The sequence below is a fragment of the Nelumbo nucifera genome, chromosome 5, assembly GCF_055504915.1.
Source record: "Nelumbo nucifera cultivar China Antique chromosome 5, China Antique-T2T, whole genome shotgun sequence".
In the NCBI taxonomy this organism is placed as follows: domain Eukaryota; kingdom Viridiplantae; phylum Streptophyta; class Magnoliopsida; order Proteales; family Nelumbonaceae; genus Nelumbo; species Nelumbo nucifera.
This window is the reverse complement of record NC_142653.1, coordinates 25,385,299-25,440,616: the sequence shown is the minus strand read 5'-3', so window position 1 is coordinate 25,440,616 and position 55,318 is coordinate 25,385,299. Positions and strand designations below refer to the sequence as shown.

The 55,318-nt window shown below is 36.9% G+C and overlaps 6 protein-coding genes, 1 non-coding gene and 2 pseudogenes across 7 annotated transcripts; 6 read left to right on the top strand and 3 right to left on the bottom strand.

Moving 5' to 3' along the window:
• Window positions 1–11,944: 11,944 nt before the first annotated feature.
• Window positions 11,945–12,307, top strand: LOC104607603 (auxin-responsive protein SAUR21-like). Its single transcript, XM_010273268.1, has one exon. It carries the CDS (start codon window positions 11,945–11,947, stop codon window positions 12,305–12,307), a length of 363 nt encoding a protein of 120 aa, XP_010271570.1.
• Window positions 12,308–16,994: 4,687 nt separating this feature from the next.
• Window positions 16,995–17,294, top strand: LOC109115432 (auxin-responsive protein SAUR21-like). Its single transcript, XM_019199462.1, has one exon. The coding sequence runs from the start codon at window positions 16,995–16,997 to the stop codon at window positions 17,292–17,294; it is 300 nt and encodes a 99-aa protein (XP_019055007.1).
• A 3,210-nt stretch (window positions 17,295–20,504) lies between these two features.
• Window positions 20,505–21,956, top strand: LOC104607602 (auxin-responsive protein SAUR23-like). Its single transcript, XM_088888647.1, has one exon. The coding sequence runs from the start codon at window positions 21,296–21,298 to the stop codon at window positions 21,611–21,613; it is 318 nt and encodes a 105-aa protein (XP_088744773.1). The 5' UTR covers window positions 20,505–21,295; the 3' UTR covers window positions 21,614–21,956.
• A 2,051-nt stretch (window positions 21,957–24,007) lies between these two features.
• LOC104607601 (auxin-responsive protein SAUR21 pseudogene) lies at window positions 24,008–24,364 on the top strand (annotated as a pseudogene).
• Window positions 24,365–26,322: 1,958 nt separating this feature from the next.
• On the bottom strand, window positions 26,323–26,394 carry TRNAT-UGU (transfer RNA threonine (anticodon UGU)). Its single transcript has one exon. It is a non-coding gene; the product is annotated as a tRNA-Thr (tRNA).
• Window positions 26,395–42,541: 16,147 nt separating this feature from the next.
• LOC104607463 (auxin-induced protein X10A-like) lies at window positions 42,542–43,181 on the top strand. Its single transcript, XM_010273100.3, has one exon. The coding sequence runs from the start codon at window positions 42,595–42,597 to the stop codon at window positions 43,009–43,011; it is 417 nt and encodes a 138-aa protein (XP_010271402.2). The 5' UTR covers window positions 42,542–42,594; the 3' UTR covers window positions 43,012–43,181.
• A 1,106-nt stretch (window positions 43,182–44,287) lies between these two features.
• LOC109115434 (auxin-responsive protein SAUR21 pseudogene) lies at window positions 44,288–45,207 on the bottom strand (annotated as a pseudogene).
• A 512-nt stretch (window positions 45,208–45,719) lies between these two features.
• LOC148791324 (auxin-induced protein 6B-like) lies at window positions 45,720–47,303 on the top strand. The gene has a single exon (XM_088888916.1). It carries the CDS (start codon window positions 46,875–46,877, stop codon window positions 47,175–47,177), a length of 303 nt encoding a protein of 100 aa, XP_088745042.1. The 5' UTR covers window positions 45,720–46,874; the 3' UTR covers window positions 47,178–47,303.
• Window positions 47,304–48,557: 1,254 nt separating this feature from the next.
• On the bottom strand, window positions 48,558–49,685 carry LOC148791323 (auxin-responsive protein SAUR23-like). Its single transcript, XM_088888917.1, has one exon. It carries the CDS (start codon window positions 49,244–49,246, stop codon window positions 48,956–48,958), a length of 291 nt encoding a protein of 96 aa, XP_088745043.1. The 5' UTR covers window positions 49,247–49,685; the 3' UTR covers window positions 48,558–48,955.
• Window positions 49,686–55,318: the final 5,633 nt, after the last annotated feature.

The following is a 55,318-nucleotide window of genomic DNA, read 5'->3' as shown; positions in this document are numbered from 1 at the left end:
TGATTCTCTTGTTGAGATTATCTTGAGTAAGCTTAACACTTGTGCACTTATGGAAAATTGTTTCACTTGCGTTGTTATGCTCATATTCTCAATTTGATTGTCCAAGATGGTTTGGGGATCATTGGAGAAGGCATAGAAAGAGTTAGAAATAGTGTGGCTTTTTGAGTAGCATCACCCAAAAGAGAGCAAGCTTTTAGAGAAACAACACGTTAGTTGCAAATATCAAGTTCAAAAAAATTGATTCTTGATTGTAAGACCCAATGGAACTCGACATACTTGATGCTTAGTGTTGCTTTAATTTATAAATATGTGTTTCATTAGTTGAAACAACGCGAGCCTTTGTATAAATGTTTGCCAACTGATAAGGATTGAAATTTAGCTAAAGAGATTTGTGAGAGGTTGCGAGTATTTTATAATGTGATTGAAATATTTTCTGGAACTAAATATCTAATGACAAATAAGTTCTTTCTTTGTGAGATTAGATTTTCATTATCTCAGTGGCTTTCATGTTCTAATGAGATTATTAAAACAATGGCATCAAGTATGTTGCCTAAATTTGACAAGTATTGGTGCATCATTCTAGGAGTAATGGTTGTAGCATGTGTTTTGGATCCAAGGTTCAAGTTGAAGCTATTAAAGTATTTATTTTTTAAACTTTATGGAAGTTTTGCTTCAGATGAAATTATGAGGATTTGTTAACTTTGTTGTGATTTACTCCATAAGTATCAATCAAGATCTAACTCTAGCAAGAATACTCATCAACGGAAGGGAATTTCTTCATCTTCATCTCATTGTCCAACAATGAGTGATTCTATAGATTTCAATTTTCTCTATGGGTATGATTCATTTACTGATGATTCTAGTGATATAACGATGAAATCTGAGTTGGATCATTATTTGGAGGAGAAAGTCTTGCCAAGAGATCTAGATTTTGATATATTGGCTTGGTGGAAGTCCAATGGAATCAAATATCCAACATTGCAGAAGATTGCTAGGGACATTTTAGCTATTCCCATTTGAAACTTTGGAAGCATTAATGTGTGCTTAAAATTGGTTATTGAAGCAAGTACAAGGTATTGGAATTAATATTATAAACTATTAGTTTTTTTATGTATATCTAATTTGATGCCTTTAATTTTATTTTATTGTCTTTTCTTTTTAGTGTTGATTCGAAAGTTAAAGATGTATATTACCGCACAATTGAATATGATTCTGATGTTGGTAAGGTAATAAATATGCTTTTTAATTTGATTATTGATGTTCATGAATTTTGTGATTCTTATTTATATTTGTAATCGATAATTACTTTAATTTTTGAGAAAAGTGTCTTACAACAAGTCAATCTCAATCAAGTCAGACTACTTGAATATTTAATGATGCCATGATAAACCATGAATGGGTTGTTTTGAAGTTAAACTATTTTTTAATTTAGTATATATTACTTTGTGTTGATGGTGTTGAATGTTGGACAAATTTTAATTTTAATGTTATCTTGGTGACTTACTCCCTTTTAGTTTTAACTAGTTGTTTTTACCGATTCAGGTATGTTAATGAATTGCATATGTGCAATCTCTTTATTGATTCAGTTATGTGTTGTAACCATGTAGTTTCTTCTCTCTCTCCATTACCAAAGGCTGTCTACAGTTGCTTCATGCTTTGAAGAATGCTTTCCTCACTTGCTTAAAATGTACACACCCTGGTGATGTGCCGGTATCATCCCTTTAGATGTATGCTTTATGTTCTGTTTTGCTCATTTAAGAACTCAACCCTGGGTTTTACTGTTAAAAGAATGCTCAAAATTGTCTTTACACTTCAGTACTCCAAGTAAATTTAACAGTAGAGTCTTGTTTTATATGGTGTAGTACAGAAAACTATTGTGGTTGGAAGGAGGACTCAAATGATATGTTCTGTTTTTAAATCTTATGCTTATTTCTGATGTTCAATATTATTCAGTTTGGAATTGGCAATCGCTTATTTTTAGTATAATGTGGGGAAGAGAGACGTGGTTGATTTTTCTTGGAGTTATTCTGCTCCATTGACTCTTGGCATCATCTTCTTCTTCATAGTCCTGTTTATGAATTATGATGACAACTTCTTTTCAAGAATATAGGAGATGGGTAAATTTTTCAAAGCTGGTACTGGGTTGGTTTAGACATGTTGCTATCGTGTAGTATATCTGGAATGAATATCTCCTCTTCCTGTAACTGCTATGATTTCAAGTCACTTGCCAATTTCAAGTGAAGACAAACTCTGCAAGATATGTCTTGCCTACTTTGTAATATTATATCTATTCTTTCAAATTTCTAGTCACTTGCCAATATGTCTTGCCTACAACAAGCCGATTTGAGCCTTTTAGAGCTTTCTTTTAGGATTTTGTATCAAGAAATTTGATGGAGCCATAATTATTATTATTATTATTATCATCATCATCTTTGCTGCATCTTTTTGTTCCTAAAGGATCTCGAGGGTAGTAAATGCCATATTTTCATGAAACAAGGCACAAACTAACAACACGTCTAACACCATTTGTAGGTTGATATTTTTTTTCCTACTTTTTTCATGGTTGGTGTATTCAGAAACTAAACTATTGTTCAGCATTCTCTTCGTTTCTCTTACTGAATGTCTGCAATTATAATACTTTTTTCCTATCTCTTGCTGGTTTAGTGATCGTGGGAGAAGTTGCAAATTTTGTTGCATATGCATTTGCTCCAGCTGTTCTTGTTACCCCCCTTGGTGCCTTAAGTATAATTGTCAGGTAATCACCGTCCTTGTGTTCTATCTTTATTTTAGTATTCACTCAATGTTTTATACGTAAGAGAGAATTTCAGTGACTATTTATGGTGGTTTGGATGGCATGGACTAGTGCTTTGTTGGCTCATTTTATCTTGAAGGAGAGATTACACAAACTGGGGATCCTGGGCTGTGTGATGTGCATTGTTGGTTTCGTTGTAATTGTTATCCATGCACCTCAATAGCACCTAATTATTTTTGTAATCTGTTCGAGAAATTTGGAGTTTGGCAACTCAAATAGGCTTTCTCTTATTATTTTTACATTCCTTATACATGATTTGACTACTTTGTTAATGGCTAAATCCTTGTATTTCTATTTTCTTTTCTGTTTATGTTTTCAACATTTTTTCTTTGTTAATGGCTAAATCCTCAGTGATTTGGATCTCCACCGGGGAATTCATCCCCATCGGTATCGAGGATGAAGGGGGATTTCTTTCCCCAATGGGGATCAGAGACGGGGATGGGGAATGTAATCCCCACCCCGAACCCACCCCGTTGCCATTCCTAACATAGTCTCATATTGTGGGCAATACATTCAATCCTTGATTTCTTCCTTAGTTGTTCCTTTTACTTTTTTTTTTTTTTCTATCCATCAAGCCTTGAGTTTATCTTCTCATATCACATCACATCCTTTTTTCTCAACCTCAAAACTTTACTACTTGGTACCTGAATGTGATGCATGGGTTTTATTAAGAAAAATTAAGGAAGGAGCTTTGGAATTTTCAATTAAACAGTGTTCATCTAAGTCCAATTCAGACATATTTTTTTTTGGGTTATGTCTAGTTTATTCGATCACAATTCAAGTTGCACTTTAGTGAGAGTAGTTAATTCTGTATGCTCTCTAGATAAATCTGTATTATTTTTTGTATCTTAATGTTTAATTTTTTATTAATTTTTAAAATTTTATGGTTTCTAATTATTTTTTTGTTATTTTTAGGTAGAATTATTTTTTGGATTGAATATAATTGGCTAAGGGTAAAATTTGTATTTAGATAAAATTAATGCATTACATCAACATTTTCTATTTTTGAATGCTAACAGAAGGAAAGTATCTACACCTTTTTCCAAAACAATATAGGAGGTTTTTGTTAAAGTCAAAACATATATATGGGAGGTTAAGATGATTATTAGAAAACCTAATTAGGTTTTTATAATATTTTCTATTTTTAAATAGAGTTTTAAGTTTAATTAAAATTCTATTGCATCTCCAATAGAGAGAAGAAGCATTTCACAATTCCCATACACTAATTGAACCATCCTTTCGAGAACTAGGGGTGCAAGTCGAGTAGGCTGGGCCATGTTTAAGCTTGACCCAGACCCAAACCTAAGAAGTGGGCCTAAGGCCCAAGCCTAGCCCAAGCCCGAGGTCAAGTCCAAACTATTCAACTTGGACCCAGCCTGAATTGAAATTCGATGCATTTGGGTTGAGCTCAGGCGTAAGCCAAGATTGGGTTACAAAATCAGCCTGTATGTGTGATAGTATATGCATATATGTATGTATGTAAGTGGGTTGAGCTCGGGTTAGAATAAGATAAGATCAGAATCGGGCCGAGTTCAAATTACCTAAGGGTTAGGCATGAACTTGGCTTGAAAAATAAAAAAGGCCAAACTTTTGGTTCCATGGCTAGCCCAAGGATTGAAAATCCAAGCTCAATCCACGTAATATGGCAAGCTGGGTCCAGGCTCAGGTGGAGCCTGCTCAGTTGCACTCCTACCAAGAATTGCTGAATCAAGCTGAGGAAGAGTTTAGTTTGAGCATCCAATGGGTGGTCATATAATTCCATTAGGTAAGGGCGATTTCAAATTTTCAATTCATCAATCTGAATGGTGCATGAGTGGATTGATGCAGCTGTAACAACAACAGACAAAGAAGAAGAAGAAGAAGAGGAAATATATAACATTAGAAATTAATTTGTGAGCCTAGTTCCCATTTATCTAGGATTGGACCATACTTAATCAGTTAATTGCATGTAAAATAGTTACATTTTTGTTTAATATTTGTAAGGTGGGTTGTTAGTTGCTTGTATTTAAATTAAGGGTAAAATACAAAAATCTCTCTCTGAAGTTTCTGACAATCATAAAAACCTTTTCTGTAGTTTCATTTTGACAAAAACCTCCCCTAAATTTTTAAAAAATTCAACAAAAACCTCCCTTCCGTTAACTAAGACAAAATCACGTTAAATCGATGCATAAATTCTTTTTCCAACATACCTGTTTTACCCTTTTGTAAAATGGGAATTGAAATCAAATGCCCTCGGGTACTAAAATAAAATACCCGTTACTACAGAAGACTTTCTACTTGAAAGCCGCCCTTGGTAGAAATCCATTACTCATTTTTGGTTGAGGAAGAATTGCTCACCCGGTCCCATCAAGATGATCAATAATGATGATTGGTGCCACAAAATTTTACCTTTTGTAAAAAAATAAAAGAGACAATAACTAGTGCAATTGAATATTTAAATTAATATCACTCAAAGAAGAGGAAAAAGAAAATCTATGATGCAGAAAAAATATGGTATTGAAAGAGTTTTGACCAATCAAAACCCATCCATGAATTTTGTTAAATAGCCCCTAATTAGCTACCATATTTATGATTCCAATTGACTGGTCAGAAGTTTATCAGATATCATATCTTTTCCATATCATAATCGAACCCAGAGGAAAAAAGAATGAAATTCACTTGCAATATATGCTTTAATAAAAGAAATTCACTTGGCAAGAATCATGACCTTCGGTTTCCTCATCCGGGATAAAAGGTAAGTAAATGGTCGGATGGAATCCATAATCCTTCAATCTGCGGATGGCCTCAAGCTATTGATTTGCAAGTATTTATGAAATCTACAAATCATGACCTCCGGTTTCACGTCCTATAATCCTCTGGCATCAGCTTGATCGAGGTGGGCATTGAAAGCAAGGTCCAAATATTTATGAAATTTGTAGCCGTGGAGGAATCAGGGTTTCGAATAAGCTGTGTTGATTTGCAAGTATTTATGAAATCTACAAATCACCCACCCCCATTGGGTTGTCTACAACTGAAACAACGATTAAGGGCTTTTCTGATATATCGGTTCAATTTCTGTTTATAAACATGCATAATTCGATTGGCCGGTTCGGTTTTGGTTTATGTATTTGTAAACTAAAAACAATCTGAACCGAACTGACTGTGAATTAAAAAAGGCAAAATATTCAATTTCCAATGTTCAAAATTCTCAAATTTCTAATTTGTCCTTATTTCTAATTTCAAAAAAAAAAAAGTTAGAATTTATATAAAAGCTTTATTTTCCAAAATTTCCTTCCTAGTTTTTGGAAAAGAAGTCATTATTCATTCAAAAGTTATTTTCACTCCTTTTTTGAAGATTGAGCATTAATAATCTGATAAAAAAGACTAGGAAACTCTTAAAAGTCTAACTTTCTAAGAAATAAAACGGTACATTTTGAACTCTGAAAAGTTATTCAAACTGTACTTGTGAATATTGCTTCCACCCTCGGAGTCTCAAGTTTTTGAAGGTTGGATTTAAACCGACCAAACTGACAAACCCAACTGTTCAGATAACAGGCCGATTTTTAAACTCATTAGATCGGTTTCGGTTGGCTGAAACTTCAGCCTAAGCAGTTTGGTTCGGTTGAAAAAAATATATGCAACTGAACCGAACCAACCCATGTACAGTCCTATTAATTAATCAGCAGGATTCCGTGTAACGAAGGTATATTGATCAATTTGTGCTAGGGGTGGCAATTTTCCCTGTCCCGGACGGGTACCCAGGCTCTCCGACCTGACGGGGACGGGGATGGGGGATACTTTGGCGGGATTGGGGATGGGACTATCCCTGAATCCCTGATCGGGTTTGGGGACGGGGAATGCAATCCCCGCCCCGACTCACCCCCAATTAATAAATATATAATTATATATAATATTATTTATTATTCATTTATTTTTAAAGATTAAAACTTAAAAAACACAAATACGCAAAATTCGATAGACAGAGAACTCTGAAGTGAATCGTGAACCCTAGTCTTCTTCTTCCTTCGTCTTCATCGCTGATTCGCCGACCGCTGTCGCTGTCGCCACTTGCCCATCGGACATCAGACGTCTATCATCGCTGACTACCAAACTACCCCTCGAGTATCGACAGAGGATAGAGATTGAGAGTACTCAAAGAAGAAAGAACTAAAACTAAGTTCTTCAAAGAAGAAAGTACATATGTTCTGTTTTTAGATCTAATTCTTTCTTTCTTTCCTTCTTTTTTAAGAATTTTCTGTCATGCTTTGTTGGGTTGGCTCGTGGCGTTCACGTTCATTCTCACCCGATAATGAAAAATAGATGTTATAAGGGGTTTTGTTTTGATTAGATTACTGTTACAGAATTGAAGCTTATTTAATTGTATTTGTTAATTCATGGTGGAGAAAACACCAGTTTCAGCTTTTAGTTAAGGACTTCCCTGAAACCTACTTTAGTTCTTCTAGCTTTTTCTTCATGCCCCTTTCATTTAAAACACCAGTTTCGGTTAAAATTGATTTCTAAAGGGGGTTTATACCTTGGATTCTGGGGAAGAAGAGGTTCTGGTAACGAAATTGAAGAACTAAGTTGTTTTAGAAGAAACCCACTTCGAATTTAAGCCTTTTTTGCAATTTACTGTTAAATTTAGCAATGGTGGGGTTGTGTGGAATCTTTCTCTAGTCCTATAATTCTCTTCCACTGTAGTTCTTCTTTTGGGTACGACAGCATGGAATTGAAGGAAATATCAGTTTTCTTGGGGATTCGGGTCTCTGACGGAAAATTTATGCCCATTGGGGTCAGGGATGGAGGGAGATTTCTTTCCCTGACAGGGATCGAAAACAAAAATGGGGGGTGATTTTGGAGTCTGGGTCGAGAATGGGAAATGAAATCCCCACCCTGAACCAGCCCCATTGCCATTTCTAATTGATGCCTCTTCTTAATTACTTGGAATGCTAGTGAATAGTAGCAGCAAATTTAGTATGCAGAAAGTGATGGAGAGATTAATTAGAATGATTTTATCCTGCCATCCTGGTTTGAATTTTGTAGGCATTTAATTTCATATATAGCCTGTAGTGCACTCTCTGTTTTTTATTTTTATTTTTCTCTTTCAGAGCTTTGATCTTAGAAAATCATATACCATAAATATTCCATATTTGAAATCTATATAGTTATTCAATCTCGAAGAAAATTAAACATAATTCATAGACAACCTAAATAATATGGCATGCTCATTATTAATCCATAATCCAATTTTTACACACATTCCACAATTAAATTAAATGCAATATAGATACAAATACAATACAATTCAAAACCACTTCAAATAATACAATATGATTAATAAATAATCCATCATTTAAACCCATATGCTAAGTTCGGCAGGCTGGTTTCACCAAGGCCAATCAAGGTCAGTTCTCTAGGTAGATTCAGCTAGGACAAACACCCAGACTCTAGAACTGGCTTATGTTGAGGGGTCAGTCAGGTAAGATAAACACCCAGACCCTTGAACTGTACATGACTTGTGTTGAGGGATCAGTCGCAGAAATATTATGGAACCAAACCCTATCTCAAAACTTATTAAAACCAACTTTACAAGGTCAAATTAACCTTATTCGAAAGCTAACCTTACTAAGAATGATTTGAAGTTGATTCTAAATGGTTTCAAATATAACTTACCCATTTAGTCACCCGTTGCGACCAAACTAATTAATAATACAAGGAAGATGGAGCTACATGCATGTGCTTGTTATGAAACCTGATCTGTTTATGGAGAGATGCTCCCGATATGTGGCTGTAGTATTTTTTAGGAAGGGAAGTACATTCAAATTGGTGGGAATTCAGTAGGCACGACATATGAAGCATATTCAGTGAGCACTTTATAAATATTCTAGCAACTGTTAAAAGTTGTCTTTAATATTTTTCAAGCATAGGTTTAAGGTATTTTAAAGGTCAGATGTAAAAAAGAAATATTCGTTTAACGTGCTTACAACGATGTGCCTACTTGATCCGGACTTGATCCAAACTCATGTGTTGTTGGCCCCATATAAGGCACATGGCAAACTGACATTTGAGCATAGACATTTTCTGATATTCCCTTTGAAAAAAAATGTTTCTTAGAAGAAAAATCATGGATATCTGTTCTGTTCTACACCTCACAAATTTTGGGCCTCCTTCATTACAAGACCCATATCAATTGCCAAGTTACCAATTCAGGGGTGTTGGGTAGGTAGAGTGATTTTATGTCATGTGGTGTGTTTGAAATTACTGGGCCCGCTATACTGTGTGGATGGATGAAACCACAACATGGTTTAACAATCATTCAATCTACTATAGACTATAGACTGATCTATGAAACTATGGATGAGAAATTGTGGTATTGCCCAGTTCAGTTCAATCCATGGTATATGCATGCAATTAATGTGATTCAAGTTGATTTACACCCTTTAAAGTTTAAAGAATGGCTCAGACCAATAAATCAGTTCTACAGAGCCACTGTAATTGATAATTAGCATAGTCGGCATGACCAACAAAACTCCCCGAAAGTTAATATATTAGATATATGAGTAGTTCATTCATCAAGTATTAGCAAAATCTTAAAGACTAATTAAGGGTATGATTTAGAAAGATACGTAAGCAAAATAAAACCCAAATCAAATGTGTTGTAATCTTTAAATGCATGGCTTTGTCATTTTCATTATCTCATAGTCATCACATTGATGTGAGAGTTGGAGCTAGGCCCTGAGCAAACATTTCCAGAAAGATCGCTCGCAGTTTTAAGATGCCAAATTGCACCACTGATTGCACTCACGACTTCTTTCCACGTTCAGTAAGGGTCCCTTTTGTCGCCATGACCTCAACAGCAATACTCCTCTGTACGTACGTATGAGAGAGAGAGAGAGATTGTTTTGTCACTTCAATCAACTTTTTACTCAATACTCAAGACCCCACCCGGCCTGCATTATACATTGCGACACATGAACCTTGACATGTTCTGTTACCAAGATGAAGAATGCCCAAGTATGATGATTGATCAAATTACAGGACGTTTATTTATTTATTTCAATTTTCAAGTGGGTCCTATTTATATTTATGCAAGTTGCTCTCTGTTGGGAGTAATATGACAAGAACTCACAAGTTACGTTGCACTTTAGAAAGAACACGAACCATTTATTAGTCTCCAAACCTTGATGAATTTGTGTATGTGAGGTCATGCCCTCTGCAACACTATTTCCATTGAAGAAGATACTCCCATTTTGTTCTCAATATATACAGCTTGTTTTCAGTTCAAAGAATCACAAATTCTATGGTATTGAAAAAGTGGCTTATTTCGATAGTTGGTGATTGATCATAGAATTATGTCATGTTACAATACTTACACCTCAGGGTTTGATATATGCCGCCCGGACTTGTACTCAAACCACACCGGTTTTTGGGTAATGCATGACATAACACTAGTGTTGGGCCGGCCGTCACGTACAAAAATGAGAAGAAGGTACTAAATATATATTCAAATTACATAAACAATTTAAAAGACTCAATATCTAGGCGTTCTTCAAGAAGACTCAAGAGTAAATAAACCCTTTATTCAATTCTTTTTCGTTTCACAACCAGGGGTAGTGTTGAGGAAAAATGCATGCACTCTAAATCCTAAATCTTTATTCTCTTTACAGAGGTTATTGATAGTTTTTCTTCGGAATATTCTTGCAACTTCATTCATATATGTCGTATTCAATTTCATTCTGCCCATGGTAAATTTATTAAGTGGTACGATACGAATTTTTGTCAAGCACAATATATATCTTGATCTATTATACACACACACACAAAAAAAAAAAAAAAAAAAAAACTTTTCCGTTGGGAAGAAATTGAAAAAATAAAAAATCGAAAAAATACATAATTATATTTTTGACTTTATCATTACAACGAGCCACAGATCTGAATTGCAAGTTACTTCAACTTACAACAACATTATATCAACATGGGTCTAACCTACCTAGAGCACGACGGACAAACATGAAATAATGCTGTCACCTACAAACAGCTAGCAGAGAGAGAGAGAGAGAGAGAGATTGTCATCTGTTTGAGTAACAATGGCTGATCAGTAAGGTGTCCCACTAAGCGGGCGATGCATTAATTCCCCCTAGATGGGAAAAGTATGAAGTATGAACTTAGATATGTTTTCTTATCAAGATGAAGAAGCTGAATTGCCATGAATACTTGTTGCGTTGTCTTAATGCAAGTTTTGCAGGTTGGAATATACACAATACTCAGATAACACGAACCGATTGGTTTCTATGAATTGGACATGGGACATGTCCATCACCATGACATCCATGATCCATTCACTTTTACAATTTCCTCTATCTATCTTCTTAGATACAAACATGGATGCATCTTGAGATGTCCATCCCATTATACATAGCTATCCCATGATGAACCATATGACGTAATTGTATAAATTAAATATGGTCTTCACTAAAAGAGAACAGGGTTACAGTTGATGGGTTAAGTTGGATTTGGTTAAGATCGTATAGGGTCAAATCAGATTAAATAATATATCATTTGATAAGGTCGTGTTTGGGATGAGATGCCTTATGATAGGGTTATGGTTGAGGCAAATTAACTTGTTCCAAATCCGTCCTGGCCTTCACTTAGCTAGGATAGGTCAGTTAAATCTCAAGGGCTTGGCCTTCACCATATATAGGTTAGCAAGGTTAGGTCAGTTAAATCTCAAGGAACTGTTAACCTAAAGGGGCCGGGCGTTCCTTAATCCAGGAGTTGAAGTTGGGTACTTGATCACCTGCTCCAAACTAATAACACAACCATGAATCGAAGGAGAGACACACTGCGTGTTTGTAGGTACCAAAATTTTTGTGGTGGGTTCTAATGTCACAATATATGTCTCCCTACACTAACATTACGCCCAATTAAGTACATCTCATTCTCACACACCTTTCCCCATATATAGATCAGACTAGAGAATATGTATATAACATTACTTGACCAGCATCGATCCCCTCTCTAGACCTTGAAAGTAGTTACAATCCAGCCTCTTACGTACAGGCACTTGTGCTTAATTTCTTCCTTCTATCCTAAAGATCCATACAATTTATAAGCAGCAGCTAATGGGCATTCGTTTTCCAGAGATGATCGCTCATGCCAAACAAATTCTTCGGGTTCGACGACAAAGGTATCTTCACCGCACTAGACAACAATCGTTGTCTTCATCGATCATCATCGTCGACAGCAGAAATAACAACAAAGGATGTTCCCAGGGGTCACTTTGCCGTTTACGTTGGAGAGAACCAGACTAAGCGATTTGTGGTTCCGATTTCTCTCTTTAAGCATCCCTTATTCCATGACTTGTTGAAGCGGGCTGAGGAAGAATTTAGCTTTCATCCTCCAATGGGTGGTCTTACTATTCCTTGCAACGAAGGCGCCTTCATCCATCTGACTTCTCACTTGAATGGCTACTCAATGGAGTACGTACGCAGCAGCAAATTTGTAAACAGAAATTGATGGCCCTTCAGAAATCTCAACTAATCTCCCCGGCCAATTTTGAAGTTTTTATATATAGTCCTACCAACCCATGTAATTAAAGTGGGTTTTCCTTCTTGTTGTCATTACTAGCTTGTAAAGAGAACTATTTAGCATGATTAAATAGAGATCGATTTCTCCTCCTTATTTTCTTAATTTCTTCCCTTGTCTTCTATTACTTCCTAATGAAACAAAAATATGTATACCTAGCAAAGATATTTTTTTTGATAATAGATAAAATAAATCCTGAAAAGAAGAGAAAGATACAGACAAAATGCAAAACCGCCCAAGCAAAAAAAAAAAGGCATTCAATAAGCGGGTCAAACCCTGTAAAGAATAATCCTTCTCACTAATGGATTTAATGTAAATAAAAACTACTTCCGCAAAATAGAAAGAAAGAATGAAAAAGCTAGTGATCCACAATCGTGTTGAACCATAACTAGATCAAATGAGATTTATTAGGATGAATTTGCGTGGACCAGATTTTGGTCTAATTAATGAAATATGTAGCCTGCTATTTGGCTCATCTGTACAAGACTCCATTTCTAGCCATAAGAAGGTGTATCGCAAATACATTCTTTTTCTGTTTTGCATTAGAGACTGTGAAAGATTACTTCAAAAGCTAAGGTGGTGTTTGCTAATTGCCGAAACAACTGCTGTAGAAACTTAAATATACAAAGGTATTATTGGTATATGGTAAAATTTTCGGAGGTAAAATAGTCGCAGAAATGCCCATGCTTGATCATATTAATTCCTCAAGGTGTTTTTCCATAAGGGTCACTCATAAATCATAATTGCTGACGCTGTAATAAGGAGATGAAACTAGAATTTGAAAAAAAGATTCTACAAAGGTAGAGTGCGGTGAACTGAATTTTGCATAAACTCGAAGACTTCCATTACACAAGTGATGTAATGAAACAAACTTTTAGAGTCTTGTTTGGTTTACACTTGTAATAATGAACACCGTCAAGTTCAACTTTACACCTGCAAGCAGAATAGTGGAGTAGGGCCTACCAACTTTTAGGACATATAGGTTCGCCCTTTGTTCGTGATTTAGGCCCATATGTGGGTTATGGACCGGAAGCAGTTAAATGCCCATGTTGAATATCTCTATTACTAACACGTTAGAAGCCCAACTTGCATTGGTGTCAATGGACCAGGTTTAGGTTGGACCCGTATGAATCAAAATCAATTTGAAGGGATTGAACAGGTCCAGAATTAATGGTCCAAAATATTTATTGTAATGGATTTATACTGTACTTGATCGGATTGAACCAATGTCCAGTCCATTGATGTAAGATAAAAGAACGGGTGTCAATGGATCAGGTTTGGGTTGGAGTTTGGATGGTCCAGTCATTGAATTGGACTAGTCCATAATGGTCCAAAGTATTCATTGCGTTGGGTTGGATCTGGTCCATCTACAGTAGATTCATAAATAATGGATCGAATCGGGTCGGACCAATACCCAGTCCAATTTTTATAGGTTTAGCTGAGGTGAATCCATTACATTTAAGTGCAGTTGAGCCCCAAAAGATAGTCCCCATTATTTGGTGCAGGTACGAAAATAGTTTATATTACATGTCTTGTGGATTGATCAACCTCTGCAAAATGTACCACTTCCGCCTATCCCTATATATTGAGAGGTTAATAAGGTATACAACACTTATACTCCTCTCCTCTCTTACAAGCCTTGAGAAGCTTTTTCTTTTCTCTAGCAACGCAACATATGTAGCAACCCAGTACTACTGATCTCTCCAATTTCGAAGAACATGCTTTATTAACTACATTGCAACTTTAAAATGTGTGCTTTTCTTCTTTGTTGTTGTCATAGGGAAGTAACAACGCATTCATAGATACTTCTTCCTTCTACTTGTTTTATTTTTTCTTCTTCTTGTTGCACTGCATCAGTCCTTTTGGAACCCTGAGACCCTGAGTGGTCTAACATTTCTTGCCTACCTTCACCCTTAATCAGTCTTCCAGTAACAATTAATTAGATTGAGACAGTATTAATTAACAACCGCAAAAATCAACATGATATCATACTTAAAATTTGAACTAGTTAATGATCCCATACTCGGTAAGGAAAGTACTCCCCTAAAATGCTACACTTTTAAATGCCTAAATTACCCATTTCAGATGGTTTTTCCCTTGTCTTCTTTATTTCAGATTTTAAGACAAAAAGGGGCACTTTTTTCCTTGAGTAGGAGCTAATGTCGTTGAATTGGGTCTAGCAAAGAGCAACACAAAACAAAGAAGAGTGGGCTGGGCCTAGGCCCATGATTCAGGTCTTAGGGTTGAGAGTGGGCTGTGCACATCCCTACACCCAACCCAATTCAATGAAATTAATGATGCTATCAAAATCAAACCACCGCCATTTGAAAACACAAAAGCACACTTTAGTCTGTACATGACATGAATAAAAACAATGGCGAGAGTACATCTTTTTTCCTTGTTTGCGTTACTTACAATTGCACGTCTAACACCATCCTGGATAGTGTTGCTGTGACAGTTGGGTAAAGAACTCTCTCTCTCTCTCTCTCGTTGCAATTTCTCCAGTGCCATTTTCTCGTACTGCATTGGTATCCTCTTTTCTGAGAAAACTGCATTTTTTTTTATTTGGGACCATTGCTGCCACCTGGGTGTTTTTCAATACCACATCAGCAAATCATTACTAGCAATGACATTAAAAATGAGAAAAATTCTAAAAGAGTGTTTCCCTTACCATGTTTTTCCCAATTTCTAATGTGTGGCCTGAAAAACCGTTTTTTTTAAACACTCAATCAAACAGAGATCATTTTCCTCGACACCAAGTCTCCTCTGTGGCACTAGATTTATTCATGGGCTGGGCTCGGGCTTGACTTTTTTCAAAATTCCAATGAATCTGTCCAGAAACCCAAACCCACAAAATATAAAATCGAACCCAAAGTCTGGCCCATGAATAAGTCTATGTGGTGCCAATGTGGCATCAATTTTTGGAAAAACAACATTGGTTCCAGACATGCTCGTAATAAAATTACTTTAGTGTTTCGAATTGGGCCGGACCATGTGGTTGAACATTGCAGAAACATAGCAAATTGGCCCTTTTGAGTTTGATGTCTGCTCTAGTTTTGAGAACGGAATGAAACAACTTCACAGCACATTAGAATGGTTAAGGAAATCTCCATTAGTGCCGTTGATATAGATATAAGTTTATTCTTTCTTTCTTGAGTGAGAGATACAGGCTGCGGCTGTGCGAATAGAAATTGACCCTCTGTATTCATATAGGAATTAGGATAACCAACCCACTTATCCTTAGATAGCTGACACTGTCATTTGTATATATATGTAGAGAGAGACAGAGAGGAAAGGGTACCGGACAGAAGGGAAATACATGAAATTAGGTATACTTGGTTGGCCTCTTCATAGAAGCTAATAACCTATAGGCTACAATTTACGATTACGAATTATTGTTGAAAAGTGTAAGATAAATCCAAGATGACAACTAATCTTTAAATACTCAAATTTGTAGTTAGTTTGTCCCAACAACAATAGTTTTCTCCGCAATTTTCTGTCATCTTTGACTGCCTTTTTCTCTTTGACCAAATGATTAGGTGGTCTGACGTGGACAATTGCATTACCTTTTTGATTTAGGATTTAAAACCTAGCGTTTACACGTCAAAATCAGGAGGTAATCGGAGGCTTTCGTCTGACCATGAAGGAGCCAATTACGCAAAGTTCGGATTAATGTTTCAGGCTAACGGTTCTGATTTGCCACGTGGTAATTATTTTGACCACGTCAGTGCATGGGTTGTCTCTCATTTTCCGGTACCAGTACACAGCTTCACTCAATGTGCATTGCCATGCTACTGATTGAAAGATCAAACATACATTCAGATGGCTGGGCCTGGTACGGTAATTGCAAACACAACGGAAGTCCAGTTGGCCAGTTCAATTCACTTAAGAAGGCCTTACCCGTGATTTCACGGTTTCCAAATGGAATAGCTGATTTTTATTACAAAGAAAAAAATCGCAAGACTTTAAATAGAAAACTAACTGATGGTGGCTTCTGGTTTGTTGTTCCAGAGACCTGGAATCAAATCCTTCTGCCACCAGGGTTGGGGGTATACGGCGATGGTGTGGATTTACGGTGATGGGATGGGCTGCAACGTTTGTATAATCCCAGCAAATTAAAAAAAAAGAAAGAAGGAAAGATAGAAAGAAAATTGAAATATGTTATCCATGACCATGATTTCAAGTGGAATTCAATATATATTTTTTGGGGCAAAGTGGAATTCAATTCAGTCATTAAGCCCCGTGATGTGCTCAAAGGAAAATTCACAAATAACACATGGCAGTATGCGACAAAACAAAGCCAGCTTGTTTGTTAACGTTTGATATGGTCCCAACCAAGAAACTCTGTATCCAATCACAAACTCTGTATCCAACCAAGAAACTCTCTCTCTCGAAACTTTTTCAGAAAAAAAGAAAAAAAAAATCTCTCTCCCCTCTATATATAGCCCACTGGAACTGGGAGAATCATAGTTTCAACTACTAGACCCTTTACATTCACAGATTCACTTGCTCAATTAATTCCCAAAAAGAAAGATCCCTGTTGAGCCAGTTACGAATCAAGCTAGCTTCAAAGTAATACTCTAGTAGAGAAAAATTAATGGGTATCCGTTTGCCAGAGATGGTGAAGCAAATTGTCCGCCTGCTATCTCCTCTTCCACAGACAAAAGATAGAGGGTTACTCTCGCGGGTAGCAACCACTGTAAATGTCCCAAAAGGACACTTCACAGTTTACGTAGGGGAGATGGAACAGAAGCGGTTTGTGGTTCCTATTTCCTACTTGAAGCATCCTCAGTTCCAAGACTTGTTGAGTTGGGCGGCCGAAGAGTTTGGGTTTGATCATCCAATGGGTGGTGGTCTTATCATCCCATGCAACGCAGATGATTTTGTTGATCTAGTTTCCCGTCTCAATGCCTCATAGCTGCCGCTAGGTTGCTATCTAGAGCATAATTCTATTTACTCTACAATTAGGCTGTTGCTCATCTCCGTTCCATACCATCCCATCCACAAACCACTTTCGAATTAATCTGCTGGAAAGTGGAATTTCTTTTTTTCTGTTGCCATTGTAATATTTTGTTCTTTCCTTGTTAATTTCTCTTTTCTCCTGTAAATGCAGCATTCAAAAGAAATTATTCTTTTCTCTATTATGCTTATTTTTACAAAAAATAAAAAGTTAATACATTTTAGTGAATTAATTAGTTGAGTTTAATGCTGTATGTTTTTTCAATCAATGGTGTTCGATATCGAAATCCAATCTGAAGCCAAGAGATCATGCAGTACCCGGCTTTGCAATGCCACCTGAGGGCAATTAGCCCTCGCTCCACCTGGCCCGGCCTGAAACTTTAATATCTTCTATAATAACAGGCATTTTCCTCCATTTATTGTGATAACCTAGCTAGCACAGCAGGACTGTATTGTGATAGACATCAGACAGTACTCTATATACATTTGAGCAAAAACCTTCTGTATTATTCTTAAGCTGCATTTGGCATTCCTTATTTTAAGGTGATACTATATAAGTTATGGGAAGCAAGGAATCAATGGATCTTTTAAAAGAAAAAAAAAATATCCTTTGAGTATCATTGAATCAGCTTACAACATTTTTAAAGAATATTGAGAAATAGCAAAAGAAGATAATGAGTATCCCGACACAAGGTCAAATCCTGTCACTCCCTCATTTACCTCGTACATGGATGGCTTATTTGATGAAAAATCAGGTCATGTAGGGACTGGATATGTACTGAGGAGTTTAAAATCAAAAGCAATCCTGGAAGCTCCCAGGAATAGCATGCAAGGCAAATGGGAGCAATGATGTAGAAATTAGAGTTCTAGTTCAAGAACTAGAATCAGCAATCCATCACAATTGCAATCATTTACTGGTATGCCTGGATACTGAAGGATTGGTCAAGAAATTCAAGAACCATTCTCTTGATCGCTCATAGGTGGATCAACTTCATTGGGGTACCATTCAAGCCAAGACACAATACTTCTAGTCAATAGAATTTGTATATATCACTTGTACATAAAACAAATTAGCTCACTTCTTAGCATGTAAAACTTGTATATATTGGAAAAACAGAAAGATACCATGTTCTATATTATTCTGATGTACAAACTTTGAATTGTTAATAGAACAAGAAATTTTACTAGTAGAAAAAAAGTCTCCGTTTTGCTGTTAAAAATTCAGTATTTATAGAGGCATTTTAATGTAAAAAGGAGATAAGTCCTTAAAGAATGACAAATGAAGCCTTATACGTGCCCTTTTTGAAAAATTAGATACCAAGGTCTTAAAACGCTGCCAACGTAGACGTTGATATAAAAAATGGTATGGGCAATAAGCTCAAAAGTCAAGACTAGTCCATTCCAAAGATCTGGATTGGGCTGGAGCATGGAGCTTACCATGGTTGCCCAAATGCAGTCCATCCTTTCTCTTTTTCAGTCAAAGTTGTGGAGATAACATTGACCAAGTGATCAATTCTCTCTACGCTCTTCAATTAAAGTTTTTGGATGAGCAGCCTCAGATGCCCGTCAGCTTAATGCAAACTCAACAAAGCCAAGTTTGCTTTTGGGCTCTTTCATCTTAGCCAGCCTGAGGTCCTCGACTCGAGTACAATCAGCAATGCTATTCCATCCAAAGATCAGGTCGTATGTTAGACCGGCAAGTAGAATTGGCTCAGCCTAAGTTGAACCTACAATCTTGAAAACCATACCGAGTCCAATTCAGAATGGATATATATGTACTAGGGGTGAGCATGGGTCAGTTCTGTTTCATGGCAGAATCTAGAACCTACCCTATAGGGTTGGTTCCAAGTTTTTGGAACTGGAACCTATCTGGAAAGGTCAGTCCAGGGTTGGTTATGGGTCAATTCCAAAGTTTATCCATATAACCTTTTATTTCTTTACTATCCCCCTTCAAAAAGGAAGTATGTTCTTTAAAAACTTGATTTTTAATAAAACGTAATATATAATTTAAAACTTATATTATCTTATTGATTAAATTGAGTAATTTAAAATGTAGGTTATCATTATATTATTCAAAACTTATAATTTATATTTAAATTTTGTAAATATTACCTTCTACGTTACTTATTGTACACATTCAAATATTAAAATGAAAATAATTGATCAAACCACTTAAGTAACTCAATGGTCAAGTGTGACCATGGACTTTATAACCATGAGTGCTTGGCTTCAAATATTCACATCCCCAAAAGTATTTTAATGTTTATTTCAAAGCAAGTTTAGTTCCAAGATAGATTCCACCAATGTCAGTTCCAAGGCCAACCAAGGCTGGTTTATTGGATTGGTTCGGGTAGAATAAACCCAAAGACCCTAGAACTGGCCTAGGTAGGGGTTGGTTCCAAGATTTAATACCAGATCCTACCTTGTAACATATTGAATAGAATTGGCTCAAGGCGAATTCCATTCGGTTCTCGGTAAAACCTACCATTTGCTCACCCCTAATATGCACTATGAAGTTAACATTAACTACTACCATAATCATTTCCGGCACAAAAAGAAAAAAGAATCTATTGTTATTATGTATTTAATAATGCACGTATGTATCCATTATCCATATTATATCACATACTTTGATTGGGTCCTTTCAGACCATAAAAGTTAAATCATATATTTCCTAGCATCATATTCTATATATATTTTTTGGGGAATGCCACTCCCCCCATGAAACTTAAATTGGAATAATTCAATTGAAATAAGTTTTTGTTTTTACTGGGTCAAGTCAAGTTTTTCTTGGAGTCTTCATTTGACCACAGGTTCAATCTTCCGCCTGTCATTTTGGACCAAGAATTTAAATTGTTATTCATGAATAAATTTGTTACTCTCTGTATGAGTTCCATATTTTCCTTCTTTTTTCCATTTTTCTTCCCTTAAATGTGTAAAAAACAAGTTTGACCAGTGATCCAGATTTGGTCCAGAATTTACAATCCGTACTGAACCTGCGTAGGTATTCTTTTCTTTCCCTTTTTTTTTCCTTCTTTTTTATAACTAAGAAGAACATGGCAGGTAGAATGGAGCTTCCAATTTATGATGGAACGAGAATAAACGTGCTTTGTAATGGAGCAGTACTGCAGCAGGTGGCACCATTGTTTTAAGAGATTTTAGTAAACAACAAATATTTCATGTCTTTGGGCTTGCCATGGAGCATCTTGCTAAGAAAAGTATTGGCATTATAGATAACAGGAAGGGAAGCCAGAAATAAATAAGGGAGAGAAATTGAGACAACATGCAGGCAGTCTCGTCGCATGTAATTCAAGGTAATCTGAAAACCTGCAGCTCAAATGCTCAATCAATCAGGGGTAAAGTAAAAAAAAAAAAGAAATCTCTCTCTCTCTCTCTCATGTGAGTGATGGAGATAGCTCTGCATCCAATCCCACTACTTCTTATCCAAATTCCCTTTCCAATTTGTTGACTCCAAATAGTAGGCCAAAGCTTGAAACATGTTCACGTGTTTGACGTCTTGCATTTGTGTATAATCCAATTCTATTCACATGGATCCCTTACTCTTTTGCTTTCATAATGAAGGGCAGTAGCTCTTTATATTTGAAGTTCTGATAGTAATTGCAGCCGCAGGTGTTTACATGTGGGGTAGCTGAAGAAAGTTTTGTTGAACCAGGTAGTTAGATCTATCTACATATATGCTGAAATAGTTGCGAGTCTCTCTTGATCATACACTCGAATATAGATTGACCATAGAACATTCCTCTCCCAGTCTGCAGGCAGTTTCTCTCTATAAATATACCTGCAAACTGATCCAACTTTATCACATACTTGTATGCAGCTAGCCTTTAACCACTTTGTTTTCAGTGCAGACACTTCTATTCTTGGTTTGCCGGCCCATTTATACGACTGAACAAATATAACTCCATTTGTAGGCCATCAGTCTAGCTTTTTGTTCTAAAGATGGTCATGGGCATCCGCTTGCCTTCGATGGTTCTTCCTGCCAAGCAGATTCTCAAAGTACACCGTCTTCTTGCTAGAGATGAATTTCCAGCAGGGGCAATCAGAGATGTCCCAAAAGGCCACTTGGCGGTTTATGTTGGAGAGACGCAGAAGAAGAGATTTGTAATTCCAGTATCCTACTTGAAGCATCCTTTGTTCCAGGATTTGCTAAGTCAGGCTGAAGAAGAATTTGGGTTCGATCACCCAATGGGTGGTCTCACAATTCCATGCAAAGAAGCTGCCTTCATCAACCTTACATCTCGCATGACTGCCTCATAATAGATCATGAGACATGTCCTGAGGAAGAATCTAAAAGGATGCATGGTAACTGAAAAATCTGAACAGGGAAAAATGATGAAACCCTCAACCTTGGAAGACATGGGGGTGAAGTTCATAATTTTTTGTGAAGAGGATCGTTTTCCAGTTTCCACCTAAGGAGATTAAATTTGTAATTGCTTTGTAAACCTCTGGGAAGAGTAACAAAGAAAATTACTTTATACAAATTTAGGCTCACTTTTATTTTTAGTGTAAATGCATGGGAATTCAAATTTGTTTCTTTGACTTGTCTTAAATGAAAGAGAATAGAGATAGGAGCTAGGGTTATTTATTTGGGAGTAAAGTAAGAAGCATGATATATAATGCAATTTCCGTGCATTTTATGTGATACAATTGATGTAGGAGGGAGGTGTTACAAACAACTTAATTTATGCAAAACTGAACTGGGTGCAAAATTTGCATTCTGTTCATATTAGCACCGCAAACTAAACACAGCCAAATAGAAAGCATTTGCTTCCTGCATACTTGTCTGATAAAAATGACCACTTTCTCTTTTAGAGATCCCTTGGACCATTTTCATTAAATCGTGAATCCCAATCAAAGCATTGCCTCAAGATGATGAGAGAGGATTAGCTGAACTTGATAACTGTGTTCCAAATTGTGTGACCATTCATTACACCCCATGCTAGCCACAAATGTGAAGTGAGAAATTGAGTGTTTGTAGACCATATGCATTTTAAGACTGGCATGGGGAAATCAAATTTGTTCTTCACAGAATGCACCTCACACCGACCTCACAGTACATTACAGCCATGCATCGGAAAACATATTCCTAAGAATGACAACGTAACATCAAGTATAGAAAATATTCTCAATGCACGGTTGAAAGCATTGTGAGATCGTTCTGTGAGGAGAAAATCTGGATTCGGCATGGGGCATTATGATTGGTCCAACAGGTGGTAACACAGTCATCAAGTTCAGTTAATGGAAATGATTAGCTAAACTTAAATAGCTGTGGGACCAAGCATTCCGCCCCACTCCGATCCCCACGCCTCCCATATGCCACAGCCCATAATGGAGTCACTAAATTCAGCTAATCTGTTTTCCAAGTATACAAAGTTCAACCTAATTTAATGGCTCAAAGTTCAAGGAAGTCCTTTTATCATAGAATGGTACCAATCATACAACACTAACATTTAAATATACAATTATAAGGTTTTTTATCTGTACTTTATCAAGATTTTTTTCCAAATAAGTTGGTGCTGGAACAGAATAATTTTCAAGTACAAGCTGTGTTAGTAGACCCTGTACCTCTTATCTAATCCCAGAACAAAAGGGAGAGAAAAAAAAAACAAGGGTAATCCTTTGCTCTTGCCCAGTCAGAGGACATGCATCCAATCACATTGCGTTTTCAATGTCTAGGGTTTAAATTTAGGATTTAGATGTAAAAATCCGTATAAAGTTTGAGAAAAAAGGGACTTGGGGTTGGAGGGAACAGATAAAAAATGACAAGTTAGATCCCATTCTGATGATAGAATGTGATAACCACACCAACAAGTATTGAAACCAAAAAAGGAGGAAAAAAAAAAAAAAACAAAATAATATACAGTCCTATCTATGTCATGAGGATTAGAAAGATTAAAAAAAAGGGTCTTAATGCGGTATTTTACTAGAAATTAAAGTAGAAGAGATTGTTGAGTCCAAAATAGGATGAGTAGGTAAAATGTCCAAATCAATAATGAATCTGCTGTGGTGGACTATTCATTTCTAAGGCTATCGTCCCAAATTTTCTCAGGTATTTCTTTGCAGTCAAAACATACTGAAATGCTTGAAAATGAAATAAAGACAAGGCCATGTGCCAATTCCTTATTAGTAGTTTAGTTATATATAGGCGTGGCAGATGGCATGGCACCACCCTTCCACAAGAGTGCGTTCATGGTCATAAGTCATAATGTAGACGACAGCCTCGCGCAGTTTGAGCAGTGTGTCACGCTGCTAAAGTAGCCTCATTGTCATTCCCCGGGTACAACGATTGTACCGGTTGGGTTCAATTAGCTGGCATTCCACCAGATGAGATCCCTCCAAATCTTCGACGCTATTCTCGGCCACTTGACTTGTAAGACAAAATGGAGACCATGCAATTCCACAAAGCATGCATGACTCTCGGAAGAGTGATGAAGAAGAAGACCCCCCCCCCCCCCCATAGTCCATACGCAAACAAAATGTACATGTTAGTGATTTCCATCCACATGGTTTTCTCTCATCTCCTAACTCTCCTAATTATATATACATGCTAACACAAATCTGTATACTTCAAACTTCCAATTTCCTTTATCTTTTCATGATTTATCTGTGAAATTGCTTTCAAGTTGTCACAGAAAGAAACCAAACCAAACCATGGGTGTCTATGTGGCTAGGATGGTTGATGCCATATGGTTTCTCCTGGGATCTCTCATGATGAGAAGAAAACAATTGCCAATGGCATCACCAATGGCTAATGCTCCGAAAGGCTACTTCGTGGTGTACATTGGAGAGATGGAAAAGAAACGATTCGTCGTCCCGATATCCTACTTGAAGCATCCTTGGTTCCAACATTTGCTAGCTAGAGCGGAGGAAGAGTTTGGGTTTCACCAACCAGTTGGTGGTCTCATAATTCCCTGCAAAGAGCACGACTTCATGGATCTTGCTTCACGTCTAATGTCTTACAACATAGACAAGGGTTGTGGAAGTAGAAAGGCCGGAAAAACAAATTAAAATGAGCCTCATAGCCCAGTTGATGTTTCACAATGACACAGTTTTACGGTTAATCCTGATTGCAAATTTGCAACCTTTCTAGTTTCTAGTACTATAAGATAAATGCATCGTACTTGCAGTACTGGAAGGGAAGACATTGGGATAGTTCAAACTAATCTCTTGTGCCCAGTGTCTACTTGGTATTGGGACTTCCATATGTTTATTTTTGTAAATGATCAGGGTGTAACTCTCCCCATCGAAACACGCACCATTCAATTGAAATTCTTGATTTTCTATATCCTCGATGTTCTTCATTTTCTTTTCCTACTTCGTGATGAAACTTCCACTGAAGTATATGCAAGTTCCTATAATTTTTTCTGCAGTTGTTTGATAAAAATTAATTTATACCTCCTCGTTAAAGTAAGATAAGACGTTATGTACACAAATGTTCAGCCTGCCGGTCTATGCTAATATGCTCACTTTAATTGAAAGTAAGTAGAGGAAGAGTTATTAAGGCTACGTTTGGTTGCAGTACAAATTTCATTTGCAACGGTGTAAATGCATGGGAATGCAAAAGAGTTGAGTTTAAATTCTGGTTTATTGCTTCAGTTCAGACCTCAGAGTTGACTTTGTCTTCTTTATCTGTAAGATGAAAAATAGGAAAAGAAGATAAGGGCTCTTAAATTCTTTTGAAAGGAGATGGGTAAAAAGCATTAAGCACAATGCTGGAATGACAAAACAGGATTCATGTAGCCAACCCATATGGCCATATGGTTGAGATAAGGCTTGGTTATTGATGATAAAAAAAAATAAGAAGAAAATTAATTGAGCTAAGGAGGAATGTGGTGCAATTTTGCCTCAATTTATGGGTTGTAAAATTTGCACTGTCAGTGAGTGCAAATAAATGAAAGAGAATGGCGGTAGGAGGGTTGATGTGGTTCCCATTTACATGAAAAATAGTTGAGGTAAGGAGGAATGTAGTGTAATTTTGCCTCAACTTTTGGATGTAAAATTTGCACTGTTAGTGAGTGTAAAAGAGATAAAGTACAAATTTTATGTCAGATAGAAATGCAAATTATGATTACAAATAAATAAAAGAAAAACTGAACCAAATACAAATTTTGCATCCAATTAAGATTTGCACTGCAACACAGCGTATTCTTAAGAACGTTCCCACAACTCAAGTAAAAATATATCTGGATAAGTACGTATGCCCTTGCTTGGGAACAGTACAAAGTTTAGAAATTAGTTTCCATGAATAATTGATATTTACTTTGTCTTTCGCATGCAGGAAAAAGAATTCCTCCAACTGCATTTGGTTGCAGTGTTGTTTGCAATGTTTTAAAAACCTACCTGGAACTAGAACCATTTTGTCCATTGGTTTTTAGGTCAATAGTTTGACCATCTGGTATAAATGAATATTCTGTTTTGACAAGATAAATTAAAAAAAAAATAATTAAAATAAAAAATGATCAAAACTATTGAACGAGTTGAAGGTTTGAGTGCTTGGATCAACGGGTTATTGATCAATTCAACGATTTTGGTCAGGGACTGGGTTTGGGGTAAAACAGAACCAGTTGCCTGGATGATTTCTGGGCCAAACAGTCCGACCATCCGGGTAATTGACAGCTCAAAAACATTGGTTATGTCATTTGTACAACTGCCAAAGGGAGTACAAATGGGTTGAATCCAAATTTGAGTTGAATTTTATCATAGATTTTATTTTATATTGTTTATCTGAAGTGTAGGTAAAATAAAATAAAACTTGGAGAAAAATAAACTAAAATTCCTAATGAAATGAACTAATATTTGTGATTTTATCATTTGCATTCCCATAAAATAAAATCACTATCTTGAATGAAACCTTGATCTGTCCATCCTCCTTGACTTCCAAACAACAGCTTATAAACTCCAGAAATACGCCTTTTCCCAATATGTTTTTTTTTTTTGATAAAGCTCTGAAAAAGGAAAAAGACAAGTGCCTCCATGCAGGATTGAACTACAGACCTTCAGTTTACAAGACTGACGCTCTACCACTGAGTTATAGAAGCTATATATCCCAATATGGTTTGTCATCTACTTATCCCAACCAAGTAACACGATGCCAATCACTACTTCTATCTAGAACCAACTATCATCCCTTCAACAAAGCCAGCTGATTTGCCATCAAGACAAAAAAGAAATTTGTGTTTTTGATGTCCTACTTGTTGCAGTCCATTATAATAGTCCAAGAAATATAAAATCATATGACTAATTTAATGGTTTTCTAACAACTAGTTGTAGTGGATTTCTTTTGAGAAATGAGAGAGTTACACTCTTAAGTAAGTGAGTCCCTTCTTTGGATGAGTGAATCTTCAAATCTCATTGTAATCCATTTCATATTAGGCTATATTTGGTTTGGAGGAAAAGGTATGGAAAGAAAGGGAAATGTAGGAAAACCTTCACAAATCTTGTATAGGTTTTCCTGCCTTTCCCTTCCTTTTCCTACTTTTTCCTTCAAACCAAATACAGCCTTAATGAAACTCCATCCATTTTCCTACTTTTTTCTATTTCTTCTATTTTCTATCTTTCATATTTGAATTGTATCACTACCTCAATCAATCAGTTATTCTGACATCATATCATGTTTCGTTTCATAGAAAATGCAATCATCCATCTCATTTCTTGCATAAATAAAATGCAAATGGATTAAATCAGGGTTATCCAAATCTGATCCAATAATGTAAATCCTATATCTGATCGGATCTAATGATTGAACATATGTTATAAAGATTAATTCGAATTTGAATTCGCTAAGGATGTCATATCTTCAAATATGATTCAATCCAATTTAATTATTAACAAGAAAAAAAAAAGACAAAACAGTAAGAAAAGAAAAAATACAAGCATTTTTTCAACCATTTTTGTCGTATATATTTTAAACAAAATGGGGTATACGTGTCTTCTTACAAAACAATGTACATAATATAAAAAATCAAATTCGGATGGGATGATCTAGATTTTTTTATCCGATCTGATCCAAAAATCCAATAGAGGGATACAGAAAAATAGGAACGGATCCGAATTCAAATCGGAACTATGTATTAGAAGGGATATGATCCATTTGCACACTATGCATAAACGGCTTTGGGGAAACACAAAGATACCAAGGAAGAGCCGGCAAGTAAACATGATTGCTTGTCTCCCTCAAATTCTGGCATGGGTGTCTTAAGCTTTAGAAAGAAAGAACATGAAATTAAAGACTGACGCAGCGTGGAAGCAATGAAAACCGGAGCTGGCTATGCAAGCACCGGGCGTTCGCTAGCACCTAGCGAATAACACGATTTCTCTAGGAGAGAGAAAAGGTGGCGAAAATAGGAAGAAGAGAACTTGAAGAGATTCTGAAATCTGAAGTAAGAAATTGATGAATAACTTTGGAAAAATAGCAGTATTTATAATACATTTGGGAATTGTAAAAGAACTAGGAAAGAACATGAGTCTTGATCTTGATCTTGATCTTCTTGGACTGTCTTGATAAGGTCGAACCCTCTTGGGATTCTTGGGCTTGATCTTCCACCGTCCGATCTCCCTGGTTCTCCTTATGCATGAATCTGGGAGTCTTGGATTTCTTGATGCTTCTTGGAGTCTTTGTTGGATCTTGATTGAAGTCATGAATTCTTGCTAATCTTGGAAGAGTCTTGATAAGCTTGGATTCTTGATAAGTCTTGGAGTCTTGGAAGAGTCTTGATGGATCTTGAATTATCCTTTCTTAGCTTATCTTGGACTCTTGGCCTTATCCTAGGATCTGCCGCCCCTAGGAGTGAGATGGGCCTTGGGATGGGCCTCCATCATTCTCCCCCACTTGGAGAGAACTTGACCCCGAGTCGTGACGAGGATAGGCAAGTGTTATCTCTGGCAGGTACCGGTGAAGGTCAGCAACGTTGAAGGTCTTGGATATACCCATATGATCTGGTAGGTCCACTATATAGGCATTATCATTAATCTTCTTCACGATCTTGTATGGACCATACTTCCGAGACTTCAACTTATTGTAGGTACCTACGGGAATTCTTTCCTTCCTTAAGAAGACCATAACCTCATCACCTACATCAAACACTTGAGGTCGGCGGTGTTTGTCTGCGGCCATCTTGTACTTGGCGTTGGATTGCTCTAGCTTCTGCTTCACGGCGTCTTGGACGGACCGGATTTGTTCTGCCATCTGCTCTGCTGAGATACTGGCGCTGGGTACCTTGGGTAGTTTCACTAAATCCAGTGCATGGTTAGGGACCTTCATGTACACGATGGAGAATGGGGATCTGCCTGTAGAACTATGCACTGCATTGTTATAGGTGAACTCGGCCTGGGCTATGGCGAAATCCCACTGTTTCGGCCGTTCCCGGCATATGCTGCGATTTAAATTCCCTAAGGTTCGATTTACCACTTCTGTTTGTCCATCTGTTTGCGGATGGGCTGTACTGCTGAAATTAAGTGATGAATCAAACAACCTCCACAGGGTCATCCAAAAGTGACTAAGGAACCGTGTGTCACGATCTGAAGTGATGGTCTTGGGTACCCCATGTAAGCGAACAATCTCCCTGAATAATAATTTGGCTATTGCGGATGCATCTGCAGTTTTCTTGCATGGGAGGAAGTGAGCCATTTTTGAGAACCTATCAACCACCACGAAGACGGAGTCCATGTTCCTCTGGGTCTTTGGCAAGCCGAGAACAAAATCCATGGACAAGTCTTCCCATATAGCAGTAGGAACGGGTAGGGGCATGTAGAGACCTGTGTTCTGGGTTTGTCCCTTAGCTGTCTGACAAACATAGCACCTGCTTACGATGGTAAAGACGTCCCTTCTCAATTTCGGCCAGTAATATCGCCCCTTAACAGCTTCTATTGTTTTGTCCCTTCCCAAGTGTCCTGCTAGTCCACCCCCATGCAAATCCCTGATGATCTTTTCGCGGAGGGAGGTGCAAGGGATACACAACTGTTCCTCTTTCATAAGGAACCCGTCATAAATAAAGAAGTCTTCTGTTGACTGCTTATTCACACATTTCTCCCATACCTATTGGAAGTCTTCATCTTGGGCATATAAGTCTCTTAGGCACTCAAAACCCACAATCTCAACGCTGAGGGTCTTGATGAGGGCTACACGCCTACTAAGTGCATCAACCACTTTATTTTGCTGTCCTGTCTTATACACAATTTTATATGGGAACTTGTCTAGGAAAGCAGACCATCTGGCATGTAAATCACTCCTTAATTGCTTTTTCCCACCAAGATATTTTAGGGCCTGGTAGTTAGTATAGAGAACAAATTCTTTTGCAATTAAATAGTGTTCCCATGTTTTTAAGGCTCTTATCACAGCATAAAATTCATTGTCATAGGTAGACCACTTTCTCCTGGCTTCACATAATTTTTCACTAAAGAAAGCAATGGGCCTTTTCTCTTGGGACAATACAGCCCCTATGCCAACTCCACTGGCGTCACATTCAACTTCAAATAATTTATTGAAGTCTGGTAAGGCAAGAACAGGAGCAGTACATAACATTTCTTTTATGAGAGCAAAACTTTGCTCTTGTTCTTCCCCCCATTGAAATTTCCCCTTTTTCAAGCATTCAGTAATGAGAGCCATGATACTACTAAAATTCTTAATAAAACGCCTATAGAAGGTTGCCAACCCATGAAATCGCCTGACATCTATGACAGTGGATGGGGTCGGCCACTCCCTAATGGCTTTCACCTTTTCCTCATCTACTTTCACACCATCCTTGCTTATAATAAATCCCAGGAATAATAAATTATCATTCATAAAGATGCATTTCTTCAAATTAGCATATAATTTATTTTCCCTCAATGTTTTCAAGACCTCCCTAATATGTCCCACATGCTCAGTGATAGACTTGCTGTATATCAAAATATCATCAAAATAGACTACCACAAATTTACCAATGAAGGGGCGCAATACCTGGTTCATCAGCCTCATGAAAGTGCTGGGTGCATTGGTTAGTCCAAAGGGCATGACCTACCACTCGAAAAAGCCATCTCTAGTCTTGAAGGTTGTCTTCCATTCATCTCCGAGACGGATCCTGATTTGATGATATCCACTCCTGAGATCTATTTTTGAGAAAACTACAGCTCCGCTTAGTTGATCCAGCATGTCGTCCAGCCGAGGAATGGAAAATTTGTACCCAATGGTGATCTTGTTAATGGCTCTGCTGTCGATACACATTCTCCAACTGCCATCCTTCTTAGGTGTTAATAAGGCAGGTACTACATAAGGACTCATGCTGATTTGAATGTGTCCCGTTTTCAATAATTCTTCTACCTTTTCATGTAAAATTTCATTCTCCTTGGGACTCATCCTGTAATGTGGGAGGTTAGGTAGACTAGCACCTGGAACAAAATCAATATGGTGTTGTATATTTCTCATGGGAGGGAGTTCATTTGGTAACTCCTCTGGAACTACATCATTATATTCATCCAGTAGTTCCTGTATTTCAGTTGGAATTGTATTTTCATCATTAACATCTTCTCCTTTTACTACTAACAAATGTATCTCATGAGTATCCTTACATTCTTTAACAAATTCAGCAAGATGATGGGTGATGGTAAGGAAATTTTTCTCATGTGCCTTTGGAGTATTTGTAATATTTTTTTCTGCTATGGGTAACAAAGTATAGCGTGTACCTTCTTTTTCAAGTTGGTAAGTATTCTTCCTACCCATGTGCCTTGCATCTGTATCAAATTGCCAAGGCTTCCCTAATAAAATATGGCAAGCATCCATATCTACAATATCACAATATGCTTCATCATGGTACTTACCAATTGAAAAAGGTACCTTGCAGCGTTCTTCCACTCGTACGTCGCCTCCTTCCTTGATCCACCCAATTGTGTATGGGTTGGGATATTTTTCAGGAATCAGCTGTAATTGTTGGATGACATCCCTGCAAATAATATTTTCCTGACTACCACTGTCAATAATTAAATAAAATAATTTTCCCTTGACAGTACATCTGGTACGAAATAATCTGTGCCTTTGAGAAGTATCCTTATTTTTCTGGGACAACATCAATTTTCTTAACATACAAGTATACTCCTCATGTTCATATGGACCCTCTTCATCCTCCCCATCAGGTCCACAATATACTTCCTCCTCAATATCTTCTTCCTCCTCCCTTTCTACCATATTAACTGTCTTCCTCCTGGGACAGTCACTGGATCTATGTCCAACCTCATTACATTTAAAACATTTAATAGGAGCAGGCCTTGCATAAGGGTTACTGGGTTTAGGAGGGTTGGAAGGATTACCTCGAGTATGTCCTCCTGTAGTAGCCTTACCGGCGTTACTTGTACTTGCCGGGTGAGAAGGTTGTACTGCCGGAACTGATTTGTTCCTGTCAACAGTTGCCGGTCTATTGCCACTCCCGCTGTACCGGCGATAATTATCACTGCGTGCCTTGTCCTGGAACATTAATTCTGCTTTCAAGGCTAGGTTCCTTGCTTCCTATACACTAAGAACCATCTGTACACCAATTTTATCTCTGATAGACGGTCTTAAACCGCTTAGATAACGGGCTGCCTGCTGGTTATCACTTTCAGATAATTGATTTCTTTCAGCTAATCTCAAAAATTCAGATGTATATTCATTAACACTACGAGAACCCTGTGCATACCTCTGATAAGATTCAAACATATATTGTTTGTAGTCAGGAGGTAAAAATCTACCTCTGATTAATTGTTTCATGCGCCTCCAGGTTCGAACAGGACCCCTTCCTTCTCTCATCCGAGTCTCTCTCATCCGTTCCCACCAAACAGATGCGCCTCCCTTTAATCGGAAAGCTACTAATTTTACCCTTCGTTCCTCTGGTATTTCCATGTAATCAAAGAACCTATCGACTTCTGTGATCCAATCCAGAAGTCCCTCTATACCAAGATCTCCACTAAAAGTAGGAATATCTACCTTGAGTTTAAATTCATCATTATTCCTACGGGGGTTGAAATTATCTTGATTGTGCCAATTTCTACCGTTTCTGTCATTGTCGGGAAGAACTGGAGCACCACCAAATTCGAATTCATCATCACTGTCGTCGTCAAGAACTGGACGTCAGGACGTAGTAGCGACGGGTGGTCTATTGTGGTCGTCTCCTGCGATCTGCTGTGGATTTTCCCGGATTCGTGGGACAACCTCCCGTAACAAGGTTTGCAGTTGTTCAGTCACCTCTGCCAACTGCCGTTCGATGTTACGTGTGGTTGTACGCTGCTCATCGATTGCTCTCCAAACAGCTGGGAACCCCTGGTCTCCGTCATGGGGTGGGTTGCGACTGCTACCATCTAGGTTGGACATGACTGGGCGAATTCCTTGCTCTGATACCACCTGACGCAGCGTGGAAGCAATGAGAACCGGAGCTGGCTATGCAAGCACCGGGCGTTCGCTAGCACCTAGCGAATAACACGATTTCTCTAGGAGAGAGAAAAGGTGGCGAAAATAGGAAGAAGAGAACTTGAAGAGATTCTGAAATCTGAAGTAAGAAATTGATTAACTTTGGGAAAATAGCAGTATTTATAATACATTTGGGAATTGTAAAAGAACTAGGAAAGAACATGAGTCTTGATCTTGATCTTGATCTTCTTGGGCTGTCTTGATAAGGTCGAACCCTCTTGGGATTCTTGGGCTTGATCTTCCACCGTCCGATCTCCCTGGTTCTCCTTATGCATGAATCTGGGAGTCTTGGATTTCTTGATGCTTCTTGGAGTCTTTGTTGGATCTTGATTGAAGTCTTGAATTCTTGCTAATCTTGGAAGAGTCTTGATAAGCTTGGATTCTTGATAAGTCTTGGAGTCTTGAATTATCCTTTCTTGGCTTATCTTGGACTCTTGGCCTAGATTTAGTAAATAGTTTTGGCATTTTTGGTTTAATTTGCGATTGTCAGTAACATGGTTCATCTATCTTAGACTTCTATAATGTGATATAGTGATACCATTATTTGATTTGCAATTCCATGGATTTCAATAAGCACATTTAGTTTAGCATGCTAATCAATCTTTACTTCAAACCTTTTCTTACTCCAATATGGAGTGATCTCGAGCCCCTGTTTTCAGTTTAGTTAGATGGCAAGTTAATGATTTGGAAGGTAAATTAACTTGCTTGCTAGCCTTCATCAGTCTAAAGTGAGCACATATTGAAAGAAGTAAGGGTGTCAATGAACCGATTTTGGATTGGACCCAGTCGAGTCCGTAATAAATTTATATGAGATTGGGTTGCATTAAGCCAATATCTGGTCCATTGATATAAGATAGAATATAGGTGTTAATGGACCGGATTTAGGTTGAAACCAATCTAAATTAAAACGAATTTGAATAAATTGAACAGTCCAGACATTGAATTGGATCGATCCAAAATATTCATTGGATTGGATTGGACCTGGTCCATTTATAATGAATTCACATTGGACTGGATCAGATTGGACCAAATCCAGTCCAATTGACACTCCTAGAAAGAAGGAGAATAGAAAGTCTTAGCAGGACTTGTGGAGGTCTGTTACATAAAGAAATATGAACTATGTGGTAGAAAAGGGCCACATAAGAGAGGTTCACTTAGCATGTAAGGGACTGTCTAAATCAATGCTTTCACCCTATTGGAGATTACCACAACTTGTTTTGGTAACATTGGCAGGTATCAGAAATTTTGGGCGGTCCCTTTGTGTATCACCATCACGATCATCATCATCCAAGCCTTATTACATGAATCCTACTAATTTGCCTTTCCATTCGGTTTAATGACATATCTATTGCTAAACTATTGGTGCTTAATATTTTCTTATTACTTTAATCCATGTCCTTTTTGATCTACCCCTAGCCCTTTTAGCTCCTTCAAGGCTTCAACTTGTTACAAATTAACCACTTCTTACGGATGCTGGTGATGGTCTTCTATGCACATGATGAAACCATCTCAGTTTATTTTCTCACATTTTATCACCTATTGTTGTTATTCTTGATCATGAGTTCCTTCAAATGACTTCATTTCTGATCCTATCCTTTCTAGTTTTTCCACTCATCCATCTCAGCATATGCATGAATTTTTGCCATACTCATTTTTGGATCCCTTTCTGTATCCTTTGAGAATTTTGGTAGCATATATCATGCCAGTCCAAAGCAAGAAGCCATGTGAACCAGTAATAATTTGTCCTTCAGCATACATGATGGGCCAAGGTCTATTCACTGTTCACTACTTTTTCAGAGGATTTGCCAACACTGTCATAGCTCTTCATACAAATACAATACCGCAGATTGGGCCATTGGGGTGCCATTGCACATCTAGTAAATCTATCTTAAGTTTCAATGCTTCAACGTAGTTTCTTCTTCTAAATCAAGGTCATGGGTATATATTTAACTGGTCCATCATGCCGAAAAGATACTCTTTGACAGTCTATTCTAGCTCCTGCAACCACCATAGATATCCCAGGGCCATATTGCTGTTTATGTTGGAGAGAGAAACAAAAGAAGTGGTTTGTGATTCCAGTATCTCACTTAAACCATATTCCAAGGCTTCCTAAGATGGATAGAAGAAGAGTTTGAGTTTGATTTGAGTAGCCAGTTAGGAATAAATGTGAAAAAAAAAAAGGAAAAAAGAGTCATTTGACAATGGCAGCAGCATGGATCAAGCCTACTGATCTAATTTCACCAGCTTCAGGTGGTCCCTTTTTTGCTCTCTGACACATTTGACAGCATGAGTCACTACTCTGAAGCAACAAACCATGTGATTCCCAATGAGCAGTGGCCTTTAACAGGAGACCAATGTCAATTCACTATTCCCTCCATTTGAAAGGGAGGGCCAACAGAGTTGCAGTTAGCTCTATAAATGCCACATACTAAGCTCCACCAAACCTTCAACCCACATCCACTCATAGAGATTTTGCAGTGTTTTTTCTATATATATCACATATAAACCATGGGCATCCATTTGTTGCATGGGATATGTCGTGCCAAGAAATTTTGTCCAATGACCTATTCTAGATCCAACAACCACCATAGAATATGTCTCCAAAAGTTATGTTGCTGTTTATGTTGGGGAGAGACACAAAAAGCAGTTTGTTGTCCCAATATCTTATTTGAACCATCCTGTGTTACCCCAACCCTCCTCTTCAAGGAGTCAAGTTGACATTTAACAATGATGGCAACGTTAGTCTAGCCATTTGTGCTAACTCCAACCCTCTCCAGAGTTCAGAAGTGGGTAAACTACTAGCTACTTCGCTTGTAAATAACAATCTTTCTGAAGTCAACAAAGATTGTTATTTTTTATTATTCTACATATTCTCAAATCTGATTCTTCTGTGTCATCTTTAACTATTTACTGCTTACTAATTTTACTTGAAACAAAACATATTTGACAAGATAACTATAACAGTTTGGCAGCCATCTTTCATAACCTGCTACTATCAATAATATTATTACGCGGATCAAGAATTTTCAACTGCCCGGAATTCCCCTTGATTAAAAGGTCCTACACAGATTAACTGTCCTAATTACATCGTACAGAAGATATTAAATTCTTAAAATTTTCTACTAATTTATGTAAGAGAAAATAGGAATCTAACTCCTAAACAACATAATTTTTATTTCTGAGGCAGACGGGTCCAACCTGTTGAGAGAAAGAAGACGCCAAAAGCCCTAAGAGTTACCCTAGAGGTGAAAACTCTGATGGTCAAGTTAGCCAAGAGTTATGAAGGGTCGGACTAAGCAAGAAAGCAAATTTAAAGCTTAAGTCTGTGTGTATTTACCCTTTTATATCCAGAATTGCCTTAAAAGAGGGGCAGATGGGAACAGGTGGCGGTGGTTGGTAGTGGTTGATGATGGATGGCCAGGATGCATATGACCAGCGCCACTTGTCAATATCTACGGGTCAGTCAGATATCCCTACATCACTTGTCCCCCACTCTCGAGGCTGTAGTGGCTGAGGTCAGTTGGCTGGTTATGTTGAGGCCTCAACTTCGGTTGAAGAGAGTATGGTAGATTTGTGTAGAGGTGTCAGCCTCGGCTATGAAGCTCCTCTCAGTGGTTGTGTGGCAACTGCTCCTCCGTCCACCCTTCATGACAGTAAAGGATCATTCCAGGCCAAGGGTGTGTGACAATGGCCCGTGCATTGCCCATGCCCCATATGGGCATTGACATCATCCATTGTAGGTTCGTACACAGGATAGGCACCGGGGTTGACTGATTGAAGCCGTGCGCAAGACGACATGGGGGATCCAGTTAAACAGGTCCTTGAGCCAGAGTCGACAAGCAAACCAACCCCATCTCTTGGCGTCGTTTTGTCTCCCAAGGTTGGTGCCATGTGGAGCCCATTGGTTTGACCTATTAGGTCGGTTGATCCACAACCGTTGGATCAATTGAATATGGGCCATACATTTTTCCTTTAAATAAGTAGGTTGTTTGAACGAGACTTCACCATTTTCTCGAAACCCTTAGTCTTAGAGCTACTAAGGACACCTCGACTTTCCATAACCAGTTGGTCTTGGATTCTTAGGTAAAAAACTTTTGGCCTCAACATGTCGGTCTCGGATTTTGGTCCTGAAGCTTATGAACTTCCCGATTGGAGTGCCCCCAACAATACTCCTACTAACGATGAGTGCGACGGTAGTGACTTCAAGAGCTCCTCTCGGACATTTAGCGTCCATGTGTTGAGGGAGAGGGTCATGTCTCATGGGGCCGAGCGTGACTAGCAGATTGCGGACTCTACGAATGAGAGTACTAGCTACATGCAACCGAGGGCTGATGCCACTGGAAATGTTCTTGCGCTTCCTAAATTGGTAGACGTGGAAGAGACCGAGGGACCCATGATCGAAGATCGGGCTGAGGCTGAGCGTTAAGGCGTGACATTGGGGCATTATCCCCACTCCGTCTTAGATAGCATTCTTGGCAAGGAGCAAGTTAGGGCTTTGGCTGAGAAATACTATATTTCGGGGGGCTATAGGATTAGAGTCCCTTACGTTAGTGACCGGTCGTGGCTTGCTCCTGAAGGGAAGGTATGCGTCCATGAGCATTACTTTCACTTTGGGTTGTGTTTTCCCCTGCGCCCTCTAATCCTTGAGATGGATTTGGGATGAGATGGGTTTGGGAAATTGAGAGAAAAAGTTAATGGGTTTGGGATGGGATGGGTTTGGAAAATTAAGAGAAAAAGTTAAAGGGTTTGAGATTAAAGATACCTAAATGGATTAAAAAATAAATAAAGCAATTTACACAAATACCGTACCCATTATCATTCCTAGCAATTGCTAGGTTATGGAAGGAAGAGGAATCACGGAACTGCAATTGCTTAGCTAAAAACAAAGTAAATGACAATAGTACTTTATTTCAATCTCCAATGTCAGATATTAAAAATTCCATCAAGATAGGATGATAGATAACAGTTCCATTGTGAATTCATAATTAAAGGAAGGGGTAAGGAATGGCACTACTCCATCTTAGAGGTGATAATTCTTGGCCAGACGTGGTCCAGCCGAGAAATTTCTAAGCACGAGCCCAGGTTTTTTCTGAAGCGTACAAAATTCCAAGCTGAGCTTGGGTCCAATACTTCAAGTCCATATATATATATTAAATATTTTATATAATAATATATTATATTAAATATGGTAGTTGTCCTCTTAAGCAAAGCCTTATATAAATTAAAGCAAGGCTTTTTATTTTTTTTCTCTAAGCAATGTGAAACTTTAATTACAAAAAATAAAAAAATAAGAAACAATGTGGAACTTCACTTATTAATAAAGAGATAGGCAAGCCAAACCAAAGCCAAGTCTTGGAATTAAACAAGGGTGCCATAAGCCCAAAGTCTATAGCCAAACCCAGCCTAATTTTGGATTATGTAATATATTTTTTCATATATTATTCATTATTCAGTCTAAAGGTTTTTAAAATAATTAAATTTATATAGTATCTATTAACAAGTTCAGGTCGAGAATGAGAATGAATAATTCAGATGATTTCCATGCAATAGTGGCGTCACATTTCGGCTTCCAGCATCTCAAGTTGATCTCTACATCCAATGGCCGTTTGATGTCAATTTCTATACCATGCCTCTGCCATTTTCGCGGCAAAAGTAGAAACATCTAAATACAGCCATTGGAAATTTCAAATAGCGACCATGATGAACACAAAGATACCAAAAGAGCACGACCTTCTTCTTCAGACATTGAATCCTTTGCTTGAGAAGAAAAACCTACTTCACTGTCAGTCCGTCCTTTCTTTCCTCTTTCGTTTTTTTTTTACCTTTCTCTTACTCAATTTTATGTTCATGGTTCAAGTAGGTCAAGTGGCCCATGATCGGCCCATCGACTCTATAAGCCCAAATATTAAAGATGGAAATAAAGGACTTCACTTATCAAGGTTGAAGACCAGGTAGTCCAAAACTCTCGGTCAACCCTGTATTGAGAATTTAAGATAAGCTATGCCCAAGATGGCCCAAGCCCCAGTGAGATCGGTCAAGACCCATTAGTTCCAAGCATAGCCCTGTAGATGGAGCAAAACAGTATCTCATTATTACCTTCTTATGGTGGCTTAGCTTTTGCTGGTTGTAGCGGTGACTTGGGAATTGGGATCAAATCCCTTATCATCAGGGTTGGTTGGGGTTTGGGGGGAGGGGGTATGAGTATGGGGACAGGTTACCACTCGTTATTTGTAGTCCTTCAATTAGGTGCCGTGGCTAGTGGTGGTGATATGAGAGATGAAATTTAGCAAGTTGATCAAACACCTTCTATGTCTACAGAAATGAGTATGAGCAATTACTCCAAGTTATTTCTCAGCAGAATACAATTAGGACATAGTAATGGTCTGAACATACTATCAATTTTTGTTATCATCTGTATGTCCCTAAACCTAAAGCCCCTTGGCCGTACGTTTATGTTGGAGAGGCCCAGATGAAGCGGTTATGTTTGTGGTCCCAATATCCCACTTTAAAAACATCCTGCATTCCAAAACTAGCTTGTTAATTTGGGCTAAAGAAGAGTTTGGATTTCGATCATCCAATATGTGACTCACCCTAATATCCCCTGAAAAGAAATGTCTTTGTTGATCTCACATCTTATTTCATGGAAAGCAGCTTCAATGACTGGCCAAGAAAATAGATGAACCTAAGTTCAGATATAGCCACCAATTACACGTACATAGATTCTTTTGGAGTAGAGGAAGTAGAACAGAAATCTCTCCTTCTATGAACGTCATTCAATAGGAAAATTCCATTCTGATTCTAACTTGCACCTTCTAACGGCTTAATTCCAAGCCCTCATGCATTGTGATATTAAGGGACTAAGGGCATATTTGGTTGTCAAACTAAGGTAGAATAAAATTTAGGTAATCATCATTTGAAATTTTGAAAGTAGAGGAACAAGATTGATGCATTAATGTATTAATACATACACAAACCACAAGGTGCTCTGTAAATACCGTGGTAAAACTATGGTCGACTGGTTATAGAAACTTCGTGTGGATAGATCATAGATAGCAGCATCATAGGGAACTTGGGAACTCTTCATGACTCTGTCTTAAAGTTGTAGTCGATGTTACCATAGAATAGCATGTGCTGCTGAAGAACCGAGAGCCCCCAAGGCCAAGGGAATCTTAAGCCCATTTCGCCAGTTGATTCCGAATTTACGAGTGAGCTACATATCTAGAGTACTATCTTAACCTAATTCCACGCATCATTTCATTTAACCATCAACGTTCTTTACAATCCACAAGATAAGAAGTTGCAAATCCCAAGCGTAGATTTGCAGAAGCAATAATTAAAGAAGAAATTAATTTAAATATATATATATATATATATATATATATTACAGATGAAAGAGAAGGAAATTGTTATTTATGTCTTTGCTCCCGGTTCCTGTATACAATACTCGGTTTACATTGGTGTGGCAGGTCGCAAGCATATGATTAATTTTCAAAATGAGGGAATCCCTTTTTTCATTTTCTGAGTGTTTGATAGTGATGTCGTTTTTTGAGAAAGTGGTGCTACGTGGGTGTTATATCAGAGAAAATGGTACTTCAAATTAACAATACCCTCTTGTTTGATATCGTTTTTTTAGAAAAAAAAAATGTCTCTAGATCATACCTTGAAAATCGGAAAAGTATGGCTGGAATAATGTCAAATTCAATGTTTTCTGAAAAAACGATACATTGCTGTCAGCGGTGCAATCATGTGGCTTCATCTTGGCCGTTAGATAATATAGACCATATTGAAAACGTTGCTGCCATCACTGATACCAAACAAAATCAGTGCTGTTTTTTCAAAAAACTGTCTATGTGGCACTACCAATTCCAAACAAAAAAATAAACACCATTTTCTCAGATTTCAACTCTACATGCATAATACCATTTTTCTCATAAAACAGTGCAATGCTCTATCACCTATGCCAAACACCTACTAAGACAATGGGCATTAGTTCACAGGCTGAAAAGTTGGAGATATTGGCTTCAATGATAGCCCATCCTCTGTTTAGCTTTGACTGCAATGTCCATCTTTTAGATCCGAAGCTGCAAGCTAAAACAGCAATCCTGTGAGGTTGAGCGAGAGACAACATCAACCAGCTGAGCTAGAAGAATTGATTTCTCCTTGGTTGGCCTTTCAGAAGTTGTTGGGTTAGCCACTGAAACGTGAAGTCAGATGAATGAAAATGTCTTCTTTGCAAGGAATCGTAAGACCACCCATTGGATGATCAAACTCAAACTCTTCCTCAGCCTGACCCAACAAATTTTGGAACCAAGGTTAGTTCAAATAGGATAATGGAACAACAAATCTCCTCTTTTTACTTTTCAGTCTCACCAACATAAACTGCAAAATGACCCTTAGGAGCATCACCCATTGTTGCTGCAGGCAATTGGGTCCTTGCTGACAGAGAGTGTCGGAGAAGCTCCTTTGCATGAAGCATACCAGGCAAACGGATCCTCGTGGTGTTTTCAAGGTTAATCAGGAAGGAAATACTAACAAGATATTGATCCAAAAGGTGTGATATGGGGGAGAACACAAAAAAGTGTTTGTTTACACGATAGCTAGGCGAATTGAAGTCCTATATAAAACATATAATTGGCTTTCGGCATGTGCATCATATATATATATATATGGAGACAGAGAGAAAATCGTTTGGACAGAAATGTAGCTCAAGTGAGAGATTTGCCCAGCGAGAACGAGAGAACTAAATTGTGCATACCTGGGTGAGGTTCCGTCACGCACATATGAAGTCACATGATCTTGCCTAACCTGCAGTTCATTAATTGTCATAAATAAATATATATATATATATATATATTTGTGGGGACTGAACAATATATGTTGTAGCTCAAACTTAATTACCAGCACATCATGCCCAACAAATCCCACTTGTGTAGACATCATGGGTGGACCATGGAACGGATTATCTATATATCACCAATCCTATCAAGTTTCAATTGGTGATTGTGAAGATCATCAGGCGAGAGTTACTGATTGGCAACTAGGGGTCGGTTGGGTCCTCTAAAAAATGACGTTCAAATCGAAGCGCTTCCTTTGGATCTAGCAATGTGGGGACATCTGTACGTTGCAGCCATTACAGGGGAAGGTTAAGTGTAGAGGGAGATGGGGTGACGATGACATTACATGTGTTGATTGTTCATGATCAGTCAAGTACGTACTAGTAATTTGAGCAATCCAAAAGCCTTGTAATGAGACCAACTCATTACCAAACACAAAGCCTGTATTATATATTAGTTGGGGGCCAAGCCCAAGGTTTTCATAGACAACACTATAGAGAAGCTTAGACTACTGAACTTTGTTTTGATCACTTATGCTTTCCGACCATACATCTGTGGTGACCTGATCATTCACCTACATGTGTTAACACTTGGGCCTGGCAGTCTGGCACATACAGTTTACCGTCCCTACCAACCACAAGTGTTGGTAGTGGCCTGATAAATGACTTGTCTAAGACCAAGGACCCCTCCAACGAGGACTAGGAGTCCGGTGCCCAACATTGTCATAAATATATTTTGAAGCCATATTAATTCTCCAATTCCCAACCTTTCAATCAAGTAACCCAACTTATTCAAATGGGTCCTCCTTAGTCTGTTATTCAAGCAACAGGGCCTGGTGAACTGTTGCAATTTGCAAGGATAACCTAGCATGACCAATCAATAAATCTTGCTTGATATCCTATTTGGGAGCAAAGCTATGTGAAACCGTCATGACTCACATCAGTTAGGTCAGTTAGTGGTGCCCAAGTTTTACACTCTTGTATATATATATTATGTGTGAGACCCAAATATACCATCTCACGCCACAAATTCACAAATTCTATCCTCTGTTCTCAAAGCTTTCTTTGATATCCAGAAATCCAAGTATAGTTGTTCATAGAGGCCATATGGGTATCCGTTTGCCAGGAATTACTCATGCCAAGATGATTCTCCGACACTCTCTTCTTACTGCAAACCATACGACTTCAGCGACCATAGACGTCCCTAAAGGCCACCTTGCTGTTTATGTTGGAGCAACCCAGAAGAAGCGGTTTGTTGTACCAATATCCTATTTGAACCACCCTTCGTTCCAAAAGTTGCTAAATCGGGCTGAAGAAGAGTTTGGGTTCGATCATCCAATGGGTGGTCTCACCATCCCATGCGAAGAAGAGGCATTCATTGATCTAACATCAAGTTTGAATGGTTCATGAGACGTAGGGTAGGGATCAAGAAAGACAAAAAGGAAGTCTAGATTTTGTAAAGCAGAGATGTAGCAAATTACATGTATATAGAATTTTGTAGAGTTAAGGAAGAAGAAAAGATTCGATGTCTCTTCCTTTGAGCATTATTTAATAGAAATGTTTGTTTTTATCCTCATGGATTCTCAAACAATAATCCCGTCTTTGTTCTCTTTCTTCTGATTATTTATAGATAATTAGGGTGATTTTGTATCGGGTATTAAAAAAAAACGGGGTCATAGACCCGTATACAAGATTGGGAATAAAATTGCTTGGGAAATCAGCCAAGAAAAAATGAAAGGATGGGAGGTTAATCCGTCTTTGGGTTCCCAATTCCAGCTATCAAGGGGTTGACTATTATCAGATTTTACTGTGTATATCTATTTCTTTTGGAGTTACAAAAAATATTGGAGTCATCATGTCAAGAGAATGGAGAAAAAACTTCAAAGATTTTTTTTTCTCTGTTTTTGGTTGGAAACCTCCATAGAAATGGAATATTAGAGCTTCACCCGGTGGGACTAGAATCCTTAATCCTTTCAGAAAGATCATGCCCCAAATTATGCAGACTAGAATCCTTAATCCTTTTATGGACTTAATGAAGTTTGGATGATGTCCGAACCCCTGAAAGAGACCAAATTTTTTAAGTAGCTTATTTAGAGAATGTGCTTCCATATCAATCTTCTGATCTGCCATGATAAGGACTATTGAATACCTGGCTAAGGCATCCCAATTTAGAGGCTAATGAAAGGTCAAGCCTGCCAAATCACAGACATGACCTCACTCTTTTAACCTTCAGAACGCTGAAGGATTTCTTTTTGTTGTGCCTGGGATTTTTTCTTGTTTCCTTGGTTTTTACAAAAAACATTCAAGATTTAAGTTTGAAAATTTGTACCTATGTCCACAAATAAACCCCTGCAAAATTTACCAAACTCAATTAAATAATACAGCACTGGTGAACAAATTGGTTTTAGTATCATCATCATCCGAGCCTTATCCCATCTATATGGGCTTGGTTACATGTATCCTGTTTTGCCATTCTCTTCCGTTTTGACTATATCTATCATCAAATTAGGTTCCTAATCTGAGTATATACTTGTGGTAAAATAAAAATTGGAAATACCCTTGTTGGTCTTGTATAAAATTGAATTTCACATAGGCCTCGTTTTGCTAATAACAGATCCCTTCTAATACATCATTTTTTTTTTTTTGTTACAAATTTTAAGAAGAGACTTAAAAGCTTGTCACTAAAGTTAAAAGTAAAAGATTGCAATAAAAGGCAAAATGGAAAATTTTGTTACTGAATGATGTATCCATTGGGAGATTGATTTTACTCCCTAATCCTGTACAGACGAAAATTTACATTGCAGAGGCAAGTAAAAATACTTTGCAAAATTGTTGGAGAGATTGGTCCTAAAGTAATTCCAACCTGCTTCCCTTTCAGCTTGAACATAATGTCTTCCTTTTTGCTCAGAATCTGTGATTTGAAACTGCAATCCTGATTGCAGTAAAGAAGACAATGAGCCAACCCATGTTTCCTTTGACTGGAATAGTTGATCTTAAATTCCTCCTCGCATTAGCCACTCAATTGAGATGCCAGACCAATGAAGGTTTCTTCTTTGCAAGGAATTGTCAGACCACCTGTTGGGTGCTTGAACCCGAACTCTTCCTCAGCCTTATTGAGCAAATCTTGGAATGAAGGATGGTTCAAGTAGGATATTGGAACAATGAATCTCTTCTTTTCATTCACGCCAACATAAACTGCAAAGTGGCCCTTTGGAACATCAGTCATTGTTGCTGAAGGTAATAGGTTCCTTCTCAAAAGAGAGCGCTTGAAGATCTCCTTGGCGTGAACCATTCCAGGTACACGAACAGCCATGAGTTGTAATTTCTTTGGAAAACAAGGAATAGCCAGATATTGATCTCAAAGGTATTACTTACTGAAACAAAGAAAGCTTCAATACCAAGTGTAGGGGGTGAAGAACAATACTGAAAGGATACTCTTATAGCTAGGGGAATGCCTCACATGAAACCACATGAATTTGCCCCCAAGTCAGTGTCAAATATTCAAGCTGAGCTAGGAGCTAGTGAGCATATTGCCACATCATGTCCTTCAAATTGACTGTGTAGTGTCTGGTCATTGGCAATTGGGTCAGTCAGTAAAGCTAAGGGACATGCATCATCCAGGATCACATGGCTTTGTTCTTAATTTGAAACCTACATTGCCTTGGTCATCCTTAAATCATTGGGTCTCTTCAAGGATTTCCACGGCTTCTCTCTCTACTGTTTACAATCCACTAAAGCAAGGCCCAGCAAGCCCATGTGAAGGATACTGAAACACAGTTACACTTACACAGGGTATAGATATGAATACAACTTGAAGATCAATGAATCAGAGCTTGGACCTAAATTAAAAGCAAGAAAATCGACTGAAATTTAACAGTAAAAGATAAATGTATGAACCTAACATGGTGCCATCTTCTTTTTCGTATAACTTATCATTGATCAAGTTGCCTGGGGAAACGTTAGGCCCTGAGTGTCGCAGCATGTGTAATAGAAATGAAGAACATAACGTGGACATTGGTATACTTGGTAGATATCATTAATTCATCATCTCAATTAATTTAAAGAAAGCTATATAAGCATCATTGTTCACCTCCTTCAGAGTTGCTAGAATTCTCTAGTCTCTTATTCTCATCTTACTTTCCTGTTTCTTCTTGGTGAAAAGAAAAACTCTATGTATTAGAGTTTATCATAATGAGTTATGATAGACTTCAGCTTCACCAGGCCATCTGCAAAGATAAAACGACGGGCCGTATATAGGCAAGCTGAAAACTTTCATTAGGCCAGCCAAGGCCAAAGGCCCACCAGGCTCGGGATGGGTCCAAGGTGCAACTGCTAGACTAGATCATCTTAGGTTCCAATCAGACGATTGGAATCCAGAGTCCAGAAAAAAGAAGATGATCTTGGATCAGGCTTAATGGGAGCAGAGTTGTGGGCCCCAAGTATTACACAATACCTTAAAGAGAGGTCCAAGACCTAAAAATACAAACCAAATCTATCAAATCTTAATCCATAACAAATTCAACCCTGATATGCTAATGAAATCTCACAATCGGATAATACCATACCATGTATCCATGTCCCACGCCTCTCATTTGGAGGGGTGCTCTTAGTCATCGGAAATAAGCCCACATAGAGATTAGTATATAGAATTTTGGTTTTAGAGAGGGAAGCCGAAACCTTTTAGTCATTGGTCTTCTTTCACCAAGATGAAGAGATTTGATTGTGACAGCAATAAGAGATAGGGAGAGCCGGAGAGGGAAAGGATAAAAAAGAAAGAAAAAATGATATGACCTCTGACCTCTCCCAAAGAGCTTTGGGACCCGGCTATTCCAGTCTTGTGTTTGCAACTAGTCATAATCAAGGGACGCCTGTTTATCCGTCAACTCAAGTAAGGTTGTAAACTCTAGGCTGTTTGCCAAGTGATTGGGCATTGCCTATTTTTATCCTCTCAATGCAGATAAATCATTGGGCATTTTTTTTCTGGGTCTGACCCAAATGAAGACCAAACCAAAACAAGGACAACAGATCTGGAGGCAAGCCCATGTGAACCCTCATGACTTGTGTCTCTAACCAAGGCCCCCACTCAGCTGCCTCTTCACCACTGGTTCAATATTTGACAGGGATTGCTTTTTAATCGTTAATTAGCTTCTTCCATATATACATGCATATACAAGTCCAAGATACCATCTCACCTTCCAAATACTCACAAATCACAACCTCTATTCTTAAAAGTTTATCTTCTTCAATTCCTTTCTGATTTCAGAATAGAAGCCATGGGTATCCGCTTGCCTGCTTTGTTTCATGCTAAGATGATTCTCCGACGTTCTTTCCTGACTGCAAACCACTCTACTTCCGCGGCCTTGGATGTCCCAAAAGGTCACTTGGTTGTTTATGTTGGAGAGACCCTAAAGAAGCGATTTGTGGTTCCAATATCATATTTGAACCACCCTTCATTTCAAGATTTGCTAACTCAGGCAGAAGAAGAGTTTGGATTCCATCATCCAATGGGAGGTCTCACCATTCCTTGCAAAGAAGATGCCTTCACTGATCTCACATCTTCCTTGAATAGTTTATGAGAAAATGGTCAAATTTTGTAAAGCAATGATTGAGTGTAAATAGCTTTTTTGTAAAAGAGTCGGAGAAGAGGGAAAACAAGTTCCTTCTCCTCCCTGAAAATTATACAATAGATTTTTGTTCAATTATTTTTTCGTTTTTTCACTGACATAATTCTAACTTTATAGATTCCCTCAGAGTTTGAATGGGTACCAAAAAAAGTATGGTACCTAAAAACTGAAAAGCAATCTATCTACTAGTCTGACATCCATTCAAGTTCTCATCATTTTCTGAATGGTTAAAGTTTTTCAGGTATTTAGAAATTGCGAAAGAAAAAAGAAATATACAAACGAGGGAAGATTACAGACTAAGGTACTATCAAATAAAAGCAAACTCTTGTCAGCACAAAGGCAGGGGTTTGTTTCACCATTTCATGGTCCCAGATTACAACTGATGTGATTTATTCAAATTCAGCTTGAATTCATATAACAATTACCGATTTCTTTTGGTTTTGTCATCCCATCATAAATTCCTCTTTACATTTTTCTTAGCTTCATAGAAATTAGAGTTTCAGAGATATAGAGTTTCAGGTATCATATCTTTCTCCATTTGGACAATTTTGCTGCATTTAAAAATGGTGATGAGTGAAAGATTCCTTGTTTGAGGAATAATTCGCCTATATGGTATCCATTAAATTAGCCAGTGTGTGATACATTAGCTGATAGTTGGGGGCTTGAGGCTTAGTGTCCTAATTATCAAATGCATTATAGCTGGGAAATGGGAATTCGGGCACTTTAGTGATGGACACATACCCAACATTTTTTTTTTTTTTTTGCAAGCTGAGGCTTATGCGTTCATAAATCATAAGTGAAGTGCTTGGGAAGAAGGTTGCATCCTTCTGGATTGAGGGAGAGAACTTAATTTTTTTATATTTTGGTATATGGGGGAGAAAGCATGAATTACTACTCCAATCATGAAACAACAATATTTTTGGAATTTATAAATAAGAATAACTTTTCAGGATTATTAGGGGCAAGCTATCCCAGATAAATGTAGCTCAAATTCTCCCTTTTTACCAAAGAAACACTGAGAAAAGCAATAAATTTGGAAAATAGAAAAAACTGGTGAAGGAATTTTTGGAGAAACCAAGGGAAAGGATATCTAACCCAATCAAGCACTATCCAGTCCTGAATTTCGATGTAATTAGTCGAACTCATTAGAAATTCGCGAGAAAGATCAACCAGGTGTTAATTCCTAATTTGAGAGAAAGGTCATCTTGGGTACACAAAATATATCGTACAATGCTCCTCTATCTTATATTAATTCCGCCACTAATTTTTGGCTTCAAAGTAGAGAGGATACCATGCATGAAACAAGATGGTTTGATCAACAAAAGATGAAAATGAGTTATATTGAATGATTTTGTATTGGGGAGATTTACTCCCTAGTCATGTACAAAAATAAAATTATACATTGGAGTGGCTAGCAGATCCTTTACAAAGTTGAAGAGATTGATTACAATGTCAATGTGCTTTCCCTGTAGCTTTGAGCATCATCTTCCCATTCTCTGCAAACCAGAGAAAATTAAAGCTTGAATACCAGTTCTTTCTCCATTCAGCAGCTTTGAAATATATTGCCTCCCCACTTGTTTGTAACCACTAACCAGTCACCAGTGTGGTTTAAACTTGCAATCTGGCGATGTTGCAGCAGAGAATGTCAACCAAGGTGCAGATCTGTTAATTCTCTTGATTGACCTCTTCACTTCATTTGAGGCTCCTGCATTCCTCTCCTCTCATGATCACTAGCCACTCAAACGAGAAGTAAGGTCGAGAAATTGATCTTCTTTGCAAGGAATTGTAAGACCACCCATTGGATGGTGGAATCCAAACTCTTCCTCTGCCTGGCCTAACAAATCTTGGAAGGAAGGGTGGCTCAAGTAGGATATTGGAACAATGAACCTCTTTTTTTGAGCCTCACCCACATAGACTGCAAAGTGGCCCTTGGGAACATTAGCGGTTGGTGCAGAAGGTGAAATAAGAGAACGTCGAAGAATTGCTTTTGCATGAACAATTCCAGGCAATCGGATACCCATGGCTTCTGAGGTTACTTGTAGAAAAGAATGAATGACTAATATGAATCTCAAAGTTTGCTTCAGTTCTGAAAGCACCTAAGTGAAGGGCTAAACCAGAAAGAACCGATGAACTTTCATTCGGCATGTGGGTAGTTATATATAGAGATAATATGTAGCCGAGGCCAGCCACTTGAGGAAACATTATTGGGCATGTGGTGGGACTGACTGTGTTGTCGATCCTTTCATTTGTGTTTTGTGAAGTAACTGCTTGACTGCCAATTGGGTCTGTTGATGAACCTGCATATCTTAAAGGGTCACATGGCTTTTGCCTTGCAACCAGTGGACCGGTTGAAGATCTCTCTCTCTCTCAAAAGTTATTCATCAACAGACCCATGGTACAGAGGCATGGACCAAGTGGCTGGCTACAACCACAAGCATGCACTTGACAAATAACCACATATCCATGTGATGGTGTTGGAACAAACACAGATTCATTTTGAAGGCAGATTCAAGTTTAAATTGGGCCTACTACTTACAGACTTAAAAGCAAAGTAAATGATGATTGAGATTTGTGCAACAACGGATGAATGCATCAAGCTAATAGAGTAACATCCAATGTTTCCATGCAACTTCCACAACAAACATACATTATTATTATTATTATTATTATTATTATTATTTGTAAAAGGCATATTACTATTATTATAAGCTGATCCATAGAAATACCAGACCTAATTTGGTTAGAATATTTGACCAACAAGGACCGCTAGACAGACCTACTTTCATGTCACTGTCTAAATCCAAGATGGCACTACGCCACTACCCACTAGGTATATAAGCGTCGGTGGTCCTATCTTGCAGATTTATTGAAAACTTCTCACGTATCTCGCTTTCTCAATTCCAAATTCTTTGTTCCTTGTAAACCGTTGTCAAGGCAAAACAGTTGGTATATTGCATTTCTAGATCAATCGTTGTTCTCTTTTAATTTGACTAGACTCCACCCAGGTGTCACTATTCATTCATCCACGATGCAGTCTTTGTCTATGTCTATGTCAAGTAGATCCAAAATCAGCTTCTCTAAAAGATCCAAAATCACCCAGGTGTCACTGTTCTCTTTTGTTCTGTGCGATGCATGAAAATCTAAAAGATTTAATAATTTTATTTACTATTAATTAATATTAAATTAATAATCAAAATTTGATGTTAATTGACTAAAAGTATTCAAAGTTATTGTTAATGTTTATAATTTTAATAATTGTATTTTTTATTTAATGTTGATTTATAGAAAATAATTATTATTAATTTAATATGAATAAATATTTTTATTAAATTTAGTTTTATTAATGATTTGTAGTAATTTTAATAATTGTTATTATTTTTATTATTTTTAAATGAAATTTCAATTAACTTTAAATAAATAAAAATAATTACAAAAGTTAACATTTTTTATTAATTTCACTAATAATTAACAATTATATAGGAATGACTACGGAGTGGGTTCAGGGCGGGGTACCCCATCCTTATCCCTGCCCCATAGTCAAGACACTCTACTTCATCCTCGCCTTGTCCCCGTGTGTCAGGCAGGTTCAAGGCAAGGCAACCACTCCCCAATGTCGAGCAAGTTTAAAGGCAAGGCACTCCACTCCTCATCAAGGATGGGGATCCTCAAATTTCCTCGCCCCGTCCCCAGTATTGGGCGGGTTCAAGTAAAGGTGTAAATCGGGTCGTGCTGTGCCGACATGGCACAACTCGCATGTGGCCAACACAAAGTGTGGGCTATGTCGTGCTAGCCCATGGGGTGTCATGGGTCATGCCTCCCCCCCTAGGATAATTTGGGGGATCAGTTTAGCACGGCCAACGGCCCGAGTCCACACGGACCCGTGCCATACCGTGGGCTGGGTTGGTCCATGTGCTGAGCCTTGGGCCAAGCCAGGCCACAGATCAGACCAAGCTATGAGAGGTCCATTTAAAAAAAATAGAAAAAGATGTTTAAATTTTTATTTCATATGATTTTTGATGTATATAGTTGTTTATATATACAATTAAGCCCATTCATGTGCCTGGTAACCCAATGGCTCGGCCTAACCTAACTTGTTATTTTCCAAGCTTGGACAAGATTTCAGCCTCGTGGGCTCAAGCTCGAGGTTTCTTAAATATGCCCAACCTAATACTATTACATATATAAAAAAGTACTTATGTTATATATAATAAATATAAATATCTATATATATGTTTCTTAAATTATTAATAAATATCAATTTACTATTAGGAAATATAAATTACTTTATTAATTTATTAAATTATTACTAAATTAATATAATATTAGTTTATAAAAGTATATTGAAAATAAGACATTTTGTGTACAGATTAGGCTTCGGGCTCGGGCTCAAACTCAAGCTTCATGCTTTATATAAGGGCTGGGCTTGGGCTTGCATATTTTCTGTTGATTAAGAGGCCCGTGTTAATTATAAAATTATGATTTTTTACAAATTAAATTTTTTATTTAATTCTTGTCTAGTATAAAAAATATAATATTTCTATATATATTAATATAAAATTTGTTATTTAAATATTATATAATAATATTTACCATATATGCATATAACTTCCAAGTTGAGCTTATTAGGGTTATTTGGCTTGGGTCCTATCCGCTAAAGCCATCATTGGACTTCAAAAGTTTGATACTCAATTAGATTTCGAATCTAATTATCCCTGATAATGTGTGGGCATGGTGCATATCTCAACTAGACCTAACTCAAAAGAGAATAGTTGCTTGAACTTGCAAATTTATAGATCTAATAGTTGCTTAAGTTATAAACAATTGTTACTTTTTATTAATTATTAATGTAATTAATAATATTAATTAATTAATACTGTTAATTATTAAAACTATTGTGATTATGAAAAATACTATTAATTAAACTAACCTGTACCCGTATGGGTTGTAAAACCTCAAAACCCATTCTTCAAGCAAAAAAACCTGTCTCATTGTTGTCATTCAGGAGGGTAGGGATGGGTACCCACTGAGTATGGTAAAAATTGCTATCCCTAGTTTAAATGTTGCATTCACTTGTCACTATATCAAAGTATGAATTGCCATACCCAATTATTAAAAATATTATAATTATATAAATATAATTAAATGTAATTTTTTAAAAATAATTCCTGTTAATTATAAAATAACATATAATGTAATTAAATGTAATTTTTTAAAAATAATTACTGTTAATTATAAAATAACCATATGTTGATTTTTCTTAATTATAAAATAATTATTTAATAACTATTGTAATTACTAATACTTCTAATTAATAAATACTGCTAATTACTAAAAATACAGTAATTATTTAAGTGTAATTAAAGGTAATTTTTTAATAATTTTAAAATAACCATATGTTTATTTTTTTAATTATATAAATAATTACTGTTAATTTTCTGATAATTATATAAATGTAATTACTGTTAATTAATAAATAATATTAATTATTTGAAATACTGTAATTATTTAAATGTAAATAAATGTAATTTTCTGATAACTACTGTTAAATAATTACTGTTGCTTTTCTGATAACTACTGTTAATTATAATTAAATACTGTTAAGTAATAAATACTGTTCATTAATTATAACTAAATACTGTATTTAATATTAATTAATAAATACTATTAATTAACTAAGTACTGCATTTATCGAAAATACTGTTAATTAATAAATACTGTAATTTTTAATAAGTACTGTTAATTATAAAATTACTGTGTGTTGATTTTTGTTAATTATATAAATTATTACCGTTAATTATACAAAATAATTACTATTAATTTTCTGATAATTACTTATAATTATAATTAAATACTGTATTCAATACTATTAATTAATAAAAACTGTATTTTCCACACTAATGTTAATTATTAAACATTATAAAAAATAATGTTAATTACAAAAAATAGTTACTGTTAATTTTTTAATAATTAATATTAATTACAGTTTATTTTTGTTACTTTGTTTTTGGCTATTTTTTTGAAAATACTGTTATTTAATTTATTGAAAATACTGTAAATTCAATTAAATACTTTAATTATTAAAAATTATGACAAATACTATAATTTTTAAACATTGTAATTGTTAAATTACTGTTAATTAATAAATACATTATTTTTAATAAATACTGTAATTATTAATACTTGTAATTAGTAAATACGACATTATTAAAATACTGTAATTATTTAAACGTCATTAAATGTAATTTTAAAAAATAATTACTGTTAATTTTCTTGGTTTTTGTAAATACATTTTTTAAAAAGTAATATAAATACATTGTTTTTAAATAAATACTGTAATTAACAAAATACCGTTTTATTGAATATATTGTTAATTTAATTAAATACTGTAATAAATACTGTATTTTTGGTAATTATGTAGATTATTAAAAATTATGGAAAATACTTTAATTAAGAAAAATATTGTAATTATTAAATTACTGTTAATTTGGAAATACTGTAATTATTTAATTGTAATTTAAAAATAATTACTGTTAACTACAGACCTACAGTTGACTTTTGTATTTTTCTGATAATAACGTTTATTAATGACTGTTAATTCTATTATTATTGATTAATTGATTACTGCTACTGATTTTATACAACCTATGATTCACTGTTAGTGCGAACCGTCCGAAACACGGGTTCGTCGCGCTCGTCGTCTTTTTTGCCCGATCGTTAAAACGGGTTTTATGAGGATCCGATTATTTGTTTTCATTTTTTATTACCGAAAGGCATGCTTCCCTTTCAGTAAATCTTGTTTTAGATCATCCTCTGATCTATGAAGGGTAAAATGGAAGTGAGAACGAATCTGAATCTTAGCATCCAAATTCCTATGGAAACAGAGACTCGTTAGGAATGTTTGTGTGCAACATATTGAATGCTAAGGATCAATCGGGTGAGCACAGAGCAGGATTCCATCCTTCCGAATAGAGTATTATAATATTAATTTTGTGTGTTGTGGTTTATAGGGGGCTTAATTTAATGGGATTAATGACGAAGATAGCAGAAATTCATGGAATTTTTGTGGTTTGCCTATTATAGCCCAAATTAACGAGATTTATGGGGAAGGCTGCCAAAAATTAATGGAGATTAATGGATTTTTGACCAAATTTGAAATTCAAATTAACGAGATTAATGCCTTGTAGGTGGAATCAATGACATACATGGGCGGGAGACACTTGGGAAGTTCATAGCAGAAACAGTTTTAATATATATATTTGTACTCTTTCCAAATTAAACTTAAATATGAGGATATATATTTTGATGAAACTCACCCAACCAGCACATCTGAACGCCTTCCCTTACCTTACCACCTTAACTTGGCAGACCATTTATAAAGTTATTTTCTAGAGTTGTATTTCACTACTGCGAAAAGCACTGCAAGTTTTTGTGCCTAGCCCCATGTTCAACAATCTTTTGCAAAATATTTGAAACCGTAAAGATCCTTCCACCGAAGAAAACGCATTCCGTAGAGCGAAGTTTCTGCGACCTTAAGCTTGACATAGAAGAATCTTATAATGGCCCATTGAACCATTCTTGTCTATGAGGGCCCATTGCCCTGTGATTTACTGATTACCGAAGGATATGGTTAAATGGTTAATAATTGGGCGTTTAGGACAGCTGAATTATAGTGCACCAAATCATTTAAAGATGAACAAAAACTTCCTTGTAAGTGGAGAAAACAAATTATCGACCTTTCTTTCCAAGTTACGAGAAGTGATTGTCTAGGATGAAGAAGACATGTTTTTGTTTTTTCAAAAATCTGATTAATCGGATTTGAATCCGACCCGTTTCCATCGAACAAAGGATTTGGATATTATATATTATTTATAGAATGAATCATAAATGACATAAATATTTTTTAAATAATAAAAATGGCTTGAATTTAGACTTTAACTTAGCCTCAAATAAAAATATGATTAGGGGTGGCAATTTTTCACCCAACCCCCTGAACCCACTCACTCCACCCAATATCTAATTCACACAATCCATCTATTTACTTGGCGGGTTGGAAATTGGTTGATCCCCATCGGGTCTATTTAAATGGATTGGGT

Coding starts and splice junctions, on each gene's coding strand:
- LOC104607603 (XM_010273268.1), top strand. CDS start 11,945: ATGCCAAACAAATTCTTCGGGTTCGACGACAAAGGTATCTTCACCGCA.
- LOC109115432 (XM_019199462.1), top strand. CDS start 16,995: ATGGTGAAGCAAATTGTCCGCCTGCTATCTCCTCTTCCACAGACAAAA.
- LOC104607602 (XM_088888647.1), top strand. CDS start 21,296: ATGGTCATGGGCATCCGCTTGCCTTCGATGGTTCTTCCTGCCAAGCAG.
- LOC104607463 (XM_010273100.3), top strand. CDS start 42,595: ATGTGTGAGACCCAAATATACCATCTCACGCCACAAATTCACAAATTC.
- LOC148791324 (XM_088888916.1), top strand. CDS start 46,875: ATGGGTATCCGCTTGCCTGCTTTGTTTCATGCTAAGATGATTCTCCGA.
- LOC148791323 (XM_088888917.1), bottom strand. CDS start 49,246: ATGGGTATCCGATTGCCTGGAATTGTTCATGCAAAAGCAATTCTTCGA.